We start from the raw sequence: 72,089 nt of genomic DNA, 5'->3' as shown, positions 1-72,089 counted from the left end.
GCCCTAATATTTATCTGTGGTATAAATTTGGTGAGAATCTAGTAGTTTTGACATAATCCTTCAAAGCCTATATAAAGTATCATCTTAATCTGGGAAATCTTGAGCCCAGATCCGCATCATCTCCAAAATTCAGTGGAGTCTTCCATGCCCTAATATTTGTCATGCCCATGATGGGTTCATGTCCTATGTTTTGGGTTCTCTTTGGCCTGCAGGTTCTGAATTTTCAGTGTTTTATTTATATTATGTCAGGTTGCCATGGTCTTGGTTCAGTTATGATTGGTTTTGTTTCATTTTGTCTCTGTGTATCTTTTCTTTGCCCCGTATTTAGTTTTGCTTTATTGTTTATTATTTGCTTTCACTCTTAGTTTCTTATGTTGCTTTAGTCTTAGTTTAATTCTGTTTATCACATTTATCGTATTATACTTTAGTCACAGGTTTTGGTTATCATTTATCTTCAAGCGCTTCTCATCTGATTATGTTCTGTTGGTTATTTATTGCTTTCACTGTTTATCAGTTAGTTTGTTTTATTTATGGCATTAGTCTGCAGTCTCTGGTTTTGTCATTCTGTTCTTTTATTTTCAGTGTAGTCTTAGCTCTCACTGCACTCTCTTGCACTTACCATTGTGTACCCCAGCCACGCCTCCTTCCAGACCTGTCCACACACCTGCACCTCATCTCACCTTGATTAGTCTGCTCCCTATTTAAACCCTCATAGTCTCACAGCTCACTGCCAGATTGTTGATTTCATGTCACTTTCCAGCCTCCGTCCCGTGCTTAGTTTTGTCCTGTTTGCTTGTCAGTACACATAGCAAGAATGTGGAGGAACCATTCCAACATGGCAAATACTGCCATGTTGATCGATCTCAGAGCTCAATCAACCGTGATCAGATCATTTCAGATGCTGTTTTAATGCTGTCAGAATATGTAAATTGCGGTCAGATGGTCGTCAGATTACACATGGATCACTGTCGGTTAGGTGTCCCATCTCGACGGCGCCCAGAGAGTTTTGAACATGTGCATCACACTTGGGGCTCCCGGCTGATTTTGACCAACTGCGTCGACTTCCGCAGATGGCTGTCAGAACGAACATTTTGGAACTGAAATCCGACACTTTTTGGATGTGCACCGATTCATAAGTCCAACGCCCCTCTGCATGATTCCAGCTATGAGTGACAGAGTTTGGAGATTTGGAACAGTTTGGAGATTGACATCCTGCTATCAGAGTTCCACAAAAGAATGCTTAGAATTTTTAACAGCATACACAGTGAAAAGGGATTTACTAAAAACAGTGAATAGGAAAAAAAAATTAAAAGTGCTGTCAATGCTGTTTCATCCTACAGCTGGACTCAGTCACTGACTTAAGTATGTCATTTGGTCCAATATGAAAATATATATATATAAAAAAAAAACATCTCCAAAGGGTAAAATGACCAAGAAATGCCATGGGAGATGAGAGGGAGTCAAGGGGAAGTCTCAGTCAGTGAGATGAACTCAAGAATCCATGTCACAGTGTGAAGGCCCTGGTGCCCCTGTACCCCTCCCACAGGCAGTGGGGTTAATGGTTCCCACACTGGTGTGAACAATTTCTTTTAAATCACTCATGCAAGCCACATACATATGAATATTAAATACACTGGGCTTCACACAAGAACTCTTGTGTGAAGCCCAGTGTATTTGGGCCATTTCTGTTGTGTGGGCCGCCCGAAGAGGAGGTACTGCTGGCCAACACCAGAGGGCGCTCTGCCTGTAGACAGGCTTCAGGCACCAGAGGGCGCAGTTCACCGCCAGGAGCTACAGGGACCCTGACAGCTGTCACTCATCATCTCATCTAGCCATCCATAAAAGCCTGGAGAAGACACCACACCCCTGCCGAGAAATCATCTGAGGTATTCAGGTAAACTCTCAGCCGTCTTGTGTGTTGATCAGTAAGTTTAGTTGTAACGTTCCTTTGCATCTAGGCTTGGAGAGCTGTTTAATTATATATTCTGAGTTTGCAGATGTAACCCAGTACACTTGCAGCTGGTCAGGAGGAGTTGGCGTTCCCGCTCCTCAGCTGTTCAATCAATCAATCAACTTTTTTCTTGTATAGCGCCAAATCACAACAAACAGTTGCCCCAAGGCGCTCCACATTGCAAGGCAAGGCCATACAATAATTATGAAACACAGTCTACGTCTAAAGCAACATAACCAAGGGATGGTCCAGGGTCACCCGATCCAGCCCTAACTATAAGCCTTAGCGAAAAGGAAAGTTTTAAGCCTAATCTTAAAAGTAGAGAGGGTATCTGTCTCCCTGATAAGTGTAAATTGGGATCTGCACGAACTGTGGATATTGTGAGAGTGGGAGGTGGTGTTTTCTCCCTTTATCATCAGAACTCTGCTGACTGTTTGCTGGGTGTGTGCTCACACACCCACCCTTGACTGTTTCTGCTTCCTGCCAGCAGTACCCGATCTGACAGCTGGAGACGGTGGCCACCTGGTGACTCGGCTCGGGACTTGGCAGCTCCGGTGTGTTCCAGATCCGTTGGCGGTGGAAATCGTGTGGGTCCTGACTCCTATCTGGACAGGCGTCTCCTATCCTCGAGCCTGCCCACACGACACCAACTGTATAAATTGACTGTAGTATTGAATTGTATCTGTATCCGTTGTGCACATTTCACAACATTAAAAGTGTTACTCTTTATTTCCATTGACCGTTCATTTACGCCCCCTGTTGTGGGTCCGTGTCATTACACTTTCACACAACAGGATTTCTCGGCCCAACGTCATGGATCCTGAGGGGCGTCAACCATCGAGTGAACCACCAATGGAAACGCAGGAGGCACAGGGGCCAGCAGGAGGCGTACTAGGTGAGCTGCAGCAAATACTAACCGCCTTCACTGCTCGGTTGGACTTGGTAACCGAGCAAAACGTTATCCTCAAGCGGAGGATGGAGGCTCTCACCGCTCAGGTGGAAGCGCACGCGCAGGGCGCTGCTGCGGCACCTCCTCCTGCTGCCCGAGTACCAGATACAGATATTCCAGTGGTCGTTCAACGACACCCCCCCCCCCGTCCCCTGAAGCATACATAAGTCCTCCTGAGCTGTATGGAGGCTGTGTCGAGACGTGCGCTGACTTTTTAATGCAGTGTTCGCTCGTCTTTTCACAGTGTCATGTATGCGTCTGACGCTAGCAGGGTGGCTTATGTGGTGAATCTGCTTCGAGGAGAGGCACGCGCCTGGGCTACGGCGCTTTGGGAGCAGAACTCACGGCTCCTTACTACATACACTGGGTTTGTGCGGGAGTTCAAACAAGTGTTTGATCACCCCAATAGAGGTGAGACCGCTTCGAACGTGCTGCTGTCGATGAGACAGGGGCGTCGGAGCGCAGCCGAATATGCAGTCGACTTCCGCATCGCTGCAGCGAGGTCCGGCTGGAATAATGCTGCGCTCCGTGCCGCCTTCGTAAGCGGACTGTCTCCGGTCCTGAAGGAGCATTTGCTGGCGAAGGATGAGCCGCGGGATTTAGATGGGCTTATTGATCTCGTTATACGGCTAGACAACCGACTAGAAGAACATCACCGGGAGCGAGGCGAGGGGCGTGGCTGGGCACGAGCCGTCCCTCTTCCTTCCGGGTCCGAACAGATGTCGTCGTCCCCCCGCTGGCGACAGCTCCTCCTGCTGACGAAGCTATGGACACGAGCAGGGCTAAAGTAAAATCAGAAGACAGACAATGGAGGCTGGCCCGTGGGGAGTGTTTTTTCTGCGGCTCGAGTGAGCACATACAGAGAAATTGCCCCAAATGGTCAAACTACAATGCCCGCCCTTAGAGACTGGGCTAAGGGTGGGCCATAACACTCATGAGGGGAAATCCCGCAAATCCGCACGAATCCCAGTTACGATCCTAAGTGGGGATCTAACCCTTCATGCCCCAGCACTGGTGGACACGGGGTCGGAGGGGAATCTGCTGGATAGCAGATGGGCAAAGGAGGTTGGGCTCCCTCTAGTGGCCTTACCGTCACCATTGTCAGTACGGGCACTAGATGGCACCCTACTTCCACTAATTACACATCAGACACAGCCAGTGACAATGGTTGTGTCTGGAAATCACAGGGAGGAGATTGTGTTTTATGTAACACCTTCTACCTCCTGAGTGATTCTGGGTTTTCCATGGGTGTTAAAACACAATCCCCAGATTGATTGGCCATCTGAGGTTGTGACGCAGTGGAGTGAAACCTGCCACCGGGAGTGTTTAGGATCCTCGGTTCCACCTGGTGTGACAGCTAAGGAGGAGGTTTTAGTCCCCCCCAATCTGGCGGCGGTGCCAGCTGAGTACCATGATCTTGCTGACATCTTCAGCAAAGATCTGGCGCTCACGTTGCCTCCGCACCGTCCGTACGATTGTGTCATTGATTTGATACCTGGCACTTAGTACCCGTCCAGCAGGCTGTACAACCTCTCACGTCCGGAACGTGAATCAATGGAGACCTACATCCGGGACTCGTTAGCTGCCGGGTTGATCCGGAACTCCACCTCCCCGATGGGTGCTGGTTTCTTTTTTGTGGGCAAGAAGGACGGCGGACTCCGTCCATGCATTGATTACAGAGGGCTGAACGAGATCACGGTTCGCAACCGATACCCGTTACCCCTACTGGATTCGGTGTTCATGCCCCTGCATGGAGCCCAAATTTTCACAAAGTTGGATCTTAGAAATGCGTATCACCTGGTTCGGATCCGGAAGGGAGACGAGTGGAAGACGGCGTTTAACACCCCGTTAGGTCATTTTGAGTACCTGGTCATGCCGTTCGGTCTCACCAATGCGCCCGCGATGTTCCAAGCCTTGGTTAATGACGTCTTGCGGGACTTCCTGCATCGGTTCGTCTTCGTGTATCTGGACGATATTCTCATCTTCTCCCCGGATCCTGAGACCCATGTCAAGCATGTACGTCAGGTCCTGCAGCGGTTGTTGGAGAACCGGCTGTTTGTGAAGGGCGAGAAGTGCGAGTTCCACCGCACTTCTTTGTCCTTCCTGGGGTTTATAATCTCCTCCAACGCCGTCGCCCCTGATCCAGCCAAGGTTGCGGCGGTGAGAGATTGGCCCCAACCAACAAGCCGTAGGAAGCTGCAACAGTTCCTCGGTTTTGCAAACTTCTATCAGAGGTTCATTAAGGGCTACAGTCAGGTTGTTGGCCCCCTGACAGCCCTGACCTCCACTAAAGTCCCCTTCACCTGGTCGGATCGGTGCGAAGCCGCATTCAAGGAGTTGAAACGTCGGTTCTCGACTGCACCAGTTCTGGTGCAGCCTAACCCTGATCGCCAGTTTATTGTCGAAGTGGATGCCTCTGACTCAGGGATAGGAGCTGTGCTGTCCCAGAGTGGGGAGTCCGATAAGGTACTCCACCCTTGTGCCTACTATTCCCGCAGGTTGACCCCGGCTGAAAGGAACTATGACGTCGGCAATCGAGAACTTCTGGCGGTGAAAGAGGCTCTTGAGGAGTGGAGACACCTTCTGGAGGGAGCCACGGTTCCCTTCACGGTTTTCACGGACCATCGGAACGTGGAATACATCCGGACTGCCAAGCGTCTGAACTCCAGGCAAGCCCGTTGGTCACTGTTCTTTGGTCGGTTTGACTTCCAGATCACGTATCGCCCTGGGACTAAAAACCAATGGTCCGATGCACTGTCCCGGGTGCATGAAGAGGAAGTCAGGCCAGAGCTGTCGGATCCACCGGACACCATCATCCCCGAGTCCACTGTCGTCGCAACCCTCACCTGGGACATGGAGAAGACCGTCTGGGAGGCCCTGACACGACACCCGGACCCCGGAGATGGAGCTAAGAACCGGCTGTACATCCCACCAGAGGCTAGGGCTGCGGTCTTGGACTTCTGTCACGGTTTGAAGCTCTCCTGTCACCCAGGGGTGCGTAGAACCGTAGCAGTGGTCTGGCAGCGCTTCTGGTGGGCATCGATGGAGACCGACGTCTGGGAGTACGTCCAGGCCTGCACCACCTGTGCCAGGGGTAAGGCTGATCATAAGATGGCCCAAGGACTCCTCCAGCCGCTGCCGGTGCCTCGTCGCCCCTGGTCCCACATAGGCCTGGACTTCGTCACGGGTCTCCCTGCGTCCCAGGGTATGATGACCATCCTGACAATAGTGGACCGGTTCTCCAAGGCGGGCCACTTCGTGGCCCTCCCGAAGCTCCCGACGGCCCAGGAGACCTCCTGGTCCACCATGTCGTGCGTCTGCATGGTATCCCCACGAACGTAGTCTCGGATCGTGGTCCCCAGTTCTCCTCACAAGTCTGGAGGAGTTTCTGTAGGGAACTGGGGGCCACCGTGAGCCTCTCGTCCGGGTACCACCCTCAAACCAATGGTCAGGCAGAGCGGACGAACCAAGACCTGGAGCAGACTCTGCAGTGTGTCATCTCCACACACCCGACGGACTGGAGTCAACACCTGGCCTGGATCGAGTACGCCCATAATGGTCAGGTCTCGTCTGCCACCGGCCTCTCCCCCTTTGAGGCATGTTTGGGGTACCAGCCCCCATTGTTTCCAGCCATGGGGGGAGAGGTTGAGGTCCCCTCGGTCCAGGCCCACCTCAGGAGATGCCGTCGGGTGTGGCGCACTGTCCGCTCTGCCCTTCTGACAGCCCGGACGAGGGCTAAGGACCATGCAGACCGCCGGCGTTCCCCAGCCCCTGCATACCAGCCCGGGCAGGAGGTTTGGCTGTCAACTAAGGACATCCCTCTGCAGGTGGACTCCCACAAACTGAAGGACAGATACGTCGGACCTTTTCCTATCATCAAAGTCCTCAGTCCAGCCGCAGTGAAGCTGAGGCTGCCAGCTTCACTGCGGATACATCCAGTCTTTCACGTGTCCCGGATTAAACCGTATCACACCTCCACCCTCTGCACTCCCGGACCAGCGCCGGCTCCTGCCCGGATCATCAATGGTGAGCCTGCGTGGACCATCTGCACGCTTCTGGACGTCCGTCGACGGGGCCGGGGGTTCCAGTATCTGGTGGACTGGGAGGGGTACGGACCCGAAGAACGCTTCTGGGTGAAGCGGAGCTTCATTCTGGACCCGGCCCTCCTGGCCGACTTCTACGCCCGACACCCCAACAAGCCTGGTCCAGCGCCAGGAGGTGCCCGTTGAGGGGGGGGGTCCTCTTGTGTGGGCCGCCCGAAGAGGAGGTACTGCTGGCCAACACCAGAGGGCGCTCTGCCTGAAGACGGGCTTCAGGCACCAGAGGGCGCAGTTCGCCGCCAGGAGCTACAGGGACCCTGACAGCTGTCACTCATCATCTCATCTAGCCATCCATAAAAGCCTGGAGAAGACACCACACCCCTGCCGAGAAATCATCTGAGGTATTCAGGTAAACTCTCAGCCGTCTTGTGTGTTGATCAGTAAGTTTAGTTGTAACGTTCTTTTGCAATCTAGGCCTGGAGAGCTGTTTAATTATATATTCTGAGTTTGCAGACGTAACCCAGTACACTTGCAGCTGGTCAGGAGGAGTTGGCGTTCCCGCTCCTCAGCTGTTAAGTGTAAATTGGGATCTGCACGAACTGTGGATATTGTGAGAGTAGGAGGTGGTGTTTTCTCCCTTTATCATCAGAACTCTGCTGACTGTTTGCTGGGTGTGTGCTCACACACCCACCCTTGACTGTTTCTGCTTCCTGCCAGCAGTACCCGATCTGACAGCTGGAGACGGTGGCCACCTGGTGACTCGGGACTTGGCGGCTCCGGTGTGTTCCAGATCTGTTGGCGGTGGAAATCGTGTGGGTGCCGACTCCTATCTGGACAGGCATCTCCTATCCTCGAGCCTGCCCACACGACACCAACTGTATAAATTGACTGTAGTATTGAATTGTATCTGTATCCGTTGTGCACATTTCACAACATTAAAAGTGTTACTCAACATTAAAAGTGTTACTCTTTATTTCCATTGACCGTTCATTTACGCCCCCTGTTATGGGTCCGTGTCATTACACTTTCACACAACAATTTCATGAAAAGGGGTGTTTAACCCCCAAAACGTCTACTAATTGTGAATTATCTGCAAACCGTTAATTAGAACACGTGAATACTGAAAAAATTTCTCCCAAAAGGTGAACGCAGTTATCGCAAAATGTGAATATGATTTATAATATTTTTTTTTTTTTCAGTTTAAGTAGTTTACGGATTTCAGTTTACTGATGAATTACTGCAGGAAATCTTCATTGCAAACCCTATCACCACAATTTTTTTTTTTTTTTTTTTTTGTGGTGGTGGAGGGGGTGGGGGTGTGATCAGATCGGGCTTCTGCTTCTGGTGTTAAGCGCCCGACCCATTCAGCGGACAGTGGCAGGTGGGGAGTTTGACTGGGGCGGTACACCTGTCAAATGGTGACATGGGTGTCAAACTCTCAGGGATTCCAGAAACCTCCCCTGGAAACTCCGGTAAAGTTAGAAAGATATTCACAGATTCGAAGTTTACGGCTCTCAATAAATCTTAAGGGAAACATTGTATAAAAACAAACAACACTAGCTTCTAACCTCAGGAAGTTAGACAACGAGCTACAAACTTATTTTTATCCATATGAGCCGTCCTCTGAGCTTGAAAAATAACATTGATCTGAACGAACAGAAACGGAAGTGTAGGAACCGTCTACAAAGTCCATTCCTATTCCAGCGGAGTTTTCATGTCCTAATATTTATCTGTGGTATATTCTGTGGCTATTCCATCAAATTAAAAACAAAACGCTTTATATGTGTGGAGACTTTAACGTTAACATAGAAAGCTCCAGTTGCCAAAGAATAAGTGATTTTGTGAATTCAATGTATAGTTTGGGGTTATTCCCCTTGATAACAAAACCAACCAGAATTACATCGCAAAGTGCAACGGTAATCGACAATATATTTACAAATAGAACAGATGAAATTATCAAGAATGGGATCTTGATGACAGATGTTAGTGATCATTTACCAGTTTTTTCAATATTTAAATATAAAAATAGGTACAAGAAAAAAACTGTTATAAACTTTAAAAGAAATAAGTCAGTAAAAGCCTTAGAGGCATTAAAATGTGACCTTAAAAACGAAAACTGGGAAGAAGTTTATGTCAGTGATGTTAATGTAGCATATAATTCATTTATGAAAATATTGATGAAATCAAATAATAAAAACTGTAAATTAATAGAAATTAGTAAGAAAAGAGTAAATAAACCATGGCTGACAAAGGGAATAAAAAATGCTTGTGCAAAGAAAAACTATTTATACAGGTGCTTTATAAAAATGCAAACAAAGGAAACAGAACACAGATACAAAAAAATATAAAAATAAACTATTGACAATAATTAGGAAACAAAAAAGATTATTATAGTGAACAATTAAATAAGAGTAAAGATAATATGAGGGCAACATGGGGAATTATAAAAAGTGTGATTGAAAGTGATGGAGCGAAAGCAACTTTTCCAAATTACTTTGTCAAGGAAAATAAAGAAATATATGACATAAAAGAAGTTGCAAATGGGTTTAATGATTATTTTTCAAATGTAGGATCAAGTCTGGTGGGAAATAAACCAATAGTGGAAGATAAATTACATACACTTGTAAATACGGTCAATAGTATTTTCCTGGACAGTGTGGAAAAAGATGAAATAATAAATATTGTAAAAAACTGTGTAAGCAAAAGATCAACTGACCATGAAGTAAAAAGTATAATAGAAACTGTTATTGAACCATTTACTTACATTTGTAATCTGTCTCTGTCAACAGGGATTTTTCCAGATGAAATGAAAATTGCCAAGCTAGTCCCATTATATAAAAATGGAGACAAACATAATTTTTCTAATTACAGGCTAGTATCATTGCTTCCACATTTTTCTAAAATTATGGAAAAAGTTTTTGTGACAAGGTTGGATAAATTCATTGAGAAACATCATATTTTAAATAATGCTCAGTATGGATTCAGAACAAAACATTCAACAGCTATGGCAATTATGGAATTAATAGAGAAAATATCAACAACAATAGAAAATAAGGATTATTTTGTAAGTATTTTTATCGACCTGAAAAAGGCTCTTGATGTTATCGACCACTCAAGATTGCTTTACAAGTTACAACAATATGGAATAAGAGGTATTGCACATCAGTGGGTAAAAAGCTACTTAGAGAATAGAAAACAGTTTGTTCAGATAAATAATACCAAATCAGAATTGTGTAACATTATTTATGGAGTATTTATGCAAGGATCAGTACTTGGACCCAAACTGTTTATTTTGTATATTAATGATTTTGTGAATGTATCTAATGTGCTTGGCAGCATTTTATTTGCTGATGATACAACGCTGTTTTACTCTGGATCAGATATACAGGAAGTAGCACAAGTGATAAATACAGAGTTGAAAAAAGTTAAATATTGGTTTGATATAAACAGATTGTCACTAAGTATTAATAAGACAAATTTCATATTGTTTAATGACAGAGTGAAAAAAAAATAATGTGTCATTACTGTTGTATGGCTGGGGGGGCCTGGCTGCCTTTTTGTTTCTGTCTTCTGTTTTTCCTTCCAGGTGGCTTGCATTTGGGACTGAGTGGCTGTGTTGCTGAGGTTATCAGGACCTCACCCTGATCACCTGCGGCTCGTCAGGACTCACAGCTGTGGTGCATCTATATGGATTGGAACATGGTGGCATTTAAGACTGGAGTATACAGTGTGTATTTGCCAGAGACTCGACCTTGTGACCAGACGGGTGAGATCGTCGTCTTGGGAGCCATCTCATCATCAGTGGATGCAGAGAACGTCCAGGGTTTGATGCACGGTCTGTGAAAGAGGAGGGGGTGAGGTCTCACGCTCGTCAGCACACTTCCTGAGGTACGTTAGATTTTGTGACTAACGTTTATACAGTCAGTAAATGTGGTGTCCCTCACACCTTATTATATTGAGCTGTACGTTAGTCATGTATCGGCTTCCACTGCAGTGGAGTTTTGTGAACTGGATGTTCCATGCCTGCAGGTTGGGAAGCTGATGAGTAATTAAGCCAGGAAGTGTTTGCTGTTTATGTACACCTTTGAGTGGTCTCTCTGTGTGTAGAGTGTGGACTCACATAATGGTTCCTTCTTTCACAGACTCGGTTTGTTGCGGCCACCTGGGGGGTGTCGGCGGGGTCCTTGGGTCCGAACGGCTTCTGGCTCCGGACCGTTAGCGCTGCTGGGAGCGCACCGTATCACCACCATGCCAGACTGCACACTCTTTTGTTGTTTTGTATCACATCACTGTTATGTATTAAATTCAGTTAGCCTTTGTACCGTGCTCTGCTTATTTCATACTGGGTCCTTCAAACGCTGGTCGGTTCTCCGAGCTGCGTCCGACACATAACAATTACAAATAGATGGAATGGATATACAAAGGGTAAAAGAAACAAAATTTTTAGGAGTCATGATTGATGAAGATCTTACATGGAAGTCACACATAAATTACATAAAAGGGAAAATAGCGAAAGCCATTGCTGTTTTGCATAAAGTAAAATATTCATTAAATAGTTATGGTTTATTAACATTGTACAATTCATTGATTGTTCCATATTTAACTTATTGTGCAGAAATCTGGGGATCAACATATACAACTTATACACAAACTTTATTTATTCTGCAGAAAAGAGCTTTAAATGTGATTAGCAACAGTGGTTTTAGAGATCCATCTAATCCATTGTTCATTAACTATAGGGTACTTAAATTTCATGATCTAGTCGATTTGAAAATATTACAAACAATGCACCAAGCTAATAAAAATACTTTACCAACAAACATTCAAAATATGTTTGAAAAAAAGAATAAGTAGTTATAAATCGAAAGGAATAGAAGTCTTTAAAAAACTAAGATACAGAACCAAAGTAAAGGAATGGAGTATTGCAGTAAATGGTGTAAAATTATGGAACAATCTCAACAAAGAAATCAAAGAATTAAGGTTGCTTAAGTTATTTAAAAACGTATTAAACTAGATGTATTAAGTAAGTATGAAACTATGAAATAAGTCAATGGGCTGTGAGAAAGCCAAAAAATGTAATCTGTTAATAATGTTTAAAATGTTTTAAGTTTAAAATGTAACCTGTCAGAGATGTAATCTACTAAATAATGGTCATAATTATGAAATAAGTCAGTGGTATGTAACAATTCAAAGAAATGCAATCTGTTAAATAATGTTGAATAATGACGCTGGATATTGAAAGATTGTACTGTAAAAAGGGACAGAAAACATAAGACTTGTTCTTCTCTCTGCTCCTTTTCATTCAGGTGATTTGTGATGCTTTATTTCTGCTTTTCTGTTTTGTTTTGTTTCCAGCTCCCCACCTCACCGACTGTAGTGAACTCCACCCCACCCCCCCAAAAAACCCTAAAAACAAACAAAAAACAAACAAACAAACAAAATCATTTTTGCTGATAGGGTTTGCAATAAAGATTTCCTGCAGTAATTGTTCCGTGAACTAAAAAATTATTTAAATATCATGAATGATACTCATGTTTTGCAAGACCTGCGTTCATGTTTTGGGAGATATTTTTTCAGTATTCACGTTTTGCAATTAATGGTTTGCAGATAATTCACGATTCATAGCTGATTCACATTTTGGGGATAACAGGGGTCACCAATACATAACATGAGGGTCAATTTTTCGCTCAGCGGCAGCTTTCACAGCTTGATGAATCAGGCAATGGTCAATCACCGCATTGAACCTCTGCACGTATTATTACGGGATGGCACTCACTGGAACGCCCCAGAGTGCTATTTTTGGCGGCTGTAATAGGACTCGAGCGTAAATGGTCGAACCGGGATGCCAAACAAACATAAAGTGAATAATTGATGAGTTACTTTATTGTCCAACTAAATTTGATCTCCCCATGGGTTTAAGGCTCTCAAGAGTGATGCTTTCAAACAACTATATTGAATAAAGTAGCAGTTTAGGAATGTGGGTTTAAAATTTAACAGACCGGGACACTACGGGTTACATTCGACACTACATTTTTGTCATGCTCTCTGCAGCTGTACCGAGTAATTATGACACTGGTGTATGGGGGAAAATTAATTTTACCGTGTGCTCATCAAATCAGAAGTACACACACACGTACACTCATCTTCAACCACTTACTCCAAGTAAGGGTTGCAGGGGCTGGAGCCTATCCCAGCAGTCATAGGGCGTGAGGCGAGGTACACCCTGGACAGGTTGTCAGTCTGTCCAGGGTGTCCACATATGGACTAACAAATGCATTCACACCTGCACGCACGCGTATGGCCAATTTAAAGATTCTAATCCACCTAACCTGCGTATCTTTGGATGTGGGAGGAAGCCGGAGCACCCGGAGGGAACTCACACAAACACGGGGGAGAATATGCAAATTCCACACAGAAAGGCCACAGGTGGGAATCAAACCCATGACCTTCTTGCTGTGAGGCAACGGTGCTAACCACTAAGCCACCGTGCTGCCAAAATCAGGAGTAAATTCAGATAAATTCACTGAAGTGTTTTTTGTTTATTTTTACCAAAATAATACTTAGGTGCTGTGTGTCACAAATTTGGTGGGGTTTGGTGTCTCCCTTTTCAGATAAAAACTCAAAAAAGAAAAACTCCAAGATATCAATATATATAGAGAGAGACAATTGATTTATATTTTTTCCCTCCACATAGGGCTGTTCTGTTTTTCCTGACCAATAATGTTGGCTTGTGTAGTGGTGACCCCTTTTCATGAAGTGACCTTTTACAAAGACCAATGAAGTTACCATCAATAATTTCTACATTCAATATGGAATTCTTTACATTTGTAATTCATAATCAACACAAAGTAAAGAAATAAATAAAATGACTGTTGTTTAATTTAATTACTATTTCGTATTCCATTTTGTGAATAAAATAAAATGTGGTGCTTTTCGTGACGTTATCACAAACCAATAGATTAATTTACTTTTCTGATGCCATCACGAAATGGTGTGAGATTGGTGTGCTGAATCTGTACGCTACCCTCTCCAATGAATTTACAGTACTACTTGGAAGTCGATACAGTTGTACAGTATTATAATTGCAGTTGTGCACTATTTCAGTTTGTGAGTGTGTGTGTGTGTGTGTGTATACATATATATATATATATATATACATATATATATATATATACATATATATATACGTATATATATATACGTATATATATATACGTATATATATATATATATATATAGTCTGCTAGTATTAATACTTAAAAAAATTTGGTGGCTGCTTCTCAGCTCCCAAACTAAACTGAAACAAACTGTTATTATTACAACACTGTCACCTTGTGGTTAACATGAGTAATCAGCAACAATTGCTAAAATTTGTCATTGCATTTTAGTCTTATCAGAATTTTTGTGCCTCCAGCAGCCCCTTCCCTGTGAGAGAGACCGAACCATTCAACAACGTCGAAAGTTGCTTACTTCAAGAGGAAATATGCGGAGGAGGAGGATCTACGTGGAGAAATATGTGGATATTTTCAAAAAGTATGAAGCCGGTCTATCTTTTCCATCTCATTCTGCACCATTACATTTAACCACTGTATACTTTAAAATATGTGTAATTTTTACGCATTTATTAGGGTGATAATAGTTCAGGGACAAATGGAAAATGTGTACTATTTGGGGTCCCAAGGACCAGGACTGCAAAACAGCACTGGGATGCATTCTGTATGCAATAGACTTGTTGCACTATTGTTCCACGACCTGCTGTAATTAACACTGCCACAGAGACGACATCCCACCGGCTGCCTCCCCAAATTCTCAGCCTGATCCAAAAACAGCATGCCTATTCACATCGTATTTTCAGCAAGGGCAAGCACATTTTGTGGCAGTGGCATGTTGCCTCAGCACTTCTGGTGGCAACTGTAACTGACCGGACGATATATTCTGTATCTGACGTGGCAGATGCCAGTATATTTTATTTTAAAATACACCTCTCCGGGAACCATCACCTTATCGTGGTGGAGAGGTTTGTGTGCCGCTATGAACCTGAGAGCTGTGTTGTCTGGAGCCTTTGTGCTCCTGGTAGAGACTCTGTTGACCTCAACTTAGGATGTAAACCGGCACTGGAAGGAACACTTTGAGGAACTCCTGCATCAGACTGGAGCACCCCCTATAGTAGGGACATAGCTGGAAGCTGATGGAGGATTTTCATCAATTTCCCTGGTGGAAGTCACTGAGGTCGTCAAACAACTCTGCAGTGGCAAGGCCCAGGGGGTTGATGAAATCTGCCCAGAAATGCTAAAGGCTCTGGGTGTGTCTTGGATGACTCGTCTCTTTAACATTGTGTTGAGGTCTGGGACAGTGCCTAAGGAGTGGCAAACTGGGGTGGTGGTCCCCATATTTCAAAAGGGGTACCAGAGAGTGTGTGCCAACTACAGGGGCATCACAGTACTCAGCTTACCTGGTAAAGTCTACTCCAGGGTACTGGAAAGGAGGGTTCGGCTAGTAGTCGAACCTCTGATTGAAGAGGAACAATGCAGGCTTCATCCTGGTCGTGGAACAACTGACCAGCTCTTCACTCTCACAAGGATCCTGGAGGGTGCCTGGGAGTATGCCCATCCAGTCTACGTGTGTTTTGTGGACTTGGTGATAGTGTATGATCAGGTACCCCAGGAGATGCTGTAGGAAGTGCTGCAGGAGGATGGAGTGAAGGGTCCCTTCTCAGGGCCATCCAGTCTCTGTACTCACAAAGTGAGAGCTGAGTTTGGATGCTTGGCAGTAAGTTGGACTCGTTTCCGGTGGAGGTTGGCCTCCACCAGGGCTGCGCCTTGTCACCAATCCTGTTTGTGATATTCATGGACATTGAGGCATAATCGGGGGGAAGAAAGTTTCCAGTTTGGTGGGGTCAGGGTCTCATCACTGTTTTTTGCAGATGATGTGGTCCTGTTGGCTTCATCGGTCTGTGACCTCCAACACAAACTGTATCAGTTCACAGCTGAGTGTGAAGCAGTTGGGATGAGGATCAGCACCTCTAAATCTGAGGCCATGGTTCTCAGCAGGAAACCGATGGATTGCCAATTACAGGTCGAGAATACGGTCTTGCCCCAAGTGAAGGAGTTCAAATACCTCGGGGTCTTGCTCACGAGTGAGGGGACAATGGAACGTGATATTGGCCGTAGAGAATCAACCCAGCAGAGGCGGTATTGCATTTGCTCTACCGTGCTGTTGTGACAAAAAGGGAGCTGAGCCAAAAGGTGAAGCTTGCAATCTACTGGTCATTCTTTGTTCCTTCTCTCACCGATGGTCATGAGGGTTGGGTCATGACCAAAAGAACTAGATCGCGGGTACAAGTGGCCAAAATAGGCTTCCTTAGGAGGGTGGCTGGTGTCTCCCTTGGAGATAGGGTGAGACATTTGGTCATCTGTGGGGAGCTTGGAGTAGAGCTGCTGCTCCTTCGCGTTGAAAGGAGCCAGCTGAGGTGGTTCAGGCATCTGGTAAGGATGCCCCCTGGGCGCCTCCTTAGGGAGGTGTGCCAGGCACGTCCATCTGGAAGGAGACCCCGGGGGAGACCCAGGACTAGGTGGAGAGATTATATCTCCACACTGGCCTGGGAATGCCTTGGGATCCCCCAGTATGAGGTGGTCAATGTGGCATGGGAAAGGGAAGTCTGGGGTCCCCTGCTTGAGCTGTTGCCCCCGCAACCCAATCCCGGATAAGCAGTAACTGCCAGTATATATTCTGTAGATACAGAAAACAATGGCATCTGCCACGGCTGATACATAAAAGATTTGCATCTGTTGCGGCTGATACAGAAAACACTGGCATCTGTGGCGGCTGATACAGAAAACACTGGCATGTGTCACGTCAGATACAGAAAACACTGGCATGTGCCGCAGCAGATACAGAAAACACTGGCATCTGTTGCGGCTGATACAAAAAACACTGGCATCTGCCATGGCAGATATATAAAACACTGGCATCTGCCGCGTCAGATACAGAAAACACTGGCATGTGCCGCAGCAGATACAGAAAACACTGGTAGCCGCTGCAACTTGAGTCGTGCCGCCTACTAGGTTGGGAAGAACGGGGGCCTGCTGCTTGGGGGCAGGAAGGGAGGTAAAAGGAGAAGCTGGAGCATGCTTCAGTCCATGTGTAAGTCAGTTATTGTCTTTGTGGGTTGAGATAAGAATGGAGCCAAATAATCTCACCATGGCCTGAATAAATCCCTCTGGAGGTAAACAGTGGGCAGTTTGTCCTTGAGGCTATATAAGCCTGGAGTATTGTAGCTGAGCAGTGAAAAACATTTTTAACAGTTCCACTTGAACAACCAAATCCCAATTATGAATTAAGAATATTCCCAATTATGAATTAAGAATATTCACCAGCCTCCGAAACCTTCAGCTTCAATTGCAAGGCACGCATCAGCTCCAAGGTGTCATCCAATTTGCGTCTGAGTTCAAGAGTCAATGCAGTCTGAGAATGCACTGCCTTGCCAACCTCGTTAATCATGACGGACAAGCGAGGGCCTGTGGTTCTTGATGCCGCTGTCTTGCCAATTTTCTGGTAGATCAGGGCAGCACATGAGCCAAAAAGTACCAGCCCTGCTGCCATGAGACCAAAAATAAATAAATCCTCGACATCCTTAACGGAGAAAGGCGCCAAGCATGCAACACACCAAGACCCCCAGGAGTCGAGGACATAGCCCGCAGGATACGTTTCATCTGGGCAGGTAGGATCCCCCAGTCCTGACCTTCTTGTAGAAAAAAATGGTGTCAATAGCGTTCAGAGACCAGCTGATCAATTCCATGGTTAATCCAATAGTAGTCCAATAGACCCAGAATCCAATATAGTTTTGAGGAATTCACAGTCTGGTGAAGTAGTGACTTGAAGGTTAAAGGCAGAGAGATAAAGGAGAGTGGAGGAGATGTGACCGCCCTCATCGAAGTCCCAAGCAAGTTCATGTGGTACTCAGTTCAGGTAGCAAGCATCACACTTTACTTACTACATAGTAGCGGCTGGCTGTAGGGTGCACTTTAATTACAATCTGAACAGGTAAGGTGCTCATTTTTTTCAATTAAAATATACTTGCTGTGTACGGCATGCCAGAGACATGCTATCACCTTTTATCATCAGACACTTGAGTACCATGAATGTCACCAATTGCTCTATGAAAATGAATGATGACAACATACACACAATGCAATGCAACTTACTACACCTTAACTAAAGTGACATGAAATATACAATGACATGTCTACAATTCTTCTCTTATTAGGTAACTCAGCTCGTATCAGAATAAAGCTGAATTTCTTTGCATGTGACTGTAAACGAAGTTTTTCTCTTCCCTGTGTGTGCAGCACCTGATACGACAGGAGGACCGGAGCTGCATCTTGAAGCTGTCCCTGGAGAAGCTGAGGTTCCTGGAGGACCCTGAGGCCTACCTGAGGCGCTCTGTCCTCATCAACAACCTGCTGAGGAAGATCCACCATGAAGAGGAGGAGCTGGAGGCCGAGGAAGAAGAAGATGAGGTAGAGGAGGAGGAGGAGGAGGCTGTGGGAGAACCGGGGCAGCAGAGGCTGATGTACTCTGACAGGAAGAGGGTCAAGGTGCTGGTGACGGACTGCTATTCCGCACCATTTGGCCTGGAGGGACTACAGCGTTACCAGCTGGTGCCCTGCTACCCGACACCCGGCTGCCTGTACAGCCTGGGAACCTGCCCAGGCCTCGCCCCCAACCGCCAGATCCTCTTGTACAACCTGGATGACAAGAGTTGACCTGCTGCGCCTCAGTGCCACGCCTCTGTTCACACGCTACAACACTAAAGTTGGCGAGAGGAACAGTTAGTCCTTCAGCTCTCTGCGGCACACCAGACATGTAATGTTTTACATCTCTGGGACGACGCCCCGCTCTCAGCAGCGACGGAGGCGGGGAGAGAGCAGGATTTTTCTTCCGTCTCAGGAATGACAGACCTCAAAGGTCGAAAGGGTCACTGCCATCTATTTACTATACTGTCAAATGTGAGCACCTCCAGCAGGGGCAGGACTTTAGTAGTTGTGTCATTTAACCTTTTTTATTTTATTTTTATTGTTACTGAGCACATTCAGGGATTTCAGACATTTAACGCCACTTGGCTTGACCTGATAACGCAGATTTGTTTCTGTTGTCTTTAAAGTGCTGTGTGAATTCTGGATAATAGTGTGGAAATACTGCTTATGTATGTATTTGACTTCAAGTTCAACGACATGAACTGATTTTGTGGTGTTTGCTGCCCTCTGCTGGGTGCTTGCTTTCAAATCTCATGCCAGATGGATGATGGAAAACTTAGCTGGTATTATTATTATTATTATTATTATTATTATTATTATTATTATTATTATATTTTAACTATTCTATGGTTTTAAAAGAAAATATAAAATAATTTTTCTGCTTCGTTTGAGCCCCATGCTGTTTCTAAGGATGAATTCCACACAGTAGAGCGTTTTAAATTTAACATTATATTCCATAATTTTCCATTTTCGGTCCTGTGTAAAACTGCTGTTCATTCACAGGATTTTATTAAATTCTCAGAAGCTTCTTTTATTCAGTTTGGCACAATGTGTGTTTTTAAAAGCTGACTGATGGATTTTTCAGTATCTCTTTTCTGTGTTTTGAACACTTCAAAGTTTTACTATTACATCTTGGTAACAGAAACTAAAATAAAACAACAAAGCAACAATTAAGAAATTAAGAAAAGGTCTGAATGTTACAAGAATTTATATTTAATGAAAATGCATGTTCGATATTTAATATGATCAGTTTTGACAATAGCTGTTTTTCCAGGTGAATGATTATCAAATAAAACATTACAATGATTTTTAAAATTTATTTTATTTTATTTATTTTATTTTATTTTTTTTGAGTGTTGGGGGGTTGTGTGCCTCGTTTTTAAATCGCATTTTGAAATCACAATTTGCAAGTGCTCATATATTGTTTGTAGTATATATTCTATTTTAACTGTATTCAATTTATTTACATCGTGTTTGAATTTTAATTTTTGTCTTTATCTTTCTTTGAGCGCCTTTACGTCATGACGTCACGAGCGCTTCCACAGAACGTGCGCGCGCCGGAGGGACTGTTGCATTCAAGTCATTTCACCAAGCTCAAACTTCAGAGTTTTCGGTGCAAAATATTAGATAACACTGCGATTTACTGCAAGATCAAAAATGGTAGCTGGTCAACTCAGTTATTACTTCTGACAGCCAACCAGGAGAGCAGTTAGAAAACTGACTTTTTTTTGCCATATTAAGTCAAAATAAATTGTGGGATCACTTTTAGATCATATCCTATAAGTGTGTGTGTGTGTGTGTGTGTGTGTGTGTGTGTGTGTGTGTGTGTGTGTGTGTGTGTGTGTGTGTGTGTGTGTGTGTGTGTGTGTGTGTGTGTGTGTGTGTGTGTAAATTATCACTAGAATTACATTTGCACAAAATTACCCATTTAATCCAATAATTCGGGAAGTTGAATGTTTTTGTCTTGAGGTGTATTGGAACTAAATTAGACGTGAGAGACCATCTTTAAATTATGTTCTACAAAAGATGTGCAGAATGCAAATGATAATTTGTGTTTCCTTATTTTTATTTAACAGAATTCATTGCCGTTATCATTCTGATAAACACACTCTACACCAGACGGTGGCGCTAAGCGATGTGCTGTCTTCTATTATGAAGGGGGGGAAGAAAAAAAGGGGGAGAGACGCCAAAATGTAAAATTGGAATTTCCAAAAGTTTGGAACGCATCATGGGTGTCGCGTGCGCGGCGTTCCTCGTTGTGTCAGTTTGTTAGCCGAATAACGGAACACTGCGTCTGTTCCTACGGTGTTTAAGTCTGTATTTAATTTCTGTCGTAAAGCGAATATACTTTAAAACGCTTTAATGTTCACTTTTGAGGAGTTGACTGTCGTGATGCGCTTGTGAGCTAGTTAGCCTTAGCTGGAGAGCTACTGTGTGGGCGAAAGTTACCGGAGGGGTGTTTGAACCGGATTAATAAACCGGATTAAATATGGGGAAATGCGACCGCTTTGTACAACCTTTTCGTTATCTCCAAGATCCGCACCTTGTGGCCCGTTTTCAGCAGATATGCGGCGTACGTGGGGTGTTTTCGGGAGCCGTTGGTATTGGAAGTCCGAGCGCGGCGGAGAATCAGCGTCACAATAACGGTGCATGTCTCCGTCACCTCCCCGGGAGGCACGAAGGGGAAAGAGCGGCCGATGTGGTGACTGGAGAAGGGGACAGAGCAACAGCTGCGGGGGTCCGGATGAGGATCACCAACTCTGATTTGACAACGAGCAGCAGCCCATTGAAGTCCCGGGATGAAGGCGATCCTCTCCCACAGAACGGGGCTGTGTTCTCCGGTGCTCTCGGCGGGGGAAACTCGGAGGATCTGGTTCTCCTACAGAGCAGCAAAGTGAAACCTCTCCGCAAAAACTCCTTGACAGGGGACGCCGGGCAGGAGTTCCTGATCGAGAATCGGCTCTTGTACTATTTATTCATTTTCGGAACCGAGCTCGGTAACGAGTTGTTCTACATAACTTTCTTCCCCTTCCTCATTTGGAACATGGACGCTTTCGTGGGTCGGAGACTGATTATGGTCTGGGTTTGGGTCATGTACCTGGGACAGTGCACTAAGGATGTGATCGGCTGGTCCCGACCCGCTTCTCCACCCGTGGTCAAAGTGGAGATGTTCTATAACTCTGAGTACAGCATGCCATCCACACACGCCATGTCCGGAACCGCCATTCCCTTCTCCCTGTTCATCATGACCTGTGGCCGCTGGGAGGTACAGTCCATCAGCACACTCACGCTTTTTGAAAAGGGCGAGACACGGCTACAGAAAGCAACACTCTGTAGCCGGCAATCAAATCAGGCAAGATCTCAGAGAGGTGGCTTTCACTGGCAGATGTATATTATATTATTATATACATTATTATTAGGGATGGGTATTAGTAAGGTTTTATCAATATCAATGCCATTATCGAGGCATTATTCGATATGCCATAATCATCAGGGGGAGTTTTTCCTTACCACTGTCGCCTGTGTGCTGACTCTAGTGCAGCAGATAAGTGAAACAATCACGCAAATGGTGATAAAAGCATCAAATTCGGCAGAAATACTCCTTAGACACTCTTCTTTCGAAAAAAAAACAAAAAACGATTGGCCACTTGACTTTTCAGTCTGTGGTCAGGTAGGGGTCAATTGAAGAATTACACAGAGGTCAGAATTAAAAGATGCTCCAATCATATTGAAAAATATTTCATATTATTTGCCTGATCATAAAGATTCCAAAAAGGTATAGTTTGGACTATCTGTGACTGAATTCTATAGAGTTACGGGATAAAAACAGCAAGAATGGTGACAAAGGTCAGTGTCATTTTGTACAGGGGTCAAAAGTTAAAGTTGCTCCAATTTTGGTAAAAAGTGATGCAACTTATTGGTTGAGCTAATAGGATTAATAAATGGAATAGTTTTGACAGTGTTGAATGCTTGGTCTCCAAAGTAAAGGTCAAACAAGGTTTACATCTATTGGATTCTATGACATGTGACATATGTTACCCCGTAACGTGATAAGTAAGGATGATACATGGTCCGAACTATTCCTTTTTAAAACCGTGTTAAGTCAGCTAGTAATTTGCATCACATTTTACCAAAATTGGAGCATCTTTGAATTTTGACCTCTGTGTAATTCTTCAATTGACCCCTACCTGACCACCGATTGAAAATTCAAGTGGCCAATCAGTTTTTTTCAAAAGAGGATTGTCTGAGAAGTATTTCTGCCGAATTTGATGCTTTTATCACCATTTGCAGGATTCCCCTCTAAATATTCTATTATCCACTGCACTACTCTGGGGGTTGGTAATTTCAATTTCAATTTACTTTCATTTATATAGCGCCAAATCACAACAAGGTTGCCTCAAGGCGCTTCACACAAGTAAGGTCTAACCTTACCAACCCCCAGAGCAACAGTGGTAAGGAAAAACTCCCTCTGAGGAAGAAACCTCAAGCAAACCAGACTCAAAGGGGTGACCCTCTGCTTGGGCCATGCTACAGACACAAATTACAAAACAATTCACAAAACGAACATACAGGAATGTTGCCGGTGCACAGAACAGTTTCTGGAACAGATAACAGACCCATCTCTGGATGGAGCTGTACCTCAAACAGAGAGATAAGAAAAAAAAGTAGAATCAAGCATCAGAAAGATAAATACAGTGTAATTTGTCAGCATTAAGCAACAAGAAAAAGAGCTTGCCTCTACTGGTGGTTGGCTCTCACTGCGGTATTGTATCACTTCCTGTTCCGGAGCACAGCGGTGTTTTTCTGTATCTGTTAGCTGTTTAATCTGCGCAGTTAGATTGATCTAGTTATCTAGATTACGATTTGTTTCCCAGTGTAATCTTTACGTGCCTTAACTAAAGCACTCCTTCTGCTGAATCACCTCTAAATTATTTACACATTATTCACTTTGCGTGTTTTTAGGAATCCGCTAGCTTAGCGTAGCTACTAGCTCTTAGCCGATTTAGCATGGCGGCTTCTCCTGTCTCTCCCGCACTTTTCTGCTCTGGGTGTGAAATGTTTAGTTATTCCTCGGCCTCCTTTAGCAGTAACGGTACTTGTAATAAGTGTAGCTTATTCGTAGCTTTGGAGGCCAGGCTGGGCGAATTGGAGACTCGGCTCTGCACCGTGGAAAATTCTACAGCTAGCCAGGCCCCTGTAGTCGGTGCGGACCAAGGTAGCTTAGCCGCCGTTAGTTACCCCCTGGCAGATCCCGAGCAGCCGGGAAAGCAGGCTGACTGGGTGACTGTGAGGAGGAAGCGTAGCCCTAAACAGAAGCCCCGTGTACACCGCCAACCCGTTCACATCTCTAACCGTTTTTCCCCACTCGACGACACACCCGCCGAGGATCAAACTCTGGTTATTGGCGACTCTGTTTTGAGAAATGTGAAGTTAGCGACACCAGCAACCATAGTCAATTGTCTTCCGGGGGCCAGAGCAGGCGACATTGAAGGAAATTTGAAACTGCTGGCTAAGGCTAAGCGTAAATTTGGTAAGATTGTAATTCACGTCGGCAGTAATGACACCCGGTTACGCCAATCAGAGGTCACTAAAATTAACATTAAATCGGTGTGTAACTTTGCAAAAACAATGTCGGACTCTGTAGTTTTCTCTGGGCCCCTCCCCAATCTGACCGGGAGTGACATGTTTAGCCGCATGTTCTCCTTGAATTGCTGTCTGTCTGAGTGGTGTCCAAAAAATGAGGTGGGCTTCATAGATAATTGGCAAAGCTTCTGGGGAAAACCTGGTCTTGTTAGGAGAGACGGCATCCATCCCACTTTGGATGGAGCAGCTCTCATTTCTAGAAATCTGGCCAGTTTTCTTAAATCCTCCAAACCGTGACTATCCAGGGTTGGGACCAGGAAGCAGAGTTGTAGTCTTACACACCTCTCTGCAGCTTCTCTCCCCCTGCCATCCCCTCATTACCCCATCCCCGTAGAGACGGCGCCTGCTCCCAGACTACCAATAACCAGCAAAAATCTATTTAAGCATAAAAATTCAAAAAGAAAAAATAATATAGCACCTTCAACTGCACCACAGACTAAAACAGTTAAATGTGGTCTATTAAACATTAGGTCTCTCTCTTCTAAGTCCCTGTTGGTAAATGATATAATAATTGATCAACATATTGATTTATTCTGCCTTACAGAAACCTGGTTACAGCAGGATGAATATGTTAGTTTAAATGAGTCAACACCCCCGAGTCACACTAACTCGTAGCACGGGCGGGGGCGGAGGATTAGCAGCAATCTTCCATTCCAGCTTATTAACTAATCAAAAACCCAGACAGAGCTTTAATTCATTTGAAAGCTTGACTCTTAGTCTTGTCCATCCAAATTGGAAGTCCCAAAAAACAGTTTTATTTGTTATTATCTATCGTCCACCTGGTCGTTACTGTGAGTTTCTCTGTGAATTTTCAGACCTTTTGTCTGACTTAGTGCTTAGCTCAGATAAGATAATTATAGTGGGCGATTTTAACATCCACACAGATGCTGAGAATGACAGCCTCAACACTGCATTTAATCTATTATTAGACTCTATTGGCTTTGCTCAAAAAGTAAATGAGTCCACCCACCACTTTAATCATATCTTAGATCTTGTTCTGACTTATGGTATGGAAATAGAAGACTTAACAGTATTCCCTGAAAACTCCCTTCTGTCTGATCATTTCTTAATAACATTTACATTTACTCTGATGGACTACCCAGCAGTGGGGAATAAGTTTCATTACACTAGAAGTCTTTCAGAAAGCACTGTAACTAGGTTTAAGGATATGATTCCTTCTTTATGTTCTCTAATGCCATATACCAACACAGTGCAGAGTAGCTACCTAAACTCTGTAAGTGAGATAGAGTATCTCGTCAGTAGTTTTACATCCTCATTGAAGACAACTTTGGATGCTGTAGCTCCTCTGAAAAAGAGAGCTTTAAATCAGAAGTGCCTGACTCCGTGGTATAACTCACAAACTCGTAGCTTAAAGCAGATAACCCGTAAGTTGGAGAGGAAATGGCGTCTCACTAATTTAGAAGATCTTCACTTAGCCTGGAAAAAGAGTCTGTTGCTCTATAAAAAAGCCCTCCGTAAAGCTAGGACATCTTTCTACTCATCACTAATTGAAGAAAATAAGAACAACCCCAGGTTTCTTTTCAGCACTGTAGCCAGGCTGACAAAGAGTCAGAGCTCTATTGAGCTGAGTATTCCATTAACTTTAACTAGTAATGACTTCATGACTTTCTTTGCTAACAAAATTTTAACTATTAGAGAAAAAATTACTCATAACCATCCCAAAGACGTATCGTTATCTTTGGCTGCTTTCAGTGATGCCGGTATTTGGTTAGATTCTTTCTCTCCGATTGTTCTGTCTGAGTTATTTTCATTAGTTACTTCATCCAAACCATCAACATGTTTATTAGACCCCATTCCTACCAGGCTGCTCAAGGAAGCCCTACCATTATTTAATACTTCGATCTTAAATATGATCAATCTATCTTTGTTAGTTGGCTATGTACCACAGGCTTTTAAGGTAGCTGTAATTAAACCATTACTTAAAAAGCCATCACTTGACCCAGCTATCTTAGCTAATTATAGGCCAATCTCCAACCTTCCTTTTCTCTCAAAAATTCTTGAAAGGGTAGTTGTAAAACAGCTAACTGATCATCTGCAGAGGAATGGTCTATTTGAAGAGTTTCAGTCAGGTTTTAGAATTCATCATAGTACAGAAACAGCATTAGTGAAGGTTACAAATGATCTTCTTATGGCCTCGGACAGTGGACTCATCTCTGTGCTTGTTCTGTTAGACCTCAGTGCTGCTTTTGATACTGTTGACCATAAAATTTTATTACAGAGATTAGAGCATGCCATAGGTATTAAAGGCACTGCGCTGCGGTGGTTTGAATCATATTTGTCTAATAGATTACAATTTGTTCATGTAAATGGGGAATCTTCTTCACAGACTAAAGTTAATTATGGAGTTCCACAAGGTTCTGTGCTAGGACCAATTTTATTCACTTTATACATGCTTCCCTTAGGCAGTATTATTAGACGGTATTGCTTAAATTTTCATTGTTACGCAGATGATACCCAGCTTTATCTATCCATGAAGCCAGAGGACACACACCAATTAGCTAAACTGCAGGATTGTCTTACAGACATAAAGACATGGATGACCTCTAATTTCCTGCTTTTAAACTCAGATAAAACTGAAGTTATTGTACTTGGCCCCACAAATCTTAGAAACATGGTGTCTAACCAGATCCTTACTCTGGATGGCATTACCCTGACCTCTAGTAATACTGTGAGAAATCTTGGAGTCATTTTTGATCAGGATATGTCATTCAAAGCGCATATTAAACAAATATGTAGGACTGCTTTTTTGCATTTACGCAATATCTCTAAAATCAGAAAGGTCTTGTCTCAGAGTGATGCTGAAAAACTAATTCATGCATTTATTTCCTCTAGGCTGGACTATTGTAATTCATTATTATCAGGTTGTCCTAAAAGTTCCCTAAAAAGCCTTCAGTTAATTCAAAATGCTGCAGCTAGAGTACTGACGGGGACTAGAAGGAGAGAGCATATCTCACCCATATTGGCCTCTCTTCATTGGCTTCCTGTTAATTCTAGAATAGAATTTAAAATTCTTCTTCTTACTTATAAGGTTTTGAATAATCAGGTCCCATCTTATCTTAGGGACCTCGTAGTACCATATCACCCCAATAGAGCGCTTCGCTCTCAGACTGCAGGCTTACTTGTAGTTCCTAGGGTTTGTAAGAGTAGAATGGGAGGCAGAGCCTTCAGCTTTCAGGCTCCTCTCCTGTGGAACCAGCTCCCAATTCAGATCAGGGAGACAGACACCCTCTCTACTTTTAAGATTAGGCTTAAAACTTTCCTTTTTGCTAAAGCTTATAGTTAGGGCTGGATCAGGTGACCCTGAACCATCCCTTAGTTATGCTGCTATAGACGTAGACTGCTGGGGGGTTCCCATGATGCACTGTTTCTTTCTCTTTTTGCTCTGTATGCACCACTCTGCATTTAATCATTAGTGATCGATCTCTGCTCCCCTCCACAGCATGTCTTTTTCCTGGTTCTCTCCCTCAGCCCCAACCAGTCCCAGCAGAAGACTGCCCCTCCCTGAGCCTGGTTCTGCTGGAGGTTTCTTCCTGTTAAAAGGGAGTTTTTCCTTCCCACTGTAGCCAAGTGCTTGCTCACAGGGGGTCGTTTTGACCGTTGGGGTTTTACATAATTTTATTGACGCAGGGAGATCATTCCACAGAACAGGGGCACAATAAGGGAAAGGTAAGGTTATAGTGCAGTAGTGAGGCTAAAAAGGCCTCTAATTAAGGAGAAACCCCAACCGGAGGTATAACAAGTTGAAAATTGGAATCATTTTGACCGTGAGGATGTCTGCTTTCTGAAAAATGATGTTGCAGCTTCTGTGTACGACATGAAAAATTAAGCCCTTATTTGCAAAAATTTTTTTTTTCATTTCTTGAAGTATGCAACCCAAATTCCAACCAAACTTCATTATATGGATTTATTTGATGTAAGAGATCTTCAGTGATATAAATTAAGGTATTTGAAGAACCTTGAAACACTTTATGACCAAAAATATACCCAAAATATTGGAAATTTTAGTGGATTTTACAGAAACGTGATAACTTTCTCATCTGGTGAGCCAAAAACAATGGTGTCAATGGATGTCATTCTAATCATCTGGATGGATACAGTTTTAAAAAGTGCTGTTGTTGGTGCCACAAATGTGCACAACATGTCAAATTAGCCCTTTATTTGTGGAAGGGTAAAAAGCCCTTTTTTTCAGTTTTTGTCTTATTTCTTGAAATGTGCAACCCATTTTCCAACCAAAATTCATTATATGGGTTTATTTTACAAAAGAGACCTTCCGTGATACAAATCAAGGTATTTTAAGTACTTTGGAACAATTTATGACCAAAAATATACCAAAAATATTGAAAATGTCAGGGAAGTTTACGGAATTTCAGGATAATTTTATCACAAACTGCATGAGGAACTCGGCAACACTCATCTTCACAGGGACAAGAAGGATATCAAGGACATAACCGAGTACTTGCAAAACCAATGGCATGATCCTTTCAACCATGGTGATGTTCCGGAATGTCTCCTCAACATCACCACAGGCCAAGTTACTACAGAGAAAGTTAAGAAATTGCTACGGAACATCCCAGAGATGGGGAAGACTATCGCTGACAGATTCATTAAGAAAGGACTCGGACAGAAGTCCTCAAAAAGCTTTTGGGATCCACTGAAGAAGACAACTATGTTGACATTTGCAGGCATGAAGAAAGCCTTACCAAATGACAAGGATCGGAAGTTGATCATAGACACAGAGGTCTTGTTCTGGAGACTGCTTGGAGTTGCCCAAAGTCGTGATGCCGATCTCAAGAATGTCCTACATCATGAACTGGGTGCAGTTCCACCAGCGCTATTCCACGATGATGGAAGGATGAGGAAGACTTACAAAGCTGACCTTGCCCAGAAGCTTGAGTCAAATTGCCAGGATGTTTTAGCATCACTTCCATGGGTACCAGATGTCATTTCCTCAGCGTATCTCATTGATCGGATGGCAGTTGTTCAGTCATTGAATGAGAACCACTTCTGTACTGTCAACGATCTGACTGTTCAGAAGCGGATAGTTGGACTGCTCTGAGATCTTTCACTGGGTCTGAGTTCAGTGACCATCATCTTCGATTGATATGATAATGCATCTGTCATCACATGGTACAAATTCAGAGCAAGCATACCAGATCAGTGGAAATTGACAGGTTCCCAACTATAGAAAGTTTCTGAGGGCATCCCGCAGCAAGTCAAGCCTTGTGGAGTACATCTATAACTACATCATCGAACATGTAGCTGAGTACCTTCTGTATGATACATTTGTTGTTCTTGCTGGGGACTTTCGTGAAACAACTCTAGTGAAGTCCATTTCCAAATCTACTGTTTCAACCTTAGAAAGTCTGTACTGCAACCAGGAGGAAGCAGACACTCGGATGATCCTTCATGGTTATATGAGGTCTGTTAGAAAAGTATCCGACCTTTTTATTTTTTTCAAAAACCTGATGGATTTGAATCACGTGTGCTTGCATGAGCCAACCTTGAACCTTTGTGTGCAAGCGTGATTTTTTTTCACGCCTGTCGGTTGCGTCATTTGCTTGTAAGCGGCCTTTGTGTGAGGATGGGTGGAGTCTCTCGTTTTTTCTTTGCAAGGAAATGGCGGAAGAACTGGAGCAGCGCGACTGCATCAAATTTTGGCAGAAACTGGGCAACAGCCAGGTGGAAACCATTCGGATTATTCAGACGGCTTTCGGTGACGATGCTATGGGCATCACACAGATTAAGGAGCGGTACAACCGATTTAAAGACGTCCGCAAAACGGTGGAGAGCACGCCGTGCTCCGGGTGGCCATCAACATGCTGAAATGACCAGATCATTCCAAAGTGAACGCTGTGATGATGTGGGACCGTCGTGTGACTATCTGAGAAATTGTGGAAGAGGTGGACATCAGCACTTTTTCGGCACATTCCACTGTGACAGAAGATTTTGCCATGAAAAGAGTTGCAGTGAAATTCATCGGCACAAAGCTGATGGCGCAGCAAAAGCGCCTCCGTGTTGAAGTCTCACAGGACATGTTGTGACATGCCTAGCAAGGCTCATTAAAAGTCTGCTAACGAGTCTTTCATTGGATTCAGGTGTGTTGGAGCAGGGAGACAACTAAGAGTGTCAGGAATGTGGCTCTCGAGGACCGAACTTGGCCACTTTTGACCTAGATGGTTGTGTAGTGGCAGCAATGAAGTTCGTTCTACTGTTGTATGCTGGGAAGAAAGGCAAAGATGTCAATATATTTGATGAATTGTGCTACGTACCAGCTACCACCACAGACAAAACAGCAGGGATTCTTCCTGCTGCTGAGGATTCCTTTAAACAGCATGTTCTGTGTGCCAAGTATCAAACTAGGCTGTGGTGTCAAAGTCACATTGCCAGTCAAGAGGTTGTCAATCCTGTTGGTCATGGTTGGTCTGCCTGTGATGGAGGCATTACGCCAACTATGTTCATACAGGCACCAGCTCACATTGAAGTCCATGACCTTATACACCTCAACTGCATGGATAAAGACTGCCAAAATGCTAGAAAATTTCACTGTGTGCTGGCTGGACTTGACTGCATCAATGCCTGTTCCTGTAGTGACCTGGTGACATTCAGCTAAACACTGGGGATGACGTGTAATTGATAAGCCGTGGGCGCTGTGAAAATAACAGGCAAATCAAATGGATATATGGTCAAAGTGACATTTGGTACTCTGATCTCACTTGGTACCAATAATCAATGTGTCATACACAGATACCTTGATCACAGCGCAAACTGTCAAACACTGGAAATTCCTTCATTAAAATTACCTGAATTTTCCAATGTTTGGGGTATATATAGTGTTACAGAGTACTTAATATACCTTGATTTGTATCAGTGAAAGTATTTTTTTTTTTTCTAAATTAAAGCCATAAAATTAAGTTTGGTTGAAATTTGTGTTCCATATTTCAACAAATAAGAGGACAAAGTGAACAGGGCTTTTTTCACCCTTCTGCGAATAAAGGGTTAATTTGACAAGTTGTTCACATTTGTGGCACTTACAACAGCACTTTTTAAACTATATCCACTCAGATGATTAGAATGACACTCATTAAGCCACGTTATACCATTGTTTGGCTCACTAGATGAGAAAGTTCTCATGTTTCTGTAAAATCCGCTAAGGTTTTCAATATTTTGGGTATATTTTTAGTTCTAAAGTATTCCAAAGTTCTTCAGATATCTTGAATTATAGCACTGAAGGTCTCTATTATCAAATAAATCCATATAATGAAGTTTGGTTGGAGTACAGGTTGCCTATTTCAAGAAATAAAAGAAAAACTGGAAATTACAATTTTTTTGCGGTTTTTGGCAGACGAGTTAATTTGACATGTACACAGAAGCTGCAACTACAACATCATTTTTCAGAAACTAGACATCCTCACAGTCATAATGATACCAATTTCAAGTTGTTATACCTCCAGTTGGGGTACCATCAAAATTTTCCTGGGCCTGGCCACTGCACTATTAGACCTTACTTGGGTGAAGCGCCTTGAAGCAACTTTGTTGTGATTTGGCTACATAAATGAAATAAATTGAAATTTAAATAGATTCTGCTTATTGATCCTATTCTTTATTGATTCTCTTATCAAATAACTCCTGTGAATTTTCTGTGTGCTAAAAGTAGGCTTTACAGGTTTGGATGATGATGATGATGATAAAACTTTTAGTTGATTAGCATTCAACCCCCCAAATGAAATACAATTACATATATACATACATACACATATTCAACAAAAAACATTTCAACAAGGGATGACGCTAATCAAAAAGGTATAGGCTGAAGCTCATGCTTATTATGCCTAACCTTTTTACAAAAACAAATTCAACAAGGTAATATGAACTATAAGAGCAAAAAAGAAAAGAAAAAACCTCAAGCACTTTAGAAAAATTAAGATATAAAAAATAAATACAATTCCATAATAATAATACAACCAAAAGTTATATTACATTTACATTACATTATCATTCTTCATACTTGATTTATATATTTCGGTAATATTTTAGTTTTAAACATGTTTTTAAATAATGAAAGTTTTCTGTGTCATCAACATTTTAATGAGTCTTAAAGTAAATAAATATGAAATTGGTCACTGGATCCTTGAACTCTGGACATTAATAAAAATAAATAAAATCTGTACATGGTCACTGGATCCTAGATCTCTAGACTTAGATAGAAATAAACAAAGTCTGTACACAGCCACTGGATCCTGGGCCCTGCTGCTGGAGATGCAGTACTGCAGGCAGCAGAGGTGCTTGGTCCACAATTAATGTAGTCTAAAATGGAACAAATGATGGACTATTTGTATAGCATTTATTTCATCTGTGTCAAATAGAGGGAGAACTAGGCAAATGGCTTCCAATCTTTTTTTTTCCCAATATTTCAGGACTTTTCTCACACATTTGCTGAAAATTTTTTGTGGATATTACTTTTGTATCAAATCATGATTGCAGTCACCTGGGAAAAATAAAGAAACTTTTTTTCTAAAAAGTCATGATTTTGATTTTTCTGATTTAAATAGACTTTTATTGATTTAAATAAACTTGTTTTCATTTTTATTTATTTCACTTTTCTAAATGATACTATACAAATAATATTATTAGTTATAATCTTTATTGACATTTTAAAACATGAAGATACACATACCACATGTACAAGTACTATTAATTAATGGTGCTGTTTTCATATTTCAGTTATGTTTTAAGTACTGATTTCTAAAAAAATAAAAAAATTTATATCATGATTGAAACCAGCTGATTTAACGACTAGATTGGTATGATTTAAATCATACCAGCGCTGTCACATGTTTGAAATAACATTATTTAATGTTTTTTACCTGCTACACATTTCCCTTCCAGCCAACTTTACATGAATATGCTGTGTTACAGTGTGTTAACAGTGTGTCACTGTGTTACAATGACCTGTTTGCTTGCACTCATTGTAGATTGATGTCATTGTCTTCTGAACAAATGTCAACTTGGCAGTCTTCCCCAAGATTGTGGTTGGGTGTACTGAACCAGATTGAGAAATATGCTGTATAGTGAGCTACTCAAAGTTGAAATTAATTATTCTAACAATTTGAGATATGTTTATTTATTTTTGCTGTAGCCATCAGTATTAAAATAAAAAAAATGCTTTAAACAGTTAGCTTATATGTAGTGAGTCTAGAATATATATATATACGAGGTCTCTTAGATAATAAACCGACCCTTTTATTTTTTTTTTTTAACTATATGGATTTGAATGACATGCGATTACACCAATCATGCTTGAACCCTCGTGCGCATGCGTGAGTTTTTTCACGCGTGTCGGTGACATCATTTCCCTGTGGGCAGGCCTTGAGTGAGATGTGGTCCCGCCCTCTCGGCTGAATTCCTTTGTTTCACACGCTGCTCGAGACGGCGCGCGTTGCTTTATCAAAATTTTGTCTGGACCTGTGAGGAATATCCGAGTGGACACTATTCGAGAAATTAAGCTGGTTTTCTGTGAAAAGTTTAACGGCTGATGAGAGATTATGGGGTGTTTCTGTCGGTGTAAGGACTTCCCACGGAGCAGGACGTCCTGCAGCGCTTCCAGGCGCTGTCGTCGGCCTGTTTCGAGCTGATAACATCCTAATTTAAGGCTTAATTCACCCAGGACATCGTGAGAGAACAGAGAAGATTCAGAAGAGGCCGGCATGAGGAATTTATGCGGACATTCCACTGTTTAAGGACATTTTTTTAATGAAAGACGTACGCGCAAATTCGCCGAGTCGTTTCCGTGACGACTCTGCAAATCTGTGTGCGCCGCGACAGGAAAAACACCTCCGTGTTGAAAACCATTTGTAGAATTCAGGCGGCTTTTAATGGCTTTCAACAAGTGAGTAACTGAGAAATTGTTTAACAGCTTGGGCATGTTCCAACTTGCCCGTTAAGATTTCCAACGGAGGTGTTTTTCCTGCCGCGACCCCCCGCGGTCGGGTCCAGCCCGACATGCGACTCTGCCCGCACGTTCTTTCATGACAAAATGACCGTTAACAATGGAATGTCCGAATAAACTCCTCATGCTGACTTCTTCTGAAAGTTCTCTGTTCTCTGACGACTTACTGCGTCAACAGAGCCTGAAATGTGGAAGTTTTCAACTTGAAACGGCGAGACGCTGCCGCCTCGAAGCGCAGATCGCCGTCAGGCGCCGTGGACCGTCCTTAAAGCGACACTACCAGACCAAAATCTCTCATCAGCCGTTAAAATTTTTTACCGAAAACCAGCTGAATTTATTGAATGGTGTCCACTCAGTTGTGCCTTACACTTTTGAAAAAATTTTTATCAAACAAAGCAACAGTCTCTGAGCCATTCCTAAACAATGAAAAAAATCGACGAGCGGGTGGACGACTCCTCACTCAAAGACTGCCCACAGGCGAATGACGTAACCGACAGGCGTGAAAAAACTCTCGCATGCCCACGAGGGTTCAAGCATGTCTGATGTAATCACATGTGATTCAAATCCATATGGTTTTAGAAAAAATAATAAGGTCGGATACTTTTCTAATAGACCTCGTATATATATATATATATATATATATATATATTTTTTTTTTTTTTTTTTTTTCTGAAATAACTGGTGAAATTTGACTCTTTCATAATATTTTAAATTGTTTGAGATGCACCTGTAAAGCAGTTTTCCTTTATAATTCTCAGTGTTGTGGCTCTGCTAGTACATGCACAAGCTTGTTGTCACTTTCCAAGCTAGGGCTGCAGCTATCGATTATTTTAGTAATCAAATATTCTATCAATTATTCTGGCGATTAATCAAGTAATCGGATAAAAAGTACTTTTGCATTTTTAAACAACATAAGCAGTGGCACAATGTCGCGGCACCATAGTGTTGACATTTTGCTGAAATGGCGATGGGATGTGGCTTTCTGTTTTGTTTTGTTTTCTTCAACTTGTAAAATTGAACTATTTTGAACTATTTTAAGGTTTTTAAGTTTTTTTTTTTTATAAAAAAAAACTGGGTCCCTGCTTGATTGTTTTTTTTTTTTTTTTTTTTCCATTTCTCTGCGATTCAGCCGTTGCATTTCAGCTGGAGGTTGAACATGCAAGCCTCACAGTCAGTTTTTTATTGTTATTTTATTTAAGTTCATAGTAGAGAAGCTTGAATCTTCGACTGGACTGGGTTGATTGACGCAAGGACGTTTCGCTTCAAATCACAGAAGCTTCCTCAGCTAAAATTCTTGCTCTGGAAGTCTGACCTCTGTCTGACTCTTGTAGAGAAGAATTTTAGCTGAGGAAGCGTCTGCGATTTGAAGCGAAACGTCGCGTCAATCAACCCAGTCCAGTCGAAGATTCAAGCTTCTCTACTATGGAAACCACCTGGACAACTGAGAGCCTACACAGAAACATTGCGACCTTTATTTAAGTTCCCATGTTTGTGAAGCGTTGTGTGTTGCCCAAAAAAAGCAAAAATTAAAAAGCGAAACACTCAGTGCGAGTATGAACAAAACACAGAAGAAAGAGTGGACAGAGAGACAGCAGCTGGCCGCCAGGTCAATAGTCACTTCCCATGTAGAGCGGACCGTGTGTTTATTAAAAATAGACAAACACGCTGCTTCATTTTAAATGCGCAGTAAGTCTATTTCAGATGATCAGTGTGGACCGTCTTTCTCTTAAAAGGCTTTATTTTACTCTGTGTGTTGTGTTGAGAAGTGGTAGCTATTGTTGCTAATATGATTAGCTGTTATGCTCTAGTCTTCTTCCATTTTTTTTCTGGGACATTGCAGCGCCACACACAGGCCTGGCATATGTACTACAACATTAAACGAAGCTTTGAGGCACAGAATTTGCCTCGATCATTTTTTGTAATCGAATTATTCGTTACTCAACTAATCATTTCAGCTCTATTCCAGTCCCATCTTTAGGCATAAATCCATGTTGAGAAGTAAGCTCTATATAGGCCCTGGAGCCTATTGGTGCCATTGCTTATCCTGGATATCGCAATGTGAAGCTGTTGAGAGTCTGCATCTCCCCCTTGATAGGATGCCAGTCCATCGCAGGTTACCTCTCCAGCCAAGAGCACTACAAGTTGCATCTGAGTGGACTGGGACAATGCAGCTGAAGTCTCCTGTCCAAGGACACAGACAGATAGTCCAACTCCTACCCAAATTACCATCCCTCAGGCAGTTCAGTGGCCAACTCTGTTTTGAAAACCATGCACGTCAATACACTCTGAAATAATCATTTGCATGTACAACCTGTATGTGTCTGGCACTATGAAGACAGACACATTTTCTCACAGGAAACAGGAATGGTTGGCGGGGTGGAAGAGTACAAAACATTTTGTTACTCAAGGCCAAAATATGGCCATTGGGTATCATGAAGGCCTTGTCTGTTTCTCAGTCTGTCTGTCTGTGCTCAGCATAAGTCCTATTGCTGCCAGGTTCTTCAAATTCAAATGGAACATTCTTGGGACATAGATGTTGGACAAGTTCAAAGATGGCTAACCTTGACCTATTTTAGGAGGTCAAAAGGTCACATCCCATTTCCTATTTTTATACACATGGATAACAGCATGAATCATGCAAATCTGTTTTTTTTTGTTTCTCCCTTGGGGGGGGGGTCGGGATTCTGGGACATGATGACAGCCAATCAGAGTAGAGAGGCACTGTGACATCACTGGCTGGTCTCTCTCTGGCTGATAATCCAACATGGCGGAATCCGCTCCGAAACAGCTCCGTTTCTGTCTAAATATAACACTTCTGATATATTATGTAAAAGCTAATGAGAAATAAACACTTCCAAAACTGAAAACACTGGTGTTGGAACATGATAACACCTCTGGAGTGATTTACAAGACATCTCATGGACATCAGCATGCACACGCATCACACGTGCTCAAAGGTAACTTCCGCTCTTCAAAAGCTCATGTATGAGCACACGCACGCCCTCCTGCAGACACTGTTAAAGGTAAATAAAATATTATTTATTGATGATTGATTGATTGAGTTTATTCTCCAACATCAATAAAAGCACACAGAGGTAAAGGCATCAATGATCACTGACAACAAAAATAAAACATAAATGCTTATTTCCATTGCGGTCCTTGTGAAATTATCACGTGACAAAGTAGAGGGCACTGACTGCAGCAGGTGGCTTCACTGATGAGCTCAGCCCTTCTGCTCAAAGTGATGTTAATCAGTGAAGCCACCTGCTGGAGTCAGTGGCTGCAAAGAAAACCTGCACCCTGTTGGCCCTTTCTGGAATGACGTTGGACAAATTGACATTAATAACAAATAAAAAGGTTGACTTCCTCTTCTGTTAACTGACAGAATAGAATTGACTTTTACTGTATTTTAAAACTTACCTTGTTGCTTATGGTTAACCTTGACCTATTTTAAGAGGTCAAAAGTTCACATTCTGTTTCCTATTTTTATGCTCATACAGTCGAGGGTATTGTAGCATTGCAAAATATTTTTCCATTTTATTCATATCAGGATGGACTTGCTGATAAAAGAATTCAATGTTAAAATAGTGTTTTCTTCCTTCAACAGTACCCGTTCATACTGGGCTTCGGCCTGGCTCTCTGCTGGTGTCTGCTGGTCTGTCTTAGTCGCATATACATGGGGATGCACTCCGTCCTGGTAAATGACTCACTCACTCACTCACTCTTACACACTTCCCGTAAATGTGTGCCGGTGTTGTCTCATCCTGTTCTAATGAATTGTGATAGTTGAACTTGTGGAGCATCAAGCACAATATCTTATCATGTTTCACTCATAGACATTTGACTGAAAAGACTGAAAATGTGAGGGGGGAAAAACATTTGGTAATTTTCCTGGCATGCTTGACAGTTGTTTAAATTTAAAAAAAAAACTGAAATGAAATGAAAATGGCTGTCAGCCAAAGTCATATTTGTTCTTTGAAGGCACATAACTTTTTTCCTCTTTCTTTCCAGTGCACATTTTATCCAGTAACACTGCCATCTACTGGATGGCAGTGTGAATAGTGACGTACATATTTATGAAACTCTGAGCAGTTTTGCGCTGAGAATGTCTCAATGTTGCATAACTGACCAAAGTGGTGAATGCGTGTAATCGGTGATCCACAAATGCTGCATCACACTTCACAAACAGAATTTTCAGTTTTGCAAATGCTTTTTTTTAACAAATGAAAAAAACAATATATTTATAAATACACATTTATTTGTAAAAAAAAACAGCACACAAGTTCCAACTCTGAAATTTGTGTTTGTGGATCACAAAACACGTGAACAAATTGAGGAATATTTATAAATCACCCTCTGTGCATTTGCAGGTATGACAGTGTTGCTTTGTGTGAATCACTTGTACAAAATGTACAAAAACACGTGTACAAATCAAGGAATATTTGTAAATCACCTTCTGTGCTTTTGCAAGTATTATTGAGACAAATTTAACTACATATTTGTGCATCTGGTTGCACACACACAAATCGAAATACGCATTTGCAAATACTTTTGCTACAATAATAGCCCCATATAAAACACATTTCACAAAATTTTCCTTCATGTTCCCAAATCTCTAAGCACAAAACACTTTTCTCAAGCTACATACACAACACATCAGATTCTCTTTTTAAATTCCAAACTTTCACAGCAGAACAGTTGCTCATATGCTGCAAAACTGTAAACACTACAACACATCATTCACACTGTCAAAGCAAAAGTTTAGAAACCTTATCTGTTCTCAGAATACCATAATTTCCGGACTGTAAGCCGCTACTTTTTCACACACTTTGAACAACATGGCTTAAACAATGATGCAGCTAATTTATGGATTTTTACAGGCTTTCTCAAGTCAAAATACGTCAGTTGATGCTGTGCATTGATTGGCAAAAAGCTACAGTCCTCATGCTGTATAAATTCACACACAAAGTAAATATAAAGTGTTACTTGTTCATTTTAGTCGCTTCATCAACAAATCCTGAAGAAAAATTATCCACATAAAGCCTCCTGATTTTGGAAAATGATGTCTGAAAATACTTTAATTCCTTGTCTTGGCTGAAGAAAAGTCCCTCTGGCACTTTGCGCCACAGTTGCGCTGTCACATCAGTCAGCGGATCCTTCTCTCTCCCTCTCCCCCCACCTTTCCCCAGCGGGTTTCTGTCTTTGCGCCACAGATTGAAAAAGTCACAGCACCTCATTAATGTCTCATTTACCACAGGCACCAGGCAATCCTGGCTGCACGTGACAAAATTATCTCATGATCCACAAAGAAAGAAAAAAAAATTCTCCATGTGGAGCAGAGATGCTGTGCGCCACCGGTCTGGTCAATATTTACATGTAACACCTTCAGGAAAAAAACGCATTTACGGTACGTATTTAATTAAAAGTTCAAAAATCTTTCTAACATCTTTGTGTAAATATCTCACGTTACGACGTGGAGACCTGCTTATAGACAAGTGCGACTTATTTACAAGCCCAATTCCAATGAAGTTGGGATGTTGTGTGAAATGTAAATAAAAACAGAATACAATGATTTGCAAATTCTCTTCAACCTATATTCAATTGAATACACCACAAAGACAAGATATTTAATGTTCAAACTGATAAACGTTATTGTTTTTGTGCAAATATTTGCTTATTTTGAAATGGATGCCTGCAACACGTTTCAAAAAAGCTGGGAACAGATTCAAAGCCACTGATATTCACAGAAAATGCCCTGTCTGTCAAATAGGACCAGAACCACTCAAGCACATTATCACCAATACCCACCAAGTGATGTAGTCCAGATAATAAAATACAGTGATCAACCGTATCGAAAGCAGCTATTAAATCGGGCAAAACCAAGATAACACAGTTCCCAGCGTGAAGAATGTCATTAAAGACCTTAACAAATGCAGACTCTGTGCTATGAAATGGCTTAAAACCTGACTGAAACTCTTCCAGAATCCCATTTTCATTCAAAGAATTGCTTAATTGGCAATGCCCAATTTTTTCTAAATCCTTAGCCAAAAAAAAAAAGGCAGTTTATAAATGGATTTATAATTAGCCAAAACCATGGGATCAAAACTGTTTCTTTAAGCGAAGGCTGTACCACTGCATGTTTAAATTTTGCCGGAACCACCCCGGAAGACAAACTAAAATTTGTAATTGCAAGCACCGGCTGCCCGATACACAACAAAATTTCTTAAAAAAAATTTCTTAAAAAAACAAACAAAAAAAAAAACAAAGAAAGTGCTGTTTCTATCTCTGCCACGCTTGCTCCAGCACCTCTGATGTGACCTGCCTCACACTAAAAGCAGTCTGAAATTAACTAATGCTGAAGGGAACTATAGCCGCATTCCACTCTGTGCATACTGATTCTAAGGGCTTATATGTTTTTGTTGCATTTTGAGAATATCCTTGCTGTTTTTTCAACCTGTGACTGTGGTCATGTGAAGCGGAGCTGAGTGCAACCATGTCTGTGACCAACATTCACGGAGCTCATTTCCACCTGATAGCAGCTGAATGGACGTCATGCAGCCTGAGTGCTCCGTACTGAAGCCATATGAGACTGTTCTGTTCAGGGTGCGGAGCCTTTGGTCTGCCGTGGCAGGCCTGCTGGGCACTTAATGTGTTCCAGAAATCATCATGACCCGTCAAACTACTTCCTGCTCCTTTGTACCACAGGAAGAGCGGGGAGACGAAAATCTGTATCTGCTGTGGACGTCGTTGACATCTCTAAACCTTTTTTCGCACTGAGCAGTTGTCAGTTTTTGGTGGAGGTTTCTGTGCATGATTTCTCATCATAATTTGTGGGTATTATCTGGTCTTTATTATTGTTTCTGTGAGAGAATACAGCTGTGTATTGTAGCTGTAATATTTTGATTTGTTGATTGTGTGCTGTTACAACTTGTTTTGTCCTGTGTTGACCCACAGACCAGCAATGCAGACATGTTAAGCAGTTGACTGTCACAAGTTGACAAGTGCCTTGAAAAAATGGTATTTGAAGTACAAGAGAGCTTTATTCATTGAAGCCGTATTAACCATACCTCTCACAGGGTCTGGATTCATATGCTGACAAACCAGATCAATCAAAACATTTATTATTGCAGATGAACGGTGAGCTAGTACAGGTTACAACTGGGTCGAGCCTTACCTGCAGAGTGATTGTGATTTCATCTGACATCAATGGTGCTTACACTATATACCCATGTTAACGAGGAACTATGTGGCAGTTTTACCTTAATTTTACAGTACGGGAGTAATTGTAATTCCTAAATGACTTGTTTTGGGGAGAATGGGGGCTCTCTGTACCCCCACCAAAAGTCTTATAGCAGAAAACCAGACTTGCAACTTTAGGGACACAAAGCCATTGTCCTTTGAATGACAGTCTCGGGTAGGCATGGGCCGGCATGAGATTTGGACAGTATGATAACCATGGGCAAAAATACTGCAGTTTCAAGGTTTCACTGTATTATGTATAGCTTTAAAATGTGCTTTAACAACATTATGGCTATTTGCATATGAAGCACATGTGATTCAGGTACAGTAATTGACGCAACATCTACCACTACGAGCACTATACCACTGATAACTTTAGAGAAAATACCAAAATAATAGTCACTCTTTTAGACATATAGCATCTGCCCTGTGGGAAACATGACTTACTTGTTTAGGGAGAAACGTGGCTGGAATAATGTCCGGAACTCCGGATGCTCAGTATTGGCCCAGGTTCACCAACAAAGTGTTTGGAATAGTTGTATTTGTCCTTCTTGACATGTTTGTGGGAGAAATTTGGTCGACCACAAGCATGACTCAAGTCCACCACTTGTACTTCTCAGTGGTTTCAAAGATGGGATAAAGTTTACTCCTTCCATATAATCCTTTACGGGTATCTTGAATCGCTCCACGTCCGACACAGGCCATAGCTACGGTGCTTTGTTGACACAGTTTTTGGCTTGAAGGGTATTCCTAAGAAAATAAAATGAAAAAGCCAACTTTGTCCTTTTAGACGGAGGGAAAGGTTGAGTGCAGGCTTCGCTTCCTTCAGTCATGGTGCAGAGCTAACTAACGTTAGCTGCCTGTTTGTAAACAGACAGAGGTGCGCGCCGGGGGGAAGGGCGGCAGCGGCCGCCTCTGCTCTGCCTGTCAAGAATTCTCATAACCCGCTCATACCGTAGGGATGGTATAACAGGAAAATTTTTGTGGTTTTGATACCGTGGCTATTTCATACCGCGGTATACCGGGAAACCAGTTATCGGCCCATGTATAGTCTCGGGTCTTGTGAGAAACATGGACTGCTTTACGGCACAATACATACACGCCCCCTGTTGAGGCACCGGGGAGCTATCAGCTTTAAGAACAAGCCAATCCATCCATTGTCTACACCCACCTACGCCAAATTAAGGGTCACAGGGGGCTGGTGTCTATCCTATCAGTCATAGGGCATGAGGCAGGTTACACCCTGGGTAGCACGCAGGGTCTATCGCAGGGCCACATATAGACAGACAAACACATTCACACCTGCATGCATATCTACGGTCACGGTCAATTTAGAGTCACCAATTCACCTAACATGGACGTGTTTATAAGTGGAGGGAAGCCGGAGCACCCAGAGAGAACCTACGCAAACACAGGGAGAAAATGCAAACTCCACTCAGAAATGCCTCAGGTGGGAAGCGAATCCACAACCTTCTTGTGTGAGGCAAAAGTGCTAACCACTAAGCCACCGTGCGGCTCAGAACAAGCCAGTGAAGGATTTATTTCTTACTTGTTCATTGTCATGACAAAGTCGACGGAAAAGCAAAAATAAAACCTCTGTCGCCGGAAACGAGGAAGAGAAAAAAGCCTGTGACTGAGCAAGGGGTCACACACAGGTCAACCTTTGTCAGGCTTTCTTGGTATAGCGACAGTTGAAAGGTAAAGAAGTGTGCAAAACAGATGCTGACCTGGAGTTCTTTCTGTTGCACTTGTCAGTATATTGTGAAAAACTTTCTGTTCTCTATGTATTTCTGTGTCTTCTCACTTCTCGCTTCCTAAAATAAGTAGTGATGAGTTCCTTAATTTCTTCATTGACAAAGTCAAAGTCATAAAAGATAGTTTGCCGCTGTCATTGCCCTCTTGTTGTGGTTCCCGGTATTTGGGACCTCCTTTAAGCTTGTTACAATTGAGGACATTCTATCTGTCATCAACATAATGAAACCAACCTCTGGTATTTTGGATGTACTTCCTTTTAGATTGTTTATGAATGTTTTTGACTCTATTGGGCCTTGTATTGTTAAAATGTTCAATATGTCTTTGTCGACTGGTGTGTTTCCTTGTTCTTTTAAACATGCTGTTGTGGAACCATGGCTAAAGAAAGCAGGATTGGACTCTATGAAACTGAAGAACTTTAGGCCAATATCAAAGACCTCCTTTTTGGCTAAAGTCTTGGAAAAGGTGGTCTGTGTCCAACTTAAATCATTTTTGCAGACTAACAACATCTATGACACATTTCAGTCCGGGTGAGTTTCATTCCACTGAAACTGCCCTGTTGAAGGTGGCTAGTGACATTATGATGGCCGCTGATAGTGGTAAATGTTCTGTGCTGGTTTTATTGGATCTGTCATCTGCATTCGATAACGTTGACCATGGCATTTTGATTAATAGATTGCGGGATACAGTTGGCATGTCAGGTCCTGTATTAGAGTGGTTTAGCGCTTACTTGGTTGGTAGAACTTTTAGTGTTTCTGTGAACAATGTGATGTCTGAATCTGCTGATCTTTTGTGGGGTGTCCCGCAGGGCTCAGTCCTGGGTCCGATTTTGTTCCTGCTGTATATCCTTCCTCTTGGTAAGCTGATCCAGCAGTTCTGCAGTGTGTCCTACCATTTGTATGCCGATGACTTGCAGCTGTACTGTTCTTTTAAGACAACTGAAGCACAGAAAATTTGTTCTCTCATTAGTTGTCTCACTAAAATTACAGAATGGCTTACTGAAAACAGCCTGCAGTTGAATTCTAATAAGACTGAGACATTGATTGTAGCTCCAGACAGTGCTATGTCTGTCATTAAGAATCACCAGCAGCTCTGTTAAAGGCAGCCTGCGTAACCTGGGTGTCATTTTGGATGGAGGGATGTCTTTGGAACATCACACTAGGCAGCTCGTTAAGAACTGTTTTTTCCAAATTCGGAACATTTCCAAATTACGCAAAATGGTGGCTTTTAATGAGCTAGAGATGATTGTGCATGCATTTGTTTCTTCGCGACTTGATTATTGTAACAGTCTCTTTACATGCCTCAATAAGAAAGAGCTGGCCCGCCTGCAGGTAGTGCAAAATTCTGCTGCAGGACTTCTTACCCGCGCCCACAGGAGAATGCATATTACTCCTCTCCTCAAGTCTTTACATTGGCTCCCTGTTTTTTACATGATAAATTACAAAATCCTAGTGCTGACCTTTAGAGCTCTACATGGGCAGGCACCAGAATACATTAAGGACCTGATCCAGCCTTATGTTTCCAGCAAGAGTTTGAGGTCTTCCAATCAGAACCTGCTGATGGTTCCCCGAACTTGTTTTAAAACTCGAGGGGACAGATCTTTTAAAGCTGTGGCACCTCGCCTCTGGAATGAGCTTCCCTGTTCTCTTCGCTCACTGGATTCTGTGGATGTTTTTAGACAGCAACTAAAGACACATTTTTTTTAAACTGGCATTTTAGTGTCAATTTATTTTATTGTTCTATATTTGTATGTGTTGTTTTTATTGTCTATTTATATCGTGTGAAGCACTTTGTGACCTTGGTCTGTGAAAAGTGCTATATAAATAAAGCTTACTTACTTACTTACTTTCTTGACACGGTTTCACGGATTGCTCTCATCGGCTCCGTTGAAAACAAATGCACATGGACAGCAAGGAGAGGGTGGACGACCGGCCGTTTTTACAACAGTTTTGTGACATATGTCCTCTCGACTTGTAGGGGTAGCTCCATAGAGAATAATGTAACTTCCAATCATAATGTTTCGTATGTTGGTTGGTCAACAAGATTACTTAGATATTTGTGGGGTGGTTTTTTTTTTTCTTTTTTCTTTTCTCTCCCTTGAAACATGGTGGACAGGTTCAGGTCTGGGCCACTCAAGGACATTCATAGAGTTGTCCTGAAGCCACTCCTGTGATATCTTGGCTGTGTGCTTAGGGTCATTGTCCTGCTGTAAGATGAACCGTCATCCCAGTCTGAGGTCAAGAGCGCTCTGGAGCAGGTTTTCATCCAGGATGTCTCTGTACATTGCTGCAGTCATCTTTCCGTCAATCCTGACTAGTCTCCCAGTTCCTGTCGGTGAAAAACATCCCCACAGCATGATGCTGCCGCCACCATGCTTCACTGTAGGGATGGTGCCTGGTTTCCTCTAAACATGACACCTGGTATTCATGCAAAAGACAAAAATCTTTGTCTCATCAGACCAGAAAATTTTGTTTCTCATGGTCCCGATACTCACATTTTCCTAGATATTCCATTTGCACAGAGGACATTGCATGCACATTAACTTTCTGAGCCCTAATGACGTGCCCACATGTTATGATCAATCATTTAGGTTTCTGCAGGTGAGATGGAGCTACATTCTGATTGGTTGAAAATATGAGCTGAACTCAACAATTTAATTCAATCATTTTGTTGACAAATACGTATTAAGCGTCAGCCGTTGAGATACTGGATGCTCCAGACTTTCCCACTTAACACTTTTGATGGAGAAATTCAGCACATGTATTATTATGTCTCCAAATCGCTTCAAAACAATCAAAGGTAAATCTTCAAATATGAAAATAATACAGTGTTTACAATTCAGTCTAAATCAGTGGTGGCAGGTATTCACTGCCTGATAAAAAAAAAAAAACCTTCTATTAACTGTAATATCTGAAATATTATGTCGTACCTTTTCTCCAATTAAAGACTGATTTTTATATTGATTCATTATTCACTTTTGTGGGCTTTTCTATACTTGTTCACTGTGTTTTGTTTTGAAGTGATTTGATAGCGCACTAATCTGCTTTTCTCCAATTTTATTTTTTAGTCTTAGTGGCGGTCATCTGAGGACAGAGTAGTAGGTCAGGTAGTCAGAGCTTTCAAGAGAAGGATTCAGACATCATTCTCCTCATATTTTGACTCCTATCGACATAACAAAAGTCACACGTTACCCTCCACCTCTGAATATATTTGTGCACTGCAGACCTTTTTTTTTTTTACAGCAGAGTTGAACTCAGCCACATCAATTGCTTCATCTCCTTGTGACTTCACTGATTGTTGCAATTACAGTGAATTAAAGTGAAATCTGCTCTGAAAATTCTCTGTCAGTGAGTGGCCCTGAGATCTCAGATAAAAGAAATCATTTTAATAACATTCATCGTTTTTCCCTTCAGTACATTGTGCCACAGGCCTTTTCCATTTTTAGAAGGTTCACTCCGTTGTCTGCTCCAGCTTCTGTCAGTGGAGGAGAAAATTACAGAGCGGAAAGCGTTCACTCACCATGTGTGTAATTAGGTGAGAGAGCGCTGATTAAAGTTTGCAGTGGCAGCAATAAGTTAATAATAAATGGCAGCAAGCTTTTGGGAGGTTTCCAGTTGGTTATCTTGGACCTGAGTCACCTTTAAACGCTGACATAAGGTACCAAGCAAAGGTGAAGTGTTCCAACGTTTTCCATTATCTGTTTACTGATTACTCACCCAGTGAACCCTGGAGGCCAAGCTTACTTGTAACTAATCTTTATCCTTACCAGTAACTTGCATGGCTGCGCACACTGACAGCTTTCACTGCTGAGTCTTTTGTTTGTTTTCTTTTCCACACGTACTGACATTAAAATAAACAAGACTGTCGTATATGTGACGTAAAATATGTTTTCCCTAAACTATTCTACCTGTTGTACAAGATCCCATTTAATGAAGTGGGGAAAAGTTAGTGCTTTAAAAAAAAAAAAGAAAACAAATTGATTCAGTTTAAATGGGTGGACTTCATGCTTCACAGCAAGAAGGGCATGGGATCGATTCCTGTGGCCTTTCTGCATGGAGTTTGCGTGTTCTCCCCGTGTTTGTGTGGGTTCCCTCCAGGTGCTCCGGCTTCCTCCCACATCCAAAGACATGCAGGTTAGGTGGATTTTTAACTTTAACTTGTCCGTAGGTGTGCATGCAGGTGTGAATGTGTTTGTTTGTCTGTATGTGACCCTGTAACAGGGTGTACCCCACCTCAGCCCTATGACTGCTGGGATAGGCTCCAGCCCCCATGAGCCTTAATTGGAGTAAGTGGATGAAGATGAGTGAGTGAGTAATATGAAGTTGTACTCCAGCTGTTAAATACTGGCATTTATAGGATGTAAATCAACAGGTGATATCAGTGCTCTTTGTTTTACTTTATAGTACATGTGATAAAAGCATGTTAGGAGAATGCTGCATTTCAAATCAATTTCTTGATGAAGTCTGCTGATAACGATTACTTGTGCGTTCAGGAAGAACCTGATCATCGGTGCATTATAGTTTTTTTTAATTCATTTGTTTTTACGTCACAATAATGGCTTTGGAGGTAACTTGATTAAAAAAAAAATAGTGTTATCTTGAAGCTCTGCATATTACAGAGCAAATTAAGTTGGCAGCACTTATTAAAATATCGAGTAAAATGACCTTTTAATGTGTTGGTTTTTAATCAAATGCAGTGTGTTTATACCATGGGTAAAAGTTCTCCGTCACCATGACAGATTTCCGTCATTTGGAAAATTTAACCACACATACGTGCGCACGCGGTGTCATGCGTGTTTTGGGGACGAAATATGATACTCTCACTGTCAAAGCAACATACCATTCTGCGCTAATCAAAGCAGCAGCAGTGTCAGCATGGATGGCGCCGCACCGCGGAGGAAGGGACTGTGTGAATTTTCACTCCTCTCCGCTCTTTTTACTGCTTGCCATGATCGACGGTCCTTCTCCTCCTTAGAGCAGGGTGCGGCTTTGCTTTGAACCAATGAAGAAGTGCTTTGATGTTCGTTGTTTTATTTCGCTTATCTAATTTTCCCCCACTAAAACCTAAAGAGCATATGTCTGTGAATAATATTTACCTTTTTTATTGTAAACTGACCTGTTATGGTCTTCTGAAACAGTTTGATAGATGTATTTTATAACTTAAAATGGGATCGATGCTAATATGTTAGCATGTCTATGGCGTTTTCAATGTTAAAGTTAGCATATTAAGCTGTTTGCATCTCAGCACGTTTGTGTGCATTTGTTTTCTGTATAATGATTAATGGCTCAGCGTTTGTTGTTGTAAAATAGTCAAATGTATTACAAATTGTAATTTTTAATTATTTTTATTTATATAATAATAATAATAATAATAATAATAATAGCAACAACAACAATAATAGTAATAATAACTAATAATGCTACCATACAATTTTTGAGAAACAGACAAAAAGAACCTGATAAAACAAAACAGAAAAGATAGGTGTAAAAGTGTCAGTGTACACATGTAAACATTGTTTTTTTTTTCATTATTTTTTATTTATTTTTTAATTTTCATTTATATAGCGCCAAATCACAACAGAGTTGCCTCAAAGCGCTTCACACAAGTAAGGTCTAACCTTACCAACCCCCAGAGCAACAGTGGTAAGGGGAAAAACTCCCTCTGAGGAAGAAACCTCAAGCAGACCAGACTCAAAGGGGTGACCCTCTGCTTTGGCCATGCTACAAACATAAATTACAGAACAATTCACGGGCAAATATACAAGAAATGCTATTGGCGCACAGGACAGGAGGCTCGCCAACACGAATACAACTCCCATCTCTGGATGGAGCTGCACCTTAAACAGAGAGAAAAAACAGAATCAGGCATCAGAAAGACAAAAAATACTGTATAATTTGCCAGCATTAAACAACAAGATAAACAGAGAAATACTAAGGTGATCACTGGCCACTAGCCCTAAACTTCACTAAAAGACCCAGAATTTAGGTAAAGTTGAGGCCGCAGCCCGCTCCAATTACTAATAAATGAATTAAAATAGTAAAAAGCGTAAAACAAAACTGTACCAGTATGCTAGCCATATGAAAGGGAAAATAAGTGCGTCTTAAGTCTGGACTTGAAAATCTCCACAGAATCTGACTGTTTTATTGATGCAGGGAGATCATTCCACAGAACAGGGGCATGATAAGAGAAAGCTCTGTGACCCACAGACTTCTTATTCACCTTAGGAACACAAAGTAGTCCTGCACCCTGAGAACGTAAAGCCCGGGCCGGTACGTAAGGTTTAATTAGGTCAGCTAGGTAGGGAGGTGCCAGTCCATGAATAATTTTATAGGTTAGTAGCAGAACCTTAAAATCTGATGTCACTGGGACAGGAAGCCAGTGAAGGGATGCCAAAATGGGTGTAATGTGGTCGACCTTTCTGCTTCATGTCAAATGTCTGGCTGCAGCATTTTAAACCAATTGGAGACCCCTAATGCTAGACTGCAGTAAACCAGAAAATAGAACATTGCAGTAGTCCAATCTAGAAGAGATAAATGCATGGATCAGGGTCTCGGCATCAGCCATAGACAGGATGGGACGAATCTTCGCTGTATTTTGCAGGTGGAAGAAATCAGTCCTAGTAATATTTCTAATGTGGAGGCCAAAGAACAACGAAGGATCAAAAATTAGCCCAAGGTTCCTCACTTTGTCAGTGTCATGTATGACACACGAGCCGAGGCTGAGCATTAACTGGTCAAATTGATGCCGATGTTTCACTGGACCAAGAACCATCATTTCAGTCTTATCAGAGTTTAAAAGTAGGAAGTTTCTAGACATCCAACTTCTCACTGTTGCAAGGCAATCTTCTAAGGATTTTATGTGAACGAGATTACCAGCAGTTATCGGCATGTATAACTGAGTATCATCTGCATAGCAGTGAAAGGTAATCCCAAAATGCCGCAATATGTGCCCAAGGGGCGCTATATACTCGTAAATTCATTCATTAAACCTTTATGAATTGATTACATCTCTTGTTATTTGCATTGGTATGAATATACTGTGCAGCGTGTTTTGTTTTTGTGACGTGTCATGGCAGACTTCCTTCAATATTTTGTCCATTTTAAGTTTGTTAGTGTTTTACGTAAATGACGGCATCTTCGAATAAAAGAAAAAGCATAGCACACTCAAATATTGATGTCCTGCGCTGTTTTATTTCATAATAACGTTTCGGCCAAAGGCCTTCGTCAGATTGCAGCTTCAGTTGGACCAAGTGTTCAAAAATTGTTTGTCAACCCAGGTGCTCAAAACCCCCTCCAACGAGTGGGAGGTCCCAAGAGTGATGACACCCAGTGATTTCAGCCCATTCTAAAAATCAGAAGACAAGATTATTAAATGTTCATAGGAAAAACATCAGCATAAACAATACATGATTACAAAAACATAATCACAAAAAACATCTTAAATCGAAGTCAATATTGAGTCCTTGAGGAGTGAGTCTTCAAATGGTGGATCCAGAAGTGCTTTCTTTTTGACAGTAGCACTTCCAGGTTCCCACCTCTTGGTGGCAGAGTTACATGTTCAATACCAATATATCTTAAAGAAGAGACAGGATGATTGAACTCCACAAAATGAGCTGCCACAGGATAATTTAAGTTTTTACATCTTATTGTGCTCCTTTGTTCTGCAATCCGTGTTTTTAAAGCCCTGCTTGTTTTTCCCATGTAGGCTTTTCCACATGGGCAGGTAATCATGTAGATAACAGATTTTGTGTTGCAGGATATGATGCCTCTGATGGGTATGACTTTACCAGTGTGGGGTTGTTTAAAACTGTTACAGCAATAGGTGTAGTTACATTGACTACAGCCTCCACACCTGCGATTACCATCAGGGATAGGAGTCAATATGATTTGGCCTGTTTTTGGTGGAGAAGGAGGAAGATAGGAATGTACCAGTTTGTCTCTAAGGTTTCTTCCTCTTTTGTACACCACCAGAGGCATCTTCGAAAACATCACTCTGTTCAGATTTGAAATCGTGCGCAGCGTCATGATTTGGTGGCCATCTCATCTATGAATTTTTTTGCACTATTTCATATAAAACATCAGCTTTTGTCATACGTTTGTGGCATCTAAACTCGAATGCGGACTCATCTCATCCGGGGACAGCAATTCATCAACAAATGCATGTCAGTACGGTTTCACTTTTAGGTTCATATTTCAGAAGACAAATGTAAATTAACAAATTTTATTCATGCTTCTAAACTTTCTGCGTTAAATAATCTGGTTGCTCGCTTCAAGTGCCTGGTTCACTGTTTCCTCTGTTTGACTGGCACACAGCAGGCTGAGGGGGTTGACCACGCCACTGAAGCAGAAGATCCTCCTGCACAGAGCATGAAATTAGAGTTACACACACACAGTCTGCAGACATGAGCTGAAATGTTGATGACTTGTGGAAGCAAATACTCACATGTGTATAATTGTACTATGCAGTCGTACCGTGTATTCTGCAAACAGTTCTGTGCCTCAAACCATCGTGTGTGTACTGTACAGTCAAAACAAATACATGTATTGTGACACCCCTAACACACACACACAACCTTTTTTTTCCTGTTTAGATCAAATCTTGGACTAGACCAGTATGAATAGAGAGGAGTGCCGCTCCCTATCAGAGGAGTGCACAGACTGCTCTTGTTTGTTTGTTTTTAAGATTTAGTCATAATTAATCCTGGCTTATAGTAATGTCCAAATTCTATAAATTTGACTTGCTGTTTCTTTGTGTCCTCTAGGACGTCATGGCCGGCGTCCTGTACAGCATCCTGATTCTGACATTCTTTCTGCCTGCCTTGGATCTGATTGATGGTTTCAACCTGACATTCCGTTATGCTCCCCTCATCATTATCTCCCTCCATCTGGGCCTGGGCCTCTTCTCCTTCACCTTGGACACCTGGAGTACTTCACGGGGCGACACCGCTCAGATTCTGGGCGTGGGCGCTGGTTTGGCTCTGGCCTCTCACGTCAACCACCACCTGGGATTACTGCCTGACCCACCACTGGACCAGCTGCCTTTCTCCATGCCACGTCTCAGCGTGGGCCTGGTGGCCATGGCCGTACTGAGGTCCTTCCTGGGCGTGTTGATTCTGGTGGCCACACGTGCACTCATGAAAGCCATTACCATCCCTCTAGTGTGCTGGGTGGTCGGCGTTCCCAGCAGTGACGTGAGGAAGGCCCGTCAGCACATGGAGGTGGAGCTGCCCTACCGCTACATCACCTACGGGGCGGTGGGCTTCAACGTGCTCTTTCTGGTTCCTTTCTTCTTCAGCTGCCTGCAGTTGTCCTGATTGGATATTGATTCACTTTCTGTACATACACTGGAGGGCATGAAGGCAGCCTTCACAGAGGTCCACTTCATGCTGTCGTCACATCAGCTCCACCTCTTCGGAGGATCGGGCTTGAAGCTGGGCTGATCTGGGTGCTGACATGTCATCGGTTTTGCAGTTTCAGGATGAAGCAGATGGTGTATAATAGCTTCCTCCCTTTGTGCTGAGCGTGTCCTGGAGGCAAGGGAATCTGCTAAGCCGGCAAATGATATCACTGCTTTCTTTTTTGAATTTGTTTCAAAGTTAAATCAAATGGATTTCCCCGTAAATCAGAGCTCACTTTTCTCACTGTAAGAGAAGAATTAACAAAGGTTCAGTGGCCTGTGAAAGTGTTATGTTATTATACCTTTTAAGTACATTTTGGAAGCTGTCACTGATGTATCCAATTGAATGTCTGATGTGTTGTGTGTTTGAAGACGGAGTGTATGGACTGGACAGAGGACTCACAGCATATCAAGCAACATTCAAACATTGTGCTTTTTACCCACAGGAACATTGTTCATCCCAGATCTTTGTCCTTCTAGCTCACGTCTCCATGCAGTACGCTTTTTTTTGTTTTTTTAACACCTTGCTGTGTTTTAGCTTTTTGACATTTGACCCCTTGTGTTCAGCCTGTGTGCAGTGGAAAAACCTGTGTTTATTTGTGTGCAACTGTCTCTATGTGATTTTGTTTGTTTCTTCGCACATGTCCTATGTGTTCATACCGCGTTCTTCCTGTTTGGTCGGGTTTGTTCAGGTTTCACATTTTGTTCTTTGATGGGAGAAAAGCAACAAAGAGGCACATATATGATCCTAAAAGATGGAGAAGTCACTTTAAACCTTGTACAGAGACGTGTTAATAGTTGTGTGATCTCTATAAATGTGTTAGGATTTAGTTTGGCTGGTTCAGCTTTTTTAAGTGTACGCTGTCAGACTGACTTCCTGTTTGATAACATGAAGATGCTCCTGATTGTAGGCGTTAACTTCCGGTGTTGAGGAGCACTTCAGCTCCTTGTCTCAAGGCGGTTTACAGCAGACCACGCTGCTCTCAGGAAGGAAAACGTGGACCGCTGGCAGTCCACAGACAGCAGGAAAACAGAAGAAAACTAGTAACAAACTGTAAGGGCACTCAGAGCCAGCGAGGCACTTAATACCTCCACCATCCACAGAGGATGGCAGTCAGAAGTCTGACTTTTTTTTTTTAACGGGTCTAGTCTGTGTGCACTTTGACGTGATCTTCATCACGCAAAGTGCACACGTGTAGGAAATCCCATCTCGCAGAGAAAGGGATCAGTTAAAATAAAAATCCATCACCTGCTTTTGGATTCTTCACAATCAGACAGTTGCCACCATTTTCACAAAAACCAGACAAGACAATTTTTATTGACAGAATATTCCAACTGACAGATTAAAGAAAATTATTGTGCCGGCAACAGGGTAAAGATGATTATTTTGTTAAAGAGGATTTTTTTTTTTTTTTTTTTTGGTTTGGAATGCAGTTTGAAAAAAAAAATTTTTTTTTTCTTCTTGTTTTTCAGCTTTGTACTGAAGTTGTTCTAAAAGAGCAGATTTGAATGTAGACACAGCAGTTCCTGAAAACTGAACCTAAAATATGCACTTCATTTACACACACACACACACACACATGGCCTTCTTTTACCGTTAAGTACTCGGTACAGTCGATGCACCTGTGGATCGAAATAATTTGTCCATAGGCAGAAATGTTAAAGGTTAGATGACATATTTTGGCTGTTTGTGTTTGTATCAGTTAAAATTTACATTTCGTCACCTTCCTAAAATAATGGCCTGCCCTGTAGTCATGTTTTGGGAAATATGACTTAGACCATTATTTTAGGAAGTTGATGATATCAGCAATAGCAATACTGACCTCAACCAACCAGCTGGTGCAAGAACTTTGTCTACTTAGAATCTACAGTAGCAAGTTTATTCACGACCCTTGAAGTCCTTGTGGTGATGTAGGATTATTGCATACAATACATATCAGAGACTCCGCCCCCTGGTAGCCACTGTTAGAATCGAAATGCCTAATATTGATCCTGTCCGAGGTCTTGAGATGGTGACCTTGTTTGTACCAAGTTTAACCTTGATACATGACATCAGGATATCACATACATGTCGCCCACATGGACAGATGCACAGAGTCGAACAGTTCCCATACATGCACTGCTTTTGTGCAAAAATAAGCTGTGCTACTACACCAGCGGCTAATTCTTATATATTTAGCCAATTTGTGGACAAATATATGTTGCACAGATGACAGATATTCGCCAACCAGTACTTGACTCCCACCATTGAGTTTGTTCCGTTTGACGTACTGTAGCTGCAGACGTTTGTTAGCCTGTTTATAATTCTGTGTTTTTTGCATAAACGTGTGGCGGGGAGCTGCTTCATTCTTGGGATTAAAAGGTCTGACAGTATTTGACAGTAAATTTAAGCTATGCAAGAGTTTCTAAGACTGCAAAGAGATTACTTAGTGTATGTTTAGGCAAGGAAGTAAAACACATGCTACTTACGTAAATTTAAACACTGAAGAACTAAGACCCTGTCATTCGTTTGTATTTTGTGTTTGTTGTTGCATCTTGTAGACCACAACCTGAGAAGATTTCAAGCAGAAGCTGACTTGTGGAGAATTGAGAAACTCGCTGTGATCTAGTCCCTCCAGAAGGAAAAGAAAAAAAAATACTGTTCATTATCTACAAAGGTCATGCTTATCAAATACAATAAATGTTTTACTCAGCAATTTAAACTCCAAGTTGTGCAACATGTTGACACTTGTGCACTTGCTGGGAAGCTCTAATAAGAAAACAAATGCTTCCTGGCATCCGATGGACTCCAGAGTTTTCCTGTCACATTGAATACACCCTCTTGAAAGCATAATTTACCCCCCTGGCCCAGTGTGATGCCCAGTCTTCCTGAAACCCGGTCAAGCTACCAACTGCTCTCACCTTGGAACATCCTGCGTGAAAACTGAACCTGCACCGTGCTGAGAGGCAGGCTGGAGGCCGAGCAGTCTCCAGAAAGTTTTGAACATGTTCAAACATGATTCAGGTTGAAGTACGTTTTCCTGACTGAGGCCCCCGCCCCATTCAAGACTCCCGCAAGGTCACCACTGCGGAAAACTCTGCTCCAAACCTGTCCCAGTGTGTGAGAGCTGCTTTAGTTTGGCCTCAGTGCCTTTAAGATTGGACCAATCCCAAATAAGTTTTTTTTTTTTCTGTGCCTTCAGAAGTAACCAAAACATTTTCTATTTTTGTGGCAGATTACTGATGCTGATTATCGTTTTTCTTTTTCCACCTAAAATTATTAAAGTAAGCAGAGTATTAGACATTCCCACAGAATCATCTGATGTGTTTTTTAATGGACAACAAAATAACTTCTCACTCTTTGTCATAGCTCTTTTCTGAATGTTGAACATTAAAGACACGAATAAGAACTTTTGTTGATCTGTGGCATCACTTGGCCTTAATCCGTAGGCTTGGCTTTCACTGCTGTGTGATGAGGTCTTTTCTGTTATGCTGCTGTACCTGGATCAGTTTAACAGCTGTGGATTAAAGAGCCTCTCTGGGAGTCTCCAAACTGATCTTCATCAGCATGCCTGTTGGATTGTGTTCATCAGGCGCCTCTCCTGTGGAACCAGCTCCCAATTCAGATCAGGGAGACAGACACCCTCTCTACTTTTAAGATTAGGCTTAAAGTTTCCTTTTTGCTAAAGCTTATAGTTAGGGCTGGATCAGGTGACCTGAACCATCCCTTAGTTATGCTGCTACAGACTTAGACTGCTGGGGGGTTCCCATGATGCACTGAGTGTTTCTTTCTCTTTTTGCTCTATATGCACCACTCCGCATTTAATCATTAGTGATTGATCTCTGCTCCCCTCCACAGCATGTCTTTTTCCTGGTTCTCTTCCTCAGCCCCAACCAGTCCCAGCAGAAGACTGCCCCTCCCTGAGCCTGGTTCTGCTGGAGGTTTCTTCCTGTTAAAAGGGAGTTTTCCTTCCCACTGTCGCCAAGTGCTTGCTCACAGGGGGTCGTCTTGACCGTTGGGGTTTTTACGTAATTATTGTATGGCCTTGCCTACAATATAAAGCGCCTTGGGGCAACTGTTTGTTGTGATTTGGCGCTATATAAATAAATTGATTGATTGATTGATTGGATCATTGCATCAAAGCGATTCGCTCTTAATCACATGGAGATTTTCTACCAATCACTTTACTGGCACGTGGTTTTATTTCTGACCAAATTTGCCTGATGGAGAGTACATGCAGCAACTTGTGACAAGTGCCTATTAGTGGAGCAGATAACTCTTAGCAGTTGTTTCATTTATGGAAACAAGCACCAAATTGGCACACATTACTCCTCAAGCATTACTCTTGGAAAAACTGAGTATCCACTGAATTTTTCAATAGGTTGGCCAGATAGGGATGAATTGAAGAATTACACAGGGGTCAAAATTTAAAAATGTTATACCACATTATTTGTCTGATCACAAAGATTCCAGAAAGGTATAGTTTGGGCTATCTGTGATTGAATGTTATGGAGTTATGGGGTAAAAACATTAAGAATGGTGACAAAGGTCAATTTCAGTTTGTACAGGGTCAGAAGTTAAAGTTGCTCCAATTTTGGTAAAAATTGGTGCTAATTATTGGTTTGAACTAATTCTTTAAATTGACCCCTACCTGGCTGCCTATTGAAAATTCAAGTGGATGCCTTAGTTTTTCAAAAGTATGTTTAAGGAGGTATTTGTGCCAACTTGGTGCTTGTATCCACCATTTGAAGGAATTCCTCTGTAAATATTCTGTTATCTACTGCACTATATCTTATAGTGTAGCAAATAACTGAAACATATTTCACATGATGATACACGCACCAAATCCAGCCAAATACTCATTAGACATACTCCTGAGACGGGCCACTTGAATTTTCAATAGGTGGCCACGTAGGGTCAATTGAAGAATTACACAATGGTTAAAATATAAAAATGCGCTAATCATATTGAAAACTATACCACATTATTTGTCTGATCATAAAGATTCCAAAAGGTCTAGTTTGGACTATCTATGACTGAATGTTATGGAGTTATGGCGTAAAAAACCTTAAGAATGGTGACAAAGGTCTGTTTTCAGTTGTACAGGGTCAAAAGTTAAAGCTGCTCCTGTAGCGGGAGACTACTGTTCCCACAATGCTGTTCGACGGATGTTTGTATGAACTTCCGGGTAATGAATAAAGACGGCTGGTGTTTCACGAGCTAGAAGAGACTCGGGTGTCCTGTTTGTACATGGTGTCAGAGAGTGCGAACAGCCTCCACCGTATTTTCGAGTGCAGTACGGTGTAGTTAACTTGCGAAGGTTTTTGTGCAGTCGCAACCCGAAAATGACCGACAGGCAGGCGAAACGCGGCCACGATGGACACCCGCGCTAGCTAAGAGGTGGGTGCGCTCTGTTAAGCACGGGCCTACATGTTGGAGGAGGGAGACGTGGTCGGCTTACCGGACAGTTCGGATTCAGGAAACGGAGTAGCCAGAGATCCACTCATTACGATGGCAACCATGGTACAAATAACTCCCCCAGAGACATTTGACTTTTCTCATCCTGCTGAATGGCCAAAGTGGATCAGACGGTTTGAAAGGTTTCGTATTGCAACCGCTCTCGACAATAAGCCTGACGAATATCAGGTCAACTCTTTTCTGTACGCGATGGGAGACGCTGCTGACGATGTTTTGGCTGTCTTACCACTGAGTGATGCAGAGAAAAAGAAATATGCAACTGTTAAAGAGGCATTTGAGAAGCATTATGTTGGAAAACACAATGTCATTTTTGAAAGAGCACAGTTTAATTCCAGACGGCAACAAGAGGGTGAGAGTGCAGAATCATTCATCACAGCTCTACATAAACTTGCAGAAAACTGGATTCGGAGTGCTCAAAGATGAACTTATAAGGGACAGAGTTGTAGTTGGCATAAGAGACAAAAGAATGTCCGAGCAGCTACAAATGGACTCAGAGTTGACTCTTGCTAAAGCTATTCAGAAAGTTAGGCAGAGCGAATCTGTAAAGAAACAACAATTAATACTTCACAGCAGCTCTGCAGAAGGGAAAACACTGAACATGGACACTATAAGGACAAGCATGAAAAGAGGGAAAACAGGCACGGCAGAAGAAAGAACAAAGGCCACCCAAGCAAAGTGATAAGGAATGTGGCCGTAAGAACAAGCACTCATGGAAAGATTGCCCAGCTAGAGAAGTACAGTGCCGAAAATGTTTGAGGAAAGGACATTTTGCTGTAGTTTGTCGCAGTAGTGATGCTGCAAGGGTACGAGAAGTGACGGAAAGTCTAAAAGATACAGACAGTGAGGATTGTGTGTTCCTGGGAGAAGTGGGGACGGTGAGGTCACAGCCCTGGATACAAAAGGTCAAGTTAAATGGGGAAAACATAGACTTTAAACTTGACACAGGGGCAGATGTTACGTCTATTCCAGAGGGACTATACAGCCCAGATAGGGATGGTAAGCTGCAGAAACCTAAAAAGACACTACTGGGGCCAGGCAGTTACCCACTCAATGTTAAAGGCTGCTTTGGGGCACAGTTGGTAGTGAAAGGACACAGTGTATCACAGGAGGTCTACCTTGTGTCTGGTCTAGTTCAGCCACTGTTAAGCAGACCTGCATGTGAGGCTTTAGGCCTCGTGTATAGAGTACATACAGTCACCGAATCGGAGATAGATTTCAGGGCAGCTTACCCAGATGTGTTTAAGGGTTTAGGAATGTTTAGCCATATCACATTGAGCTAGAGCAGGGAGCCACACCGGTAGCCCTATCCGCAATGCGACGGGTTCCGCTTCCCCTCAGAGATGCAGTGAGAACAGAGCTGCACAGGATGGAAGAGATGGGAGTTATCTCCAAAGTCACTGAGCCTACGGAGTGGTGTTCGGGCATTGTTGTTATCCCCAGACCAGTAAAAAAGCCTCCCAGAATATGTGTGGACCTCACACCTCTGAATGCAGCAGTAAAAAGGGAAACGCCATATTCTCCCAGCAGTGGATCAAACACTAGCAATGATGAAGGATGCTAGAGTGTTCACAAAGCTCGATGCCGTTCTGGATTTTGGCAAATTCCTCTGACACCCGAGTCAAGGCCGCTCACAACCTTCATCACGCCTTTTGGAAGGTTTCAGTTCAACCAGCCTTCCTTTTGGCAATAGCGTCGGCACTGGAACATTTCCAAAGGAGAATGTCGCAGATGCTGGAAGATTTTGAAGGTGTGATTTTGTCATGCCACGATGTGCTTGTGTACGGCAGAGACAGGCAGGAGCATGACCATAGGTTGCATTGTGTGCTCCAAAAGTTTCAGAGGGAAGGTCTCACTCTGAACGAGAAGTGTGAGTTTGCTAAAAGCGAAATCATCTTTGTGGGACACAAAGTTTCAGCAAAAGGCATTGAGGCTGATCCCAACAAGGTAAAAGCAATTCAACAGCTGCCACAGCCTCAGAATGTGGAAGATGTGCGCCGTCTCTTGGGAATGGCCAGCTATCTCGCTAAGTTCATGCCACAATTAGCCACAATCACCACACCGCTAAAAGACCTACAAAAGAGAGAAACGAGTGGACGTGGGCAGAGCCACAGGAGACAGCGTTTCAGAGACTAAAAGCGATACTAAGCTCTCCCAAAGTTCTCGCTCACTACTCTAACTCAGCGGATACAAGAGTTGCGGCTGATGCGTTGCCATACGGTATTGGAGCTGTTCTTACTCAGAAACAGTCCGACGGCTCGTGGCGACCAGTGACATATATCTCAAGAGGGCTCACAGACACAGAGAGACGTTATGCGCAGATAGAAAAGGAGGCGCTTGCTGCGACGGGCATGTGAGAGACTTTCATCTTATCTCCGGGGATTACAGTTCACCCTGATCACGGATCACAAACCCCTGGTTCCCCTCCTGAGCACAAGAGGCCTGGATGACCTACCTCCACGCATTCTGAGATTCCGCCTCAGACTACTGCGTTTTTCTTTTAACACTGTTCATGTTCCAGGGAAGAACCTCGTCACCGCTGATGCCCTGTCGCGAGCGCCGCTGGAGGGCCCGCCCTCTCCAGGAGACCTTCAGCTGGAAAAGGAAGTGGACGTCTTTGTGGACTGTGTTGTATCCCAGCTTCCAGCCACAGACAAAAGGCTAGAGGACATTAAACTAGCACAAGGTAAAGATGAACTGTGCAAAAAGGTCGTGAATCACTGTTTGTCAGGATGGCCAGAAAAGTGTAAACTAGATCCAGAGTTAAGGGATTACTGGCAATACAGAATGGACTTAAATGTAGCACAGGATCTTCTCATGAAAGGAGAGAGACTGGTGATACCACCTCCTCTGCGAGTGGAGGTTTTGGCATGTCTCCGTGAAGGCCACCAGGGCATTTCAAAGTGCAGGGCTAGAGCTAAAGAGGCTGTGTGGTGGCCGGGCATCTCGACTCAAATACAACAGGTGGTAGACAGGTGTGAAATATGTCAAAAGCACAGGGTACAGAATCGTGAACCCATGTTACCAACTCCTGTTCCCGACCGCCCGTGGCAAAAAGTTGGCATGGATCTTTTTGAGTGGTCACAGAAACAATATTTTCTGATTATTGACTTCTTTTCTCGGTACCTTGAGATAGCTGAACTGAAGCACACAACGGCAGAGGTCACTATTAAGGCTGTGAAAGAGGCCTTTGCAAGACACGGAGTTGCAGAGACTGTGGTGTCAGATAACGGGCCACAGTTTTCTTCAGACCAGTTCAGACAGTTTGCTAAGGAGTACCAGTTCACACATATCACGAGCAGCCCTAGATACCCCCAAACTAATGGGGAGGCAGAGCGCACTGTTCGTACCATCAAAGATCTGTGGAGAAAGGACTGTGACTTCAGCAGGGCGCTGCTTGTCTACAGATCCACCCCACTGGAACACGGGTTCTCACCGGCGCAGTTGCTCATGGGGAGACACCTGCACAGCTCCCTTCCTCAGTCTGCAGCCAAGCTGATGCCCAAGTGGCCCGACCTGAAGACTTTTCGGACGAAGGATGAGGAGGGGAGGGGCGAGCAGGCATGGCAATATAACCGGAGACACAGTGCCAGACCGCTCCCACAATTGGAGACAGGACAGAAAGTGTGGATAACTACTGAAGGAATCACTGGAGCAGTAGTTAGACCTGCCAATGCTCCCAGATCTTATGAGGTAGAAACTGACAGGGGTTTTTTGAGGAGAAATAGGAACCACCTCAGACCAAGTGGGACGGTTACCAGCTCTGGAAGAGTTGTGAGACCTCCACAAAGGTTGGATATGTAAATCTGCTAATGGTATGCATACAGGCTTATAGAAATGTTCGATAGGCTGTAAAAGAGAACGTTTACCAGAAATGCAATTGTGTTCTATGTTACAAGTAGCTGTACGACAAAAGTATTTAAAATGTTTACAATGAAAGATGTTGTTTTCTTAGAGATGTCTTTAGCTAAAAGGAGGAGGTGTAGCAGGAGACTACTGTTCCCACAATGCTGTTCGACGGATGTTGTATGAACTTCCGGGTAATGAATAAAGACGGCTGGTGTTCCACGAGCTAGAAGAGACTCGGGTGTCCTGTTTGTACAGCTCCAATTTTAGTAAAAAATGATGCAAATTGTTGATTGAGCTTGGATTAATAAATGGAATAGTTTTGACTGTGTTGAATGCTTGGTCTCTAAAGTAAAGGTTGACGTCCATTGAATTCTATGACGTGACATATGTTACCCCATAACGTGACAACTAAACATGATTTATGAGTGCAAACTATTCCTTTTTGAAACCTATTAACCAATAATTTGCATCACCTTTGATCAAAATTGGAGCAACTCTAACTTTTGACCCCTGTACAAACTGAAACTGAACTTTGTCACCATTCTTGTTGTTTTTACCCCATAACTCTATAGAATTCATTCATAGATAGTCCAAACTATACCTTTTTGGAATCTCTACAGTCAGACAAATAATGTGGTATAATTTTCAATATGACTAGAGCATTTTTATATTTTGACTCCTATGTGGCCGCCTATTGAAAATTCAGTGGCCCGTGGTTTTTTCAAAAGAGTAATATCTAAGGTGTACTTTTGCCAACTTTGGTGCTTGTATACACCAGTTGAAGGATTCCTCTGTAAACTATTCTGTTATCTGCTGCACTATATCTTATGGGCATGGGGAGGACAGTTTTTGCAGCAGGTCCAGCATCTGCTCTTGTTGCTGCCCCCTGCAGGTTATCCCTGAACTGAAAAGATTTTCTGCACAGTTCTGCTGATTGGTGGCCGACAACCGGCCCTGAATTGGGCCAGACATTGGCCTCCATTTTGGAGTGGGAATTCTCTCTCCTAAAAGACCAGTAGGAGAGCAGCATTGGAATTCTCACTCCTAAATAACCAACAGGAGAGCAGCTCTCGCGCCACATGAAAGTGAGGCTCACGTCAGCGTCTCAGCCGCCAACCATCACAGGCTAGAAGAAAGAGGCCAGTATCTGGCCCCATTCAGGGCCGGTTGTCGGGGTAGCTGACTGGCTGCAGTGAGGTCATCAGGAACCTGTGCGACTTGTTGATGGAAACGTCCTAATTAACCAGTGCACTGTGTTCCCCTGAGCCAGGCACGAGGAGGGTGATGGTCCGAATGCCAGCCTGAGGCAAGAGTCCAAATGATCATTTCAGCTCTGATAAAATAGTATTATTACATAATGACTAATGCACTTGGGTTGAGTTTTTGTGCCTTTTTAAACACTTCATACTTGAGGATGTTTCCACAGGGTTCAGCAGGAAAAATGATTTTTGACTTTTTGGCTCCTGGATAGTTTCACTTCTTGTGGCCTTGCCTTCTGCACAAAGGCGTTTTATCATTCTGTGTCAATGTGTTTCATTTCTCTTCTGGTGAAAAAAACATTTATTCATTCCTTGTCATTTGTATTTTTGCTTGTTCAACACGTCTCTTGTTCAGTCTGATTGTCTTCCTGCAAGCAACCCAGAGTTTAGTCAGTTTTGCACAATGCAAATCTGATTATGTTCGTAAACCAAATGCAAAGGGTCGAAGGTTAAATCCTTAGTGATGCAAAAAGATGCGTTTCCCCAGAACTGCCAAACAAAACGGGCACTGTGACATTTTGTCCACACGTCCAGTATCCTTGAAGGTTTTGTGGAAGCACAGTAACCATATTTCACAAGCATATTCAACAGCTGCACTTTCAGTGTAACACTACAGTTCCTTTTCATTCTGTGTGTATAACACTGAGAACGCAGTGTGGCTCAAACCGACACACTGATGTCTGTCTGAAGGCGTAGGGAATGTTTAAATGTATGAGTTGACAAGAGAACGTATTTGTCTGTCACTGTCGGGAAATGGGATCAAGTCAAACTTCCTCCCAGTAATGATGAGGGGTTTTTTTCTTTTTAGTGAGATCCCTCAATGTGGAGGAAGGATTTTACAAAACACCACGGTGTTTCTTTAACTGACGAAACATATTGTGTTAATTGCTTTTTTTTATATTTTTTTGTTTTCACCTGCAAATTGTTTTTCTTATGCAAAGATCAGTCCACCACAAAGAAAACCCCCCCAGCTTTTTAGGTACAGTTTAATACTGTTGGATCAATTCTCTATTAAGAAGACAAAGCAGCGTAAGTTTTCCCCTATATATAATTATAACAGTGGGTATGACACACTTACTGGTTGTTATATCAAACTCCAAAATGTGCTACACTGTTCGAAGAATTTGTTGCTCTCTTGTAATTTGCTCCAGTGCTCCCAAATTATAAAAACTATTTGGTGCTAGCTCCCAAGTAGTTTAAGCACCCCTCTGTTTGAATCCTTGCCCCCAAATTTAGCTCTTACGGTGCGTCTGGAAAGTATTCACAGCACTTCGGTTTTTCTACATTTATGTTACAGCCTTCCAAAATGGATGAAATTCTTTTTTTTTTTTCCACTCAAAATTCTATACACAGTACCCCATACTAACATACATACTAACATTTTGCATATTTATTAAAAATTTAAGGGGCCGCTGTGGAACAAGCAATGGAGTGAGCTGTGTTTGCTGAGCACTGTGGAGCAGCCTTTTAAAAGTGTATTTTGGGGCACAGGTGGACAGACAAAATTTGTTCTGGGTCAGTCTGAAGTGTTACTGTAAGGTGACAAACTGGAAAAATGGCTTATAAACAATCCAGAACACGACAAACTACTCTGTTAATGATGCCTACATGACCTACTTCAGCCGCGGCCTCCACTGAAAAAGCCTCCCCGGGGAAGGAACACTCAGCCCCAGCCACATCAACGATAAACACAGAGTCGTTCAAGAGTGAGCTTCTGTCTTCCTTGCACCAGGATTTAATAGATACTCTAAAAATTGAGGTTCGGACTGTGATGGAAAGTGAAATGGCAGCCATCAGAGCCGACATTAACGCAGCCAGGTCTGAGCTGAAGGAATACAGTCAGTAGCATTGGGGCTGTTCACGCTGGGCGTCAGGGTGAAGGATATGGAACAGACATGCACAGATGACGTCTCACAGTTGCAGAAAGAAGTTCATCGCCTCACTGCAGTGGCGAATGCTTTGCAAACCAAATGTGAAGTTCTGGAGGCGAGATCGTGAAGAAACAACGTTAGAATAGTGAGGGTACCTGAAGCTCAGAAACTGTCTACATCCTGTTTCAGCGCTGGTCAAACAAGCGTTTGATTTGGAAAATGTGCCGCTGCTGGACACGGCGCACCACCCACTCCAACCGGCACGAGACAGGGGAATCCACCACGCGTCATCGTGGCCCACCGTCACTATTTCCAGGATTGTGCAAACAGTCTTCGCCTCACACGGGAGAAACAACGGAGCAAGATGGCAGGAATGACTATTTCAGTTTTCCTGACTACACTGCAAAAACAGCCAAAGCCCATGCAGCATTCATTGACATCAGACGGCAACTTCGGGGGATACAGGGGGTGAGGTTCGGTATCCTTCACCCAGCCCAGCTCAGAATCACCTATCGGAACATAACACAAGCTACATTTAGAAAACTTTCTCCACCCCAGAGGAGGCCCAGATGTACATCAGCCAGGACATTAAGGGGAGTTGATCAGGTGATTAATGACGTTAGATGGATAAAAGACAATATCAGGCAGTGAGTCTTCAAATTTAAACATATGTTAAAAGTGTTACAAAAAAATTCTGTCTATTTTTCGGGACATAAACAGATTTGCACGTCGTAGTTTAATACAGTTGTATGCAAAGGTTTGGGCACCCCTGATCATTTTCATGATTTTCCTTTATAAATCATTGGTTGTCTGGATCAGAAATTTCAGTTAAATATATCATATAGCAGACGAACACACTGATATTTGAGAAGTGAAATGAAGTTTCTAGTATTTATAGAAAGTCTGCAATAATTATTTAAACAAAATTGGGCAGGTGCATAAATTTGGGCACCCTTGTCATTTTATTGATTTGAATACATTCATCACTAATTATTGGAACACAAAATTGGTTTGGTAAGCTCATTGACCTCCTTACACAGGTGAATCATGAGAAAGGGTATTTACCATTTGCCATTTGCAAATGTTTCCCCTCTTTGCATCTCTTCTAATGAGTGGCAACATGGGAGCCTCTAAACAACTCTCAAATGACCTGAAAACAAAGATTGTTCAACATCATGATTTAAGGGAAGGATACAAAAAGCTATCTCAGAGATTTCAGCTGTCAGTTTCCACTGTGAGGAACATAGTGAGGAAATGGAAGACCACAGGCACAGTACTAGTTAAGGCCCGAAGTGACAGGCCAAAAAAAAAAAAATCTCAGATAAGCTGAAGCGATGGATGGTGAGAGCAGTCATAGTCAACCCACAGACCTGCTCCAAAGACCTACAACATGATCTTGCTGCAGATAGCAGATAGTGTCTCTGTGCATCATTCAACTATAACAGCCCACTTTGCACAAAGAGATGCTGTAAGATGCTGTAATGCAGAGGAAGCCTTTTCTGTGTACGGGTGATTCTTTAACTACGGGCACTATTGGCCTTGTAAATATAATTTCCACCACACCATTGCCTTACAATATAAAGCGCCTTGGGGCAACTGTTTGTTGTGATTTGGCGCTATATACATGTGCTCTGATGTCACTGTTTATCTCCATAGAAACTACCCAAACAATCTTTCATACAAACTGTTTAAAGGGACATTACAGTGTTGTGGTGGAAATTACGGCAATAGTGTGGGACAACTACATTTTGTTTAAAAAAAAAAACAACAGTTGTATGACATTGAATACCCCAATTATGTTTTGATTATTTTACTGATATTTTATTCAGAGATATTTTAAAACATTAGAAAAAACGTTTCTTTACCATTCATTTTTATCATTGAAGATCAAAGGTCTGGGTGTGGGACAAGCACAAAACGGCAATATTTGCATATAATGATGATGAAAAAAGGTGAAAAAGTCAGACTACTAGAACAAATTTCTTAACACAATTTCATTGTAAAGATAACTATAAAAGTGTGAAATTTCCCCTTTTTTCTGTTTTTCATACAATATGATCAAAGGACATAATAAGTGCCCGTAGTCTAAGAATCACCCATACACGCCACAAACAGAGTCTCTTGAGGTATGCTAAAGCACATTTGGACAAGCCAGCTTCATTTTGGAATAGGGTGCTGTGGATTGATTAAACAAAAACTGAGTTATTTGGACATAACAAGGGGCGGTATGCATGGCTGAAAAAGAACACAACATTCCAAGAAAAACACTTGCTACCTACAGTAAAATTTGGAGGTGGTTCCATCATGGTGTGGGGCTGTGGGGCCAGTGCAGGTACTGGGAATCTTGATAAAGTTGAGGGTCACATGGATTCCAGTCAATATCTATCAGGTCTGGAACAACTGGAATGACTGGACCAAATGCAGGACTCAGGCAACAAGCCTGTAGGTAAAAGCAGTTTACTGAAACAGTAAACGGTTTCCGGTACACAGTAAAGCAGTCCAACAGCATAACAAAACCAAAACATCAGGCAAAGGCGTGGTCGAGGATACAGGCAGGAGTCAGAACACACAAGAGGCAAGCAGGTCGGAGAATATAAACAGAGTTGGAGAGAAGCACTAGGCACATCAATCTGGCAAATGACAGGAGGAACAGAGGAGCTTAAATACACTCAGGTGATGAGGTACTGATGAGGAACAGGTGTGTGTGGCATGAACCAGAAGGAGGGCATGGCCAGAGAGAGGGAGAAACGTCCACCACCAAGAGTCAGCAGAGACAGACGAGAGAAAGGGACAGACAGACCCAACAGAAAAACCTCAACAAGAGACTAAACATAACAGAACCAACAAACCAAGACAAGAAGCACAGCAAACAAAGCCCAATCCTGACAATATCAGCAGATTCTTGAGAACAGTGTTAAAGAATCAGTGACAAAGTTGTAGTTGTGCAGGAGCTGGATCTTTCAACAAGACAATGACCCTAACACTGCTCAAAATCTACTAAGGCATTCATGCAGAGGAACAAATACAATGTTCTGGAATGCCATCTCAGTCCCCAGACCTGAATATTACTGAAAACCTGTGGTGTGATTTTAAGCGGGCTGTCCATGCTCGGAAACTAACCAACCTGAGATGTTTGTAAAGAATGGTCCAAAATACCAGACTCTCCAGACTCTCATTTGAAGCTATAGGAAGCGTTTAGAGCCTGTTATTTCTGCAAAAGGAGGATCTACTAAATATTGATGTATTATTCTTCTGCTGTGGTGGCCAAATTTTTGCACCTGCCTAATTTTCTTTAAATAATTATTGCACACTTTCTGTAAAACCTATAAACTTCATTTCACTTCTCAAATATCACTGTTGTCTGCTACATGATATATTTAACTGAAATTGCTGATCCAAACAACCATTGATTTATAAAGGAAAATCATGAAAAATAATTAGGGGTGCCCAAACTTTTACATACAACTGTATGTGGGGCATGTCTGTTCACGTATTGGTCTGTTGTTATTGCCATTATTTTTTCCTCTTTTCATAAGTTCCATTCTGCAGTACCTGGGCAGTTCTGTGCTGAGGGAAGTGGAGGTATATATATATGTTATATGTTATAATATGTTTTGAGGTATACATGTATGAATATATTTTTACATTTTCTTCAGGGTTTTTAATACCAATCGACAGGCGCCTTTTTCTTTCTTTTTTTCCATCTGAAATCCTTAGGGCCTGAAATTATTTTTCTACAGGAGATTCACCTCTGTATCAATGAACACTCAAATTAAAAGATGCTGGATTGGCCAATTTACCATTCGCGTATGGGATAGATCTAGAGGTGCTGCCATTCTTATATGGAAGGATGGCCCCATTTGTTTCAACCAAAAACAATATCCGACATTAAAGGTAGATATGTCAAAGTCGTGGGGAAAATTGTTTGGCATGGATGTAGCTTTAGTTAACATTTTTGGCGCAAACTGGGATCCACAGTTCTTCTCCAACATTTTTACAAATATTCCTGATCCTAACACCTTCCATTTAATTTTAGGGGGAGATTTCAACTTGGTGCGAGAGCCAAGTCTGGATAGATCAAATCTTAAATTCACAAATAGGATATCCAAATCCACAAATAAAGTTCTTTTGGTCATGGACTCTTATAAACTATTGGATCCTTGGAGAAATGCCAACCCAGTTCTTTTTCAAGATTTGTTCACATGTATGTAATGACTTCATGACTTTCTTTGCTAACAAAATTTTAACTATTAGAGAAAAAATTACTCATAACCATCCCAAAGACGTATCGTTATCTTTGGCTGCTTTCAGTGATGCTGGTATTTGGTTAGACTCTTTCTCTCCGATTGTTCTGTCTGAGTTATTTTCATTAGTTACTTCATCCAAACCATCAACATGTTTATTAGACCCCATTCCTACCAGGCTGCTCAAGGAAGCCCTACCATTATTTAATGCTTTGATCTTAAATATGATCAATCTATCTTGGTTAGTTGGCTATGTACCACAGGCTTTTAAGGTGGCAGTAATTAAACCATTACTTAAAAAGCCATCACTTGACCCAGCTATCTTAGCTAATTATAGGCCAATCTCCAACCTTCCTTTTCTCTCAAAAATTCTTGAAAGGGTAGTTGTAAAACAGTTAACTGATCATCTGCAGAGGAATGGTCTATTTGAAGAGTTTCAGTCAGGTTTTAGAATTCATCATAGTACAGAAACAGCATTAGTGAAGGTTACAAATGATCTTCTTATGGCCTCGGACAGTGGACTCATCTCTGTGCTTGTTCTGTTAGACCTCAGTGCTGCTTTTGATACTGTTGACCATAAAATTTTATTACAGAGATTAGAGCATGCCATAGGTATTAAAGGCACTGCGCTGCGGTGGTTTGAATCATATTTGTCTAATAGATTACAATTTGTTCATGTAAATGGGGAATCTTCTTCACAGACTAAAGTTAATTATGGAGTTCCTCAAGGTTCTGTGCTAGGACCAATTTTATTCACTTTATACATGCTTCCCTTAGGCAGTATTATTAGACGGTATTGCTTAAATTTTCATTGTTACGCAGATGATACCCAGCTTTATCTATCCATGAAGCCAGAGGACACACACCAATTAGCTAAACTGCAGATTGTCTTACAGACATAAAGACATGGATGACCTCTAATTTCCTGCTTTTAAACTCAGATAAAACTGAAGTTATTGTACTTGGCCCACAAATCTTAGAAACATGGTGTCTAACCAGATCCTCCTCTGGATGGCATTACCCTGACCTCTAGTAATACTGTGAGAAATCTTGGAGTCATTTTTGATCAGGATATGTCATTCAAAGCGCATATTAAACAAATATGTAGGACTGCTTTTCTGCATTTACGCAATATCTCTAAATCAGAAAGGTCTTGTCTCAGAGTGATGCTGAAAAACTAATTCATGCATTATTTCCTCTAGGCTGGACTATTGTAATTCATTATTATCAGGTTGTCCTAAAAGTTCCCTAAAAAAGCCTTCAGTTAATTCAAAATGCTGCAGCTAGAGTACTGACGGGGACTAGAAGGAGAGAGCATATCTCACCCATATTGGCCTCTCTTCATTGGCTTCCTGTTAATTCTAGAATAGAATTTAAAATTCTTCTTCTTACTTATAAGGTTTTGAATAATCAGGTCCCATCTTATCTTAGGGACCTCGTAGTACCATATCACCCCAATAGAGCGCTTCGCTCTCAGACTGCAGGCTTACTTGTAGTTCCTAGGGTTTGTAAGAGTAGAATGGGAGGCAGAGCCTTCAGCTTTCAGGCTCCTCTCCTGTGAACCAGCTCCCAATTCAGATCAGGGAGACAGACACCCTCTCTACTTTTAAGATTAGGCTTAAAACTTTCCTTTTTGCTAAAGCTTATAGTTAGGGCTGGATCAGGTGACCCTGAACCATCCCTTAGTTATGCTGCTATAGACGTAGACTGCTGGGGGGTTCCCATGATGCACTGTTTCTTTCTCTTTTTGCTCTGTATGCACCACTCTGCATTTAATCATTAGTGATCGATCTCTGCTCCCCTCCACAGCATGTCTTTTTCCTGGTTCTCTCCCTCAGCCCCAACCAGTCCCAGCAGAAGACTGCCCCTCCCTGAGCCTGGTTCTGCTGGAGGTTTCTTCCTGTTAAAAGGGAGTTTTTCCTTCCCACTGTAGCCAAGTGCTTGCTCACAGGGGGTCGTTTTGACCGTTGGGGTTTTACATAATTATTGTATGGCCTTGCCTTACAATATAAAGCGCCTTGGGGCAACTGTTTGTTGTGATTTGGCGCTATATAAAAAAATTGATTGATTGATTGATTGATGTATGCACACAGACTGGAGCAGTCGTTTCTGTGGCATAGAAGGTTCACTACCAACCCTGTGGACCAGGGTTTGATTCCAAGTTTGTGTGTCAGCCGAAATGTTTTTGAGTTTTTGTTCAAGATGATCTGCATCGTCTCAGGCCACTGAGCTGTAAACAGGTTCTGGCCCTGGCTGGGGAAGTAATCTGATGAACTGGTGTCCCGTCTAGGGGGTGCTGTATAGACATCAATGGGTGTCAGGTCTTGGGTGGACTGACATGCCGCCACCCCCCCCCCCCCCCCCCCCCAAAAAATGCTGTTATTATTGCCTTTTGAAAAGAAGGCTATTAGTAGTAGTAAGAACTCAACTATGGACGGTGTCATATCCAGCTGACTGGACTACTCTGAAGACTTCACTAACATTTGTGTGTTCATTCCCCAAGATGTTGCTGGAGCTGGACATAGCCAGCCTATACACAGATACTCAAAAGTACTGTGTGTTGCAGGGGTAGCCTTTCCAAGTTCTATCGAGGGAATTCTGGCATTCCAGGTCCTTGGTCTTTATAATAATAATGGATTATGGACTCTGCCAAACCCTCAGGGGAGCATGTGAATGAACACGAAAAATTTATTGCTCATATTAGGTTTAAATGTCTTTATATGCATCCGCTACACCCCGTTGTTCACTGGTCGAATTGCATGGAAGATACTTGGATCCCCTTCAATCGCCGCTGGCAGCTATATTTTATTTTATGTGATTTTATTTGTTTGTTTTTGAGTATGTAAATTAACATTACAATGTGCAGTTACAGTGAGGAAAATAAGTATTTGAACACCCTGCAATTTTGCAAGTTCTCCCACTTAGAAATCATGGAGG

General features: G+C 42.4%; 1 protein-coding gene across 1 annotated transcript; it reads left to right on the top strand.

Annotated features, from left to right (window-relative positions):
* Positions 1 to 20,762: 20,762 nt before the first annotated feature.
* Positions 20,763 to 53,301, top strand: sgpp1 (sphingosine-1-phosphate phosphatase 1). Its single transcript, XM_034159654.1, has 3 exons — positions 20,763 to 21,742; positions 37,695 to 37,784; positions 51,840 to 53,301. The coding sequence occupies exons 1-3, from the start codon at positions 20,966 to 20,968 to the stop codon at positions 52,389 to 52,391; spliced, it is 1,419 nt and encodes a 472-aa protein (XP_034015545.1). The 5' UTR covers positions 20,763 to 20,965; the 3' UTR covers positions 52,392 to 53,301.
* Positions 53,302 to 72,089: the final 18,788 nt, after the last annotated feature.

This window comes from Thalassophryne amazonica, chromosome 19 (assembly GCF_902500255.1).
Source record: "Thalassophryne amazonica chromosome 19, fThaAma1.1, whole genome shotgun sequence".
Taxonomy (NCBI): domain Eukaryota; kingdom Metazoa; phylum Chordata; class Actinopteri; order Batrachoidiformes; family Batrachoididae; genus Thalassophryne; species Thalassophryne amazonica.
The sequence above is the reverse complement of the archived record's forward strand: the minus strand, read 5'-3'. Positions and strand labels throughout refer to the sequence as shown.

Excerpts from the sequence above, each read along its gene's own strand:
- sgpp1 (XM_034159654.1), top strand. The coding sequence starts at position 20,966 with ATGGGGAAATGCGACCGCTTTGTACAACCTTTTCGTTATCTCCAAGAT. Across the intron at positions 21,743-37,694 it reads TGACCTGTGGCCGCTGGGAG|TACCCGTTCATACTGGGCTT; the intron begins GTACAGTCCATC and ends TTCCTTCAACAG. Across the intron at positions 37,785-51,839 it reads TGGGGATGCACTCCGTCCTG|GACGTCATGGCCGGCGTCCT; the intron begins GTAAATGACTCA and ends TGTGTCCTCTAG.